The 72,089-nt window shown below is 43.1% G+C and overlaps 1 protein-coding gene across 1 annotated transcript; it reads right to left on the reverse strand.

Annotated features, from left to right (window-relative positions):
• Positions 1 to 30,309: 30,309 nt before the first annotated feature.
• Positions 30,310 to 57,194, reverse strand: AQP8 (aquaporin 8). The gene is made up of 6 exons (XM_077449336.1): positions 56,982 to 57,194; positions 46,881 to 47,130; positions 39,027 to 39,153; positions 38,095 to 38,309; positions 35,048 to 35,182; positions 30,310 to 30,914 (listed from the first exon to the last, which is right to left on the reverse strand). The coding sequence occupies exons 2-6, from the start codon at positions 47,126 to 47,128 to the stop codon at positions 30,872 to 30,874; spliced, it is 768 nt and encodes a 255-aa protein (XP_077305462.1). The 5' UTR covers positions 47,129 to 47,130; positions 56,982 to 57,194; the 3' UTR covers positions 30,310 to 30,871.
• Positions 57,195 to 72,089: the final 14,895 nt, after the last annotated feature.

Consider the following 72,089-nt stretch of genomic DNA (forward strand, 5'->3'; position numbering starts at 1 on the left):
GTCCCCCCCTATCAGCGGCCCTGCCCACATCCATAGCAAATTCAATCAGTTACATCAGCATCAGGTGCTTGATAGCTGCTGATCCAAGTTGGATTCATTTTTATGAATCAGCCTATCAACGGAGTCTGAGGCACACTCTTTGATCCGTTAAAACCCTCCAGCAACACTGAATGTGCGTCTAGAAAGCACGCTGGATGCAGAACAGGCCAGTAGCTCAATTGCATATTGAGCAAGTTCTGCCCAGTGATCCATCCTTAAAGACCCAGTAACCCAGTGGATGCTCTGTTGGAAAGGTCTCCAAGTCTGCTCTTGCCCCTAGATATTCCTGCACCATATAATGCAGACACTGGCGATGGTTGCTTGAACCCGGTCAGACCTTGGCTCTGTGGACTGAAAAATTGGTTAAAGGCATCGGTCAGCCTGCCACCTTCTCCACCGCTCTTCCTCTGACTGAACAAAGTCTCAGCAACACGTTGTCCAGCACCAGTGACGGCTGGTGCTCATCAATTGCAGCCACTGTGCCATCAAAGCAGCCACTGTGCCATCAAACACAGCCACTGTGCCCCATCAAATGCAGTCACTTTGCCATCAATTGCAGCCACTGTGCCCATCAGTTGCAGCCACTGTGCCCATCAAACACAGCCACTATGCCCATGGCAGCCACCGTGCCATCAAATGCAGCCACTGTGCCCATCAATTGCAGCATCTGTGCCCATCATAAACAGCCTGTGTGCCAATCAATGGCAGCTTGTGCCCATCATATATAGCCTGTGTGCCCATCAATTGCAGTGCCTGTGCCCATCATATGCAGCCTGTGTGCCCATCATATGCAGCTTCTGCCCATCATATGTAGCCTGTGTGTCCATCATATGTAGCCTCTGTGACCCATCATATGTATCTGTGACCCCTCATATGTAGCCTGTGTGCCCATCATATGTGGCCTGTGTGGCCATCATATTCAGCCTCTGTGACCCATCATATGTAGCCTCTGTGACCCATCATATGCAGCCTGTGTGCCCATCATATGTAGCCTCTGTGACCCCTCATATGTAGCCTCAAACCAATGCTTTGCGCTCGCAGTTCACCTTTTTTAACCACTTCAATACAGGGCACTTTCACCCCCTTCCTTTCCAGCCCAATTTTCAGCTTTCATCGCTCTAGCGCTTTCAGTGACAATTGCGCAGTCATGCTACACTGTACCCAAATGAAATTGTTATCATTTTGTTCGCACAAATAGAGATTTATTTTGGTGGTATTTATTCACGACTCCGTTTTTTATTTTTTGTGATATAAGCGTAAAAAAAGCGGAAATTTGGAAAAAAAACAATATTTTCTTTTTTCTATTTTAAAAGAAATCCAATAAAATCAAATTTTGTCATAAATTTAAGCCAAAATGTATTCTGCTACATGTTTTTGGTAAAAAAAATTCAGTTAAGTGTACAATAATTGGTTTGTGTGATCACGGACATATGTACGCAAATGATCATGTACATATGTGTGCAGGTGATCAGGTACATATGTGTGCAGATAATCATTGGGACATGTGATTTTAGTGGGACATATGTGGGGGACATGTTTTTATTATTAGGGGCATGTGTTTTTATTATTTGGGGACATGTATGTTTTGGGGACATGTGTGGGGACATTGTGTTTATACTGTGTGGTGTGTTTACATTGTGTGGTGATTTGTGTTTACACTAGACTGGTGATCAGTGAGTAAAAAGCTGTAAAAAACAGCTCATACTCACTGATCATCAGCCGGCTGCAGCGATCTGCTCTCCTCTCCTCAGCGATGACTTCTGTGTGAGGAGAGGAGGAGCCGATTGCCTAGCAACCGGCTGTTTGTTTACATCACATGACGGCCGTGATTGGACACGGCCGTCATGTGATCAGGAGGGCCAATCACAGAGCCCTCATGCCGATCTGAGATGCGCCGTGTCCGGGTGACACGGGCGCATCGGGATCGCGCCGCTGCACGGGCACGCGCGCGCGATCCCGCTTCTTCTGATGGACGTTCCTGAACATCCTATCAGAAGAAGACGGCTTCCACCCGGCCGTATATGTGCATTGGCCGGGTGGGAAGTGGTTAAAGCCTATTATGGCTCTAATCAGGTGCATCAAAAACACCCCGGAATCTATCCATTATACACAGGGAGGGGGGGGGGAACAGGTGGTGGCAGGAAAGAGAGGGTGGTGCCTGCACCCTTATGGACACACTGCCACTATTAGGTACACTTGTTCAGTTGCCTGGCAACACAAATTGCTAATCAGCCAGTCACATGCCAGCAATTCAATGCATTTAGGCATCTAGATGTGGTGAAGTTGACTTTCTGAAGTTCTAACCAAGCATCAGAATGGGGAAGATCAATGAACATGCCATGGTTGTTGGTGCCAGACTGGCAGGTCTGAGTATTTCAAAAACTGCTGATCTCCTGGGACTTTCACGCACAATCATCTCTAGGGTTTACAGAGAATGGTCCAAAAAAGAGAAAATGTCCAGAAAACAGCAGTTAAGTGGACGAAAATGCCTTGTTGATTTCAGAAGAGAATGGGCAGAACGGTTTGAGTAACTCAAATAACCACTCGTTACAACCAAGGTATGCAGAATACCATCTCTGAACACACTCACATGAAAATGGCACCGCCTGGTCCCGGGCATTGATACGCACATACATGAGAAAGGTACCCCCTCATGCAGGATGAGTAAGCCCCCACCCACAGGGACATCCCTTGGTGGCACAAACACCCTCTGCTAATATAGATAATATATACACAATGTTATCTGGTCCTACCCTGGATTTGAATATTGTGACAACGAGTAAATCATTTGATATGAGATGGCCTTCATTTTTATGATGGAGGCTGGGCAGGACTGAATTGGCAAGAGATAATGCAGATTAGTGGGTAGCTGGAGGCCAAAACAACTAATAGAACACAGACACAATACTGACTCACTGGAACTGGTCTTAGTACCATTAAACTTTTATTTTAGTTTTGGCGGGTTAGATCCTCTGGAAGATTTATACTGCTGTCTGTGTCTCTATTGGAGATATTCACCCTCTTAAAGTGTTACAAAACCCAGGACCCTGCATTCATTATATCTGGTCTCCCACAGTACATCGAACATAGAAATGCAATTATTTTAGTATATATAAACTGCTAAATACATTTTCTCATCAGCAGTATATAGCAGTCTTGTGACTTCTATCAGTGTCTGGTTAAACATTGTAGGAGGAGTTTTCATTCTCCTCTGACTGTCCTATAAGTTTGCAGGACCCCTGACCTTCTGTCTGAACAGTGCTGACTGGCCCTGCGCTGATCACATGCACTCTGCTAAGAAAAGAAAACTCTAGCAATAGACACCAAACTGAGAATGTGCAGAGTGCCCCCCGAGGCTCTGTCTTGTCAGGAGATGGATTGGGGATATTGGAAGAAGGGGATTATCTGAGAAGATAGGATCAAGCAGCCTTTTTACACAGTGCAGAGGATTAACCCCTTAGGTTCCACAGTGGGTATAACAAGCATGATTTACTGCATATATGGGCTGATTTTACTATTGCGGGTTTAGTAACACTTTAAGAGCCGTTTCACACTGCTGCAGTGTACTTTGACTGCAGCACATGTAGGCAGGTGCAGTCTACTTTCTCCACTGCAGGTGACGCTCTTCCACAGTGGCACTGTTTTTGGAGAGCAAGTTAAGAGGAACAATGGTTTCCTGGGTCACTGAGAAAATTATCCTATTGGATGCTGCTGCCCCATGTGACTCTAGCAGCCATCTTGGGTCAGGTAAAGCCTATTTAAGGCCCCGGCTTCCATGTTTGGTGTGCATTTTGCAAGTTGGTAGAGTAGGGACTGATACGGCACCTGTTAGGGACAGTACTGGTGGTAGGGAATAAGGCTCCTCACAAAGAAGGAAAGCGTAGGGTCCCAGCTCCTTGGACATCATCCCGCTTGGGCATGAGATAGACCGGCTGCACTCTGATCTCTTTACAGATGCCATCTATCGGCTGATACCCTCTCCCTTCACTTTACTGGAAACCGTGAGTGCACTCGGTTGGGCAGCCTTCACACAGTTTGTTGCGAACTTTTTCTGTGCTATTTCAATACACGTTTTCCATTGTACCTGACTGTGTGAATTATTTTGTAGCACCCACAGTGTACCTACAGTTTTCATGCAGTTTCTCATACAATTTATTTTAGATCCATGTTTAAGTACGTTTTCTAAAAGCACATTAAAATCCTGCACACTGCATCTTTAGTGCACTTTCAGAAATCGCACCAAAAATGCACAATCTAATGGAAAGTCTATGGAATACTGTGGGTTAACTGCACAAAAATCTGCAGGTACACCTATGCTACGGCCAAACCACAGGGTGGCAATGTGAAATGCTCCTTATTTGTCTTGTTGACCAATATTATTGGGACAAGGAATCCAAATTGTATGAAACAAGGAGTAGACACCCGTTCTAGCAAGCGTCTAAGACCTTGTACACACGGTCGGAAATTCTGACGGAAAGTGTCCGATCGGACCGTGTTGTCGGATAATCCGACTGTGTGTGGGCTCCATCTGACTTTTTCCATCGGAATGTCCGACCAACAAAGTTTGAGAGCTGGATATTACATTTTTCCAACAACATGATCCGATAGGACTTTGTCCGATTGTTTGTAGAGAATTCCGATCAGACAAAGTGCCACGCATGCTCAGATCAAATTACAAAACCAAAGCTATTGGCTCTTAGCCTGAACATAGTTCCATCCTATCGTACAAACGCCATCACGTTCCGAACGATCAAATTTTCCGACAACTTTGTCCGACCGTGTGTATGAAACACCAGTTTCGGACAAAATCCGTCGGATTTTGTTGTCAGAATGTCCGACCGTGTGTACAAGGGATAAGAGGTGATTTTCTCCCATTTCCTGTTGTGTCTTTAGGACAGGAATAAAACAAAATATAGATAAAATAGTAGATATACAGTATACACTATATAGCAGAGGTCAATGATGATGCAAGAAGTCCAGTGACTGCTGGGAGACACCTGCTGGTGGAAACAGGAATTACAGATAGCTAGCCACAGGAGCACAGTGCCACCAGCAGGTAAAATGGAGGAACAGCAAACTAATAGTAAATCTGCCAAAGATAAACTATACAGCATTTTCAGTAGACACATATTTTGAATTATCGTTGTTTGAAAGAATTTTTTTTTATAAATGATACTTGCTTTACCATCTATTTGTATTTGTATTAAATATAAAAATTAGAAGATTAGCCGCTAGAAGAAGTTCTGTGTTTTACTGCAAACTTTAACATTATTAATCAACTTCTGAGTAAGACCTCAGCATGCACTAGCGAATGATAATGTACAATCATCATGCAGCAGACTCTACAAGTGTAATGAGAAAAGATGGCTGTTTCATGTATATCTGGTATATCCGCTGATAAGATTCTTTGCGTTGCATCATCCTGCATTACTCAAAATGCGTTGCATCCTCCTGTGTTGCTCAGAAACACGCAGGACCTATTTTTGCATATGTTGAGGTTCATTTATAATGAGCTGGCAAACACAATGCACCCCTCCCATGAACGCAAATGCAAGGGTTGCATCAATGGCGTGAATAACTTTCAGTTATGGTGTGAATAGGAACAATCATTTCTGTAGAACTTTAGAGTGGGTTTTTTTTATACTTAGGCTAGATTTACACTGTTTGGTGTGCATGCAGTACACATGGTAACGCACACGTGTAGATGTAACTGGGTCCATAGACTTTCCCTTTGTCTTTTACATTAAACTGCCATGCATAGAGGTAAACCAGCCACATTGGAAGAAATGGGATTTCTACTTGCCATGTATTTTTAAGCAGTAAAAAGTTTTATTCTGCATCAGAACAACCAACTGTGAATAGGTCCTTAGAGTATCACTTTAACAGAATCCTCAAAAAAAAAAGTGTTATTATTCTTTTTTATTACAGTGTTTTGGTCCCCAGGGGCCAAATTATAAGCAGTAACTACTTTGTTCCATTTTCCTATCTGTTGTGGAAGGCTAGTTACATGGACAAATAGGAGGGGGGCTCTTCTCCCTATGGCCATCCTACAATGCAGCTAGTAAGGAGATGGCTGCTTTGCCAGTAAGTGGCTGTCCTTGTCTTCAGGCGCTCTCCCGAGACATCTGCATTTCTCTTGCTGGCGCTTGTCTTGGGAAAGTACTTGGAGCCAGAGACAAACACCAGCTATCAGTGCAACAATCTCCTTCCTAGCTTTGTGGTTGGACATCTGTAAGGGAAGTGGGCATCCTATCTGACCACATAGCTAGCCTTCCACGTGATGTAGGGAGATGGAACAAATAACTACATGTCCCAACACTGTAATAAAAAAAAAATATTTTTTTTTTTTACCTCCTCCACCCTTTATACTGTATTACTAGAAGGTCAGAAAATGGATGAAAACTGGCATCCCTTGATTACCTAAGCATATAAATCTCCCCTTCAGCCACTAGAGGAGGCTGTGCATAGAACAAAATCTGTAAAATAAAAAAAAAGAACACATTCTTCTAGATATGTAGGGGTTGTTGAGAATTACATAGCTCCCTCATTGCATCTCCCTAGGAAAGTCATGGCTATTAGGACCCATTTACAACTGCTCATTTTAGCGTGTATGCAAACCAGCAGATGTGTCACAGGAACACATTACCCAACAATGCCATTCACATCTATGTGCTGCGTTGCACTGCATTTTAAAAAATTTGTGCATTTTCTGGTAGAAATTTTCTTCTTTATTGAGATATAGAGAGCGAACAGATGTAAAATCCCCATGCAGGGGATATGAACATTGGAAACAATGCAGGATTTCATGCAAAAACATTGAAGAAAATGTGTAGTGTAGACTATTAACTAACAACCTGACCAAGGCCAGGGGTCAACACAGAGTGTCTGAGCCATAGGACTCAGGGGCTAAGGTGGATAAAGGGAGAGAACAATAAAGTAATAAATAAATAAAGAATTGAGGGAGGGAGCAAGAAGAAAGAAGCAGAAATAGAGTGATGGTCAGAGGGCCAAGGGAAGAAAGAAAGGGTAGTAGGAGAAGAAAGGGGAGCATAAGTGAGAAGCGAAGGAAGGGCAAGGGAAAGAAGTTCTCCCAGGGTGGGGGGTTGAAGAAGATTAATTGGAGAGGCCTAGGATGGTCGGTGTAAGCTTGGAAGAGCATAAGAGCACCACGAGGCCCACACTTTGAGGAATTTCGAGTGTCGTGGAGAATGCTTGGCATCTTTTCATCGATCATAAAGGCCCATACACACGATCAGACTTTTTGACAACAAACATGCAAATTAGCTGTTTTGGAGCAACATCCGACCGTGTGTACGCTCCATTGGACAAACTTTTTTGGCTTTCATCGGACTTTTGTTGGCTGTGCGAACGGACAAACTTTCTGGCAACAAAAGTCCGATGGAGCAAAGTCTGATCGTGTGTACAGAAAACCATAGGACTTTTGTCCAAAGTACAAACAGGCATGCTCAGAACCAATGCAAAAGATCAGACAACAATACAGAAGTTGACCAAAGGTGGCGGTAAAGAGCAGAAAAACCACGTGATTTGGTGAAAGTTGGCTGAAAAAGTCCTGCTGTGTGTATGCAATACAAGTTCAGGGCCGACGCCCTTTGTACAAAAATCCAAGGGAAAGTTTGTACAAAGTCCTATCGTGTGTATGAGGCTTAAGAGTCGTCAAGGTGCTCTTCACCTCTGCAAACGAAACAGTCGTTTTTTCCAGGCTCTAGCTATTGCATGCTTAGCTGTGATAAATAGGTATGTGGCTAATTTCTGCTGATAAGAGAAGAGGCCTGGGATTGGACAATGGAGCAATACTAGTTCAGCATCCTTGCGGATAGTTATGTGGAAAATTCCAAGTCCAAAGACCCTCGACCAAAATCCCACGAGGTAGTGGCCAGACCAAATATGAATTTTGTCTCCTCGCTGACCACAACCTCAGAAGCATCTATAACTGTAGGATGGGTTAGACTTGGCAATGCAGGCTGCGACCAGTATCAGCGAAGGAGGACCTTTTAGGCTGCTTCCAACGTGGCCTTGTTAAAGGAGCACTTTACTATGCTTGATCAGGCTTTGCTCCAATTTGCAAGGTCAATAGGGGACAGGTCTTGCTCTCACTTAGGCCCATAGGATAAAGAGGCAGAGGTACAGAGGAGAGTGCAGACAAGTGTGTTGGAAGGCATTTTTTTTGATACAGGAAAGTGTCATGGAGTAGAAGAAAGGTTGTTGAGTGCTGCAGCTGAATAGAGCAAAAGAATTCAACTGAAGGAGCTTCTTGGGTCTCTGTCATCGAAGACCATGTAGGGAAAGTGCAAGTTCCAAGAGGGTGTTGGACCTGTAGAACCCATGGGTGGACCACAAAAATATGTGTGGTTGTTCCAAGCCAGATGCAAACATAGGGTTGTTAAAGAGAGGGAGTAGTGGAAGAAAAGGGGACATGAGCCTGCTGGAGTACCTTACTAATTTCCAAAGTTTCAGGCTACGCGCCATTAGGGGGCTAACAGAAGGGGGACGTAGTTTAGGAGGGAGCCACAGTAGGGTGTAGATGGTGACCGGCGCTCAGTTAGGAGCCTCCAAGAGGACCCAGAGAGGGAGGTCAGTCGTAGTGTGGAGCATGGTGATTGGGAGATTTGTGCTGCCTTACAGTATTTTACAAAGTTTGGAACACCCAGCCAACCTCACACAGCTATGGGCATATAGAGATTTTTCAGTGCATTTTTATGCAGTGCAAGACCCATAAAAGTCAATGCACAAAGATGCAAGTATAGTGCATTTTAATGCGTTTTGACAGTTCCTGAGAAATAGGTCCTTCCAAAGTTCATAAGAATGATGTCACTAATCAATGTCATTGGTTAAACCAAAAACGCATGTTAACACAAAAATGCAACGTATTACACTGTCACGCATAATGAAAATGCACACAACATGAAAAAATGAACTAAAAAACGAAGGCAGATATATACAAACCTCACCTTAGTCATTCTGTTGTTGTCAGGTTTGCCAAGAGTTTGTGTGTGTATTGAGGATTTGGCAGATCTCAGCAGGTACAAAAAAAAACGAATACTATATTTTATCTGCACATAGTAAAGCCATGCTTTTATTAATGGCGGCAGCTGTGTGCCTCTCTCCCTTCCCTGTGCTTTCAGCTGCATGTTAGATTAGGTTAATTAGTTAATAATTTAGAACATTGGATTAGGTTTATTTGTAAATAATTTACTATTAGACTAATTAATCTTGTAGGGATTAGAAAAAGCACTGCACCTCTACGAATGTACACATCCTGTGCCAAATTACTGCAATGAGAAGATGGAGATGATACTTTGGAGTAAATATATCAATAATACTGATCATTAAAAAAAAGGATTTGGGCCAGAATTTGTAAATAAATTCTTTCACAAATCAGACAATGTGTTTGCCTGGATTTGTTTCCACATTTTGTCTCTCATAGTTGAGGTATACCTATGATGACAACTACAGGTCTCTCTCATCTTCTCATCTTTTTAAGTGGGAGAACTTGCACAATTGGTGGCCGATTAAATACTTTTTCCCCCACTGTGTGTATGTATATATATATATATATATATATATATATATATATATATATATATATATATGTATGTATATGACATAATATTGAGGCCTCAACCCTTCTGCATGCAGTATAGACATTTGTGGATGCAAGTGTTTGGGGAGCTCAGCTATCTGATGAGGATTATCTGCAGTGATTGCCTCGGCTATATTCAGGCCAGGTATAGAGGTGTCAGGTAGAAGTCACTATCACAACAATTGAATAAGTGTGCAGGTGAGGTGCAGCATGGTGCAAAGACAATAATTCATACAGTTGGGTGCAATGTAAAATTTGTATTGAAATACTTGAGCAACAGTTCACAACAAGTCCGGTGGGATGAGTACCCAACTGGATGCACTTAGTATCTAACAACGTGAAGAAGCAGTTTCTAGCCAGATTGACAGCATCTGTAGATGGCTGCGACCCTGCACTTTCCTTCCTCATCAGGAACCTTTCCATAGCGTTAGTACTGTCTGTCAGAGGTGAGATACTTGTCCCTACTCTACCAACTCACCATAAGCTCATTAAAATTGGGCCTTAAAAAGGCTCTGCCTGACCCAAGATGGTCACCAGACTTCCCAACTGCAGTGCTGCTGCAGACAGCGCCACCTGCAGTGGAGAAAGTAGACTGCACCTGCCTACAAGTGTAATTCTTAAAGCGGGTGCAGAGATATTTTCTTTCTCTTTTTATATTTCAATAATCACAATCAAAAACCTTTTATTTATTATTTTTTTCAGGATCTGAGTGACAGCAAGGGGTGCAAAGTGGTTGTTTTTGGGAACACCTCTCCCACATTACAAGTAGAAGTTCCCAGCTCCTCAGATGACCAACAAATGGACTAGTACACTACAACAATGTCTGGATAAAAATGAAATAGTGAACAGGTAGGCCATGTTTGCTGTACACATTTCAACTTAATATTCATTTTTTGCTACCATGAGGATTTCAGCAACTTCAAAACTGTTCTCTTCAAAGAGCCCTCTGCAGTTTATGCCCAGGGCAAACTCTCTTCTTGCCTTTTGGCAATAACAAGTTTTTCTTCTGGCACAGTTTATACAATGTCAGCAGATTACAAAGCTGAGTCAGATCAGGATACAGTAATCAAACTTACATGGATGCAAAAGGTGCGAAGATCGAGCCCAGGCTAGAAAATTTAAGAAGCATCTGTTTGGTCAGTAAAAAGTATTTAAAAGTGAGAAGGGTCATGGAAGCCCTTTGAAGACACATTAACTGGTCGTATGACCAAAAACCAAGCCATTGGTCATATGACCTCTGCTGAAAACAGGATCAGCCAGTCAGTGGCTCTGTCTAAACCCTGCACCTCCTCTTAGGACATATCAAATTTTTAGGATCCTACAGAAGATTCAGATTCAGATCCATCCATTGGCTTTTCTTATTTTTAAAGGGTTAGTTCACTTTTACAGAAAAATAAGTCAAAGTAAACTAACACCGTACATCTCCCCACCCCGGTACCTACTGCACTTACCCCCGGTGATGCTGAGCTGTGAGTGTCCTGCTTCGGTGGGCTAAGAACTTGAAATCCCCTCTTAAACCTAAGAACTAACTTAAGCAAGTCCAGGCAGAACATGCAGCCTATTGTAAAATGATGGTTGGGTAGGAGCCCACACAGATAGACCTGATTGGGATTCAAACTGAGGATTCCAGACACCCTCTACCTTTGTCCTTGCAACAAAAGGTAATGGGTTACCTAAAATTCTACAGGTGTCACTAGAGCAGGAATAGAGATAAAACATTTTTTTAGAAAGGATTTAGTGGTCAAAAGGGTATTTCTCATTTTGGGAGATGTTTTTCTCATGGGACACAGTCAATGACTGATTAGAGTATTGGCTCGTTACCAGTGCCATGTGACCACCATGACCAATCATGGCAGGTGACATGACAGTTGTACACAATGGATGGCTTCCCTTCATGCCATCCATTGTGTACAATTGTGTTGCTACAGTGCCTTTAAAACATATGCATAACCCTTGAAATTTTCCACATTTTGTCATGTTACAACCAAAAACGTAAGTTTATTTTTATTGGGAATTTATGTGATCGACCAACACAAAGTGGCACATAATTGTGAAGTGGAAGAAAAATGATAAATGGTTTTCAAAATTTCTTACAAATATATATGTGAAAAGTGTGGCGTGTATTTGTATTCAGCCCCCTCTACAATGCTAAAATGCACCTGTGTGTAATTTAATCTCAGTATAAATACAGCTGTTCTGTGAAGCCCTCTGAGGTTTGTAAAGCGTATGGCACAACTGCAAAAATACCAAGACATGACCGTCCACCTAAACTGACAGGCTGGCAAAGAGAGCATTAATCAGAGAAGCAGCCAAGAGGCCCATGGTAACTCTGGAGGAGCTGCAGAGATCCACAGCTCAGGTGGGAGAATCTGTCCACAGGACAACTATTAGTCATGCTCTCCACAGATCTGGCCTTTATGGAAGAGTGGCAAGAAGTCATTGTTGAAAGAAAGCCATAAGAAGTCCCGTTTGCAGTTTGCGAGAAGTCATGTGGGGGACACAGAAAACATGTGGAAGAAGGTGCTCTGGTGAGACCAAAATTTAACTTTTTTGCCTAAAAGCAAACACGAACACAGCACATAACCCTGAACACGCCTCCCCACCGTGAAACATGGTGGTGGCAGCATCATATTGTGGGGATGCTTTTCTTCAGCAGGAACAGGTGAGCTGGTCAGAGTTGATGGGAAGATGGATGGAGCCAAATACAGGGCAATCTTAGAAGAAAACCTGTTAGAATCTGCAAAAAACTTGAGACTGGGGCGGAGGTTCACCTTTCAGTAGGACAACAACCCTAAACATACAGCCAGAGCTACAATGGAATGGTTTAGATCAAATCATATTCATATATTAGAATGGCCCAAAGTCCAGACCTAAATTCAATTGAGAATCTGTAGCAAGACTTGAAAATTGCTGTTCACAAACACTTTCCATCCAATCAGACAGAGCTTGAGCTATTTTGCGAAGAATGGGTAAAAATTTCACACTCTAGATGTGCAAAGCTGGAAGAGACATCCCCAAAAAGACTTTCAGCTGTAATTGTAGCGAAAGGAGGTTCTGACTCAGAAGGGCTGAATACAAATGCACGCCACACTTTTTACATATTTATTTATTTAAAAAAATTGAAAACCATTTATCATTTTCCTTCCATGTCACAATTATGTGCCTCTTTGTGTTGGTTTATCACATAAAATCCCAATAAAATACATTTACATTTTTGGTTTTAACATGACAAAATGTGAAAAATTTCAAGGTGTATGATTCCTTTTTTCAAATCACTGTACTTTTCTTTTCCTTTCACTTCCGATTGTTTGGAGTGAGCAGTGCACATTAGTATTTAGACCCTCATGTGAGCAAGCAAGAGAGTGTAGCTATGTTCCTACATATAGTGGGACCATGGAGCGCAAACATTGGAAGTTGGATTTGGAAGAAGTTGAGAGCAAGAAGGATTTTTTGAGTTAAGAATACATATTTTGGAAAAAAATTCTTTATTTTCTTTATTTTAAACCAGAGTTTAGTGTCACTTTAAGATGGCCATGCTTGACCTGCCTGTTGGAAGCTAATCTCTATATGTTGTCACTACAAGGCAGTCTGGAGAGCTGAACGGTTCATGAATCCAAGAGGGAGATTTCCCATTTAACTTCCTATCCAATTTTTCCATCAAGATAATGAGCTGCAGAGATCAGAGTAGCTAAGCGTTGATAGGATTATGAAGCCGCAGTGCTGCGTCGTCCTCCTTGTTCTCTGAAGCGGGATGCTAGTGAGATCCTTTGCTCGGTTCCTATGCAAGAACAGGTAACATATTATAATCAAAAAAGTTGTCAAATTCTTAAAGATAATTGTTGCATTCTTTTTGGTTGTTCTGTTCCATTTCTGCAGTGTACACAAGATTGTTTTTTGTTGAATAATGTGATATCACAGTGAGGCAGAAATCCCAACTGGCAAGGACTGTTAATGCCAACTCCAACATTTGTCGTTGGTGGCATTTTACACCCTCTAAAAGGGTTACGTTTATGGGAGAGGGGGGCACAGTGTGCTGTATGCTTGGCAAAAGTTTATCAAATGTGCAGAGAAAGGGAGACTTATGGCCCCGTACACACGATCGGAAATTCCGCCAGCAAAAGTCTAATGCAAGCTTTTAGTCGGAAATTTCGACCGTGTGTAAGCTCCATCGGACTTTTGCCAGCAAAAGATTGAGAGCAAGTTCTCAATTTCTCGGTCGGAAAAAGTTCTGATCGGAAATATCGAATGCCTGTACCAATTCCGACATGAAAAATTCCTACGCATGCTCGGAAACAAGTCGACGCATGCTCTGAAGCATTGAACTTAGTTTTCTCGGCTCGTCGTAGTGTTGTACGTCACCACGTTCTTGACAGTCAAAAGTTCAGAGAACTTTTGTGTGACCGTGTGTAGGCAAGCCAAGCTTGAGCTGAATTCCGTCGGGAAAAACCATCCAAGATTTTCCAAATTCTGCTTGTGTGTACGGGGCATAACTTATCATACTAGTCTCTATGTTACATGGGGCGAATTATATTAAAAGTCATAAACTGACCCCTTCATGTTCGCTTTGTGTAGCCACACTCTGTGTGAACTATGTTAATCTGATGACCCCTTCAACTGTCCCCCTAACCACTTTAACATTCACCCCCTTGCTGGCCAGACACATTTTCAGCTTTTAGCGCTGTTACACTTTGAAAAATCTTTATTTTTATTTTTCAATTATAAAACAGTAATTATTTACAAATGGCTGACAGGCAGGGTATTTATGACAGAAGAGAACCTATTGGTCTCTTCTGCCATAAATGCATATTTCTGCCTGTGAGCTGTCATGTTTGTTGACATTCGAAGCTCAGCAAACATTTACAGCCTTGAACGGCCCCTATCTGTGATGCGGTAATGTGACTTTCGTGCGCATGCATCATAGCCTGGCCTATCAAAAGGCTCGGAAAGGGAGACATGGCGAAGATGGAAGCGCCGGGGGACAACAGTTCCCAGCGTTGCATTGAAGTACAGCATAGGACAGGTAAGTCTGCCATAATGTACGAATATGCTGTGCAAACTAGCACATTATGAGTAGCTGAATATCTGAATCAAAGACGACCCTGGATAACAGGTAAGGAAGGGCCTCCTGTTTCTCCTTGTTTTCACCCTTGAAGAAGCACACTATAGACTCCGAAACACGTCGGGTGTGAGAAACCGTATAACTATAGTGTAAAACTACATACTAGTACTAGTTGTACTAGTATCAACAGATGTCTAAACACTTCATGTTTTTTTATACATTTATGTCTATTAATTTTTCTATTTCACCCTAATAAATGTTTCATAAATACACACACACACATATATATATATATATACATATGCCATTTAAAAAAAATTTTTGTTAAAATTCGTGCCTTAAAAGTCCACCATATAGGGGACCCCTTTTTTGATCCACTTTAATCTTTAACCTATTTCCAACGGCTGCTGGTGGTCCCTTAAGTGGGCTTTACCTCTTTCGCAGCCAGAGCTATTGTTTTGCAACCGTGATTAAAAAATCATTTTATGCCTGAAGATTAATTAAAAACCCCAAAACATGATATATGTTTTTGAAAGCAGAGATCCTAGATAATAAAATTGTTGTAGATTAATGTGCACATCAGTTTATCTCGTGCAAATCTTCTGTGAAAAATAAACTAAAGTCTGTTTTAGGGCACACAATTGCCATATATTACCAGATTTTTGGTAAAATATAAAAGATGAGGTTGCACCGAGTAGACAGATATCCAGAAGGTCAAGCTTTAAATCTGTGTGTGCCCCTAAAATTATAACAATCTTTGGAATGTAGCATGGGTAACCTCAAGCGTTGTTTTTGTATGTAGGTGCCCCCAACGGGAACATTTATGTTTTTGTGTGCGCCTACGTGGGGCAAGGTGGGCTCAATATTTTTTTGAGGGGAGGAGTGCTTGGATGTAAATTTATTTTTTGACACTTTTTCTTAAACTAAAATATTATTTATATCACATAGGGGCAAAAAGTTTCAGGTGTCACAGAAGGCATTCAGGTGGCTGTTCGCACTTAGCAGTCAGTGTGTGTGTGCAAAACCCCCTGCTGCCTCCAACATATGACATATGTCGCTAGCAGTAAAAGAGTTGACACCAGAATGTGGAGCAGTTTCCTGAGCATGTGACCACTGTGATTGGCTCTCACAGCAGTCACATGAATAGTAGCCATGCCTCCCAACTTTTTGAGATAGGAATGAGGGACACCTATCAGCAAAAGTATGCAGGCATAGGACACACCCCTTGCCACGCCCCCTTAAAGGAGAATTGTACAAAAAAAAAACAAGATTGGTTAAACCCACAAGTGATTTTTATACCACTACTATTCCTTTATATTGGCTTTTGGAATTTACAGATGCAGCAACTTCGAAATCAGATAAAAGGTTTAGCGCTGGAAAACACTTTTTGATAGATAAAAAGTGCATTTTATATACAACTATATAGATCAGACCAAAATGAGGGACAAATCAGGAGGAATGAGGTACAGAGGGACATTGCTCCAAATCAGGGACAGTCCCTTGAAATCAGGGACAATTGGGAGCTAGAACAGTAGCCCATCTTGCTGCCTGCCAATCAGAAGCCATAACTGAGAGTCGTCAGTGACAGTTTGGTCAGTGTGCTAGGGGAGCGCACTGAGTAGGTTCTCAACACACAACCTCAAACTGCCATGGATGCATTTGGGCATTAAAGAGGAAGTAAACTTCCATCTTTAAATTTTACCTATAGGTAAGCCTATAATAAGGCCCACCTATAGGAAGTGTAAATCCCTCCTAAATATGCACCGTTTAGGAGATATTTACTGTACATGCAGCCAGTGAAATTACTGGTGCATGCACTCTGAAGGAACGGTCGCCCATGCCGTCTCTTCAGAGCCCTGTGCCGCAACCGGCGGCTCCCGCGCACATGTGCGGGAGTGACGTCATTGCGGCTCTGGCCAGTCAGAGAGCCCAAGTCCACGAACTCGGAAGCAAGACCGGTGAAGATGGAAGCTTTCTCCAGCGATGGCATTGCATCACTGGAAGGCTTTGTTTTGAGGTAAGTTTCACATAATGTGCTAGTATGCGATCAATACTAGCACATTATCCTTTGCCTTGCAGGTAAGGGGGAAAAAAACGTGCAGCAGCTTAAAGTGGTTCTAAAGGCATTCTATGCATTAAGGTAAAAAACTTTCTGTGAGCAGCATCCCACCCCTAATCCCAGACAGCAAGCAATTGTGCTGCAAGTTTGAAAACGACTGGCTAAGCTATTGCTAGACTTGGCCAGGCTTCACACGTTTGTTGCACAACTGCAGCAAGTCTGCATTGCATGACACCAGATCAACTTTCTTTGCAAACATGCTGCAAATTCTAGTTCAGTTATGTTGTGCAATAGTCACCCCACCACAGGGGGTTACTGTGGCTGAATTTGCATGCTGTAGACTTGCAGAGCTCTTGCTGTAGACTCACCACTGCAACTTTGCTATTGCTAGAGGCTTACCACACAAATTTGCTACAAACTGGAAAAGTGTCAACTGGAAGTTGTGCTTTAAGTGCTCTGCAAGTGTACAACTTGCCAGTGAAAATGTGCAGAAGTTAAAGACAAAAAAATTGCCTTTAATATCACTTTAAAGTTTGCTTTTCCTACATATATGCATTATGCGGTCAGGAAGAGCTTATGTACCTGTAAGAAGGGAAAACAGTCTGTATTTCAGAAGACTAGCCAATGAGACTCTCCATTTTTGTGCAGTACAATCTGGAAACGGATTGGTTGCAAAGGGGGGTACAGGCAGTTTCCCTTTCATACCTGACGCCAATGACTGCAGGCTACTATCATCTTGGTGTCATATATGAAAGTGTGCATGATGGATTATTCTGATTGGTTGATGGTGGCACTGTACAGTCACAACAGGGGTAACATCAACTGGAGCAAACCTGGAGCTGCTGTTCCCTAACAGCCAATCAGATGCTGGAATTTAAATTAATACTTTGTGTTTTTATGATCATGCCCATTAGTCTGAGCATACTCTGTTTCAGCGGTGATGGACAAGAACAAAAATATAATACAAAAAGCAAAAAGAAGAATATTTTATTAAATATATTCAGGTGTACAAAGGAAATCCGGCGGGTACTGACATTGACAGTGATCTGAACTGGAGTCTGACTTATTCCTATAGTTTTAGCACATCTCCCTCTGCTGGCAGCCCTAAGATATTTGTCACCAAAAAAGGCTGGAAATATTTTCTCTACTTGCTCTTGTAAAAAGCATTAATCAGTCATGTGAAAAGAAATACAGAGCCGTATGGAGAGAAGCTGTTATCCTTATTCCTACTTATAATCCCTAAAGAGAAAGGAGTTGAGCCTTCACTGGCTGCTTGCTTATTGCATGTTAGTCATTGATGATGAAGTTAAGGCAGCATTAATATGACAATCCCAGAAGCTGCACCTTTAAAATCAATTTATCAGTGGTCCATACTTTTATCCCTACAAGTTTACTTTAAGGGACAGCTAACGCTTTTCAGCTGCTGGTAATTTAACCACTTAAGGACTGGAAGATTTTCCCCTTAAAGCGGAGTCAGTGAGTGTTACCACAGTGGGGCTGGAGGTGCCAAGGAGTCTTCATCAAAAACACGGTGGATGATGGGAAGTCCTGAATCAGAAAAGAGAGTGTGGGGATCTGTGTCAAGTCGATGTAGCCTGCGGGCTCATGATTTGCAAGTTGGGCTGGCTGGGAACAGTAGTCCATATTTTCTAGAAGAAGATATGCTTTTAACCCACTAGGCCTCTGGGGAGAGGTTCTACATGCCTCAGGCCTAGTGGCAGCGAGCAACCAGAGCCACAGTAGGGAGGCTTATTCAGAATAGTCCCCTACTATTCAATAGAAGAGGATGTGTCATATTTCAAGTAGTAACTTCAAGTTTGTGCAGGAGGAACCAAGTGTACAGGAGGAAACAAGTTATGGACAGGAGGTGAAAGAGATCGAAGAACATTGCTTTTACACGGTCCACCACCAGCACCCCCTCCCTTTAGAATGTAAGCTCTATGAGCAGGGCTCATCGGTACCCTTTGTATTGAACTTTACTGTAATTGTGTTGTTCCCCCTATACATTGTAAAGCGCTGCGTAAACTGTTGGCGCTATGTAAATCGTGTATTATAATTAGGGATGGCCAAACTGTTCGCCCGGCGGTCGGTTCACGGCGAATTTCGGCTGTTCGCGGTCTGCCCGATCGGCGGACTATTGCCGCTGTTCGCCCAGCGAACTTACGTGTTTACTGTGTAAAAGAACTTTGACCTATGATGACACATCCATCATGTGGTACAGGACAGCCAATTGAGACATTACAGCACATGGACACTTGGACATTCCCCCTAACTTATAAATAGACCCGATCCGGCGGCCATTTTACATTCTTTCTACTGTCACTATAGGGAGAGGTTGCTGTGTGGAGCAGGGAGAGACTGCAGTGACCCAAATCGCTAGCTATTAGGTCCACAAAAGTTCTTTTAAGGACTGGTATGGTATAGGTGTAGTTCAGGATATAGGTTTGAGGCACTGCTATTCAAGTCATTGTTGCAGCAGGTTGTCTTTTGTCAGTGCTGAGAGAGGGACAGATAGCACGCTGTGTGTTGCAGAGAGGGACAGTCAGTTTAATCATTAGCTGTTACTATTAGTTCCACAAAAGTCCTTTTCAGGACTGGTATGGTGTAGTAGTACAGGATATAGTTTTGAGTGCTATTCAAGTAAGGCCGCGTACACACGCGCGGACTGTTCGCCCAACTTTGTCCGTCCAACAGTTTCAGCAAACAGTCCGCTCAAAATTAGCATGGACGGACATGGCCACACACGACGAACGAACAGTTTGCTGAAACCGTGCGCGATGACGTGAACGGCACGTACGACGGGACGAAAAATACGACGTCCTATACACTGCATTATAACTTTCGGCGTGTTAAGCCTTTCTGAGCATGCGCGGAACTTAGTTTGTCGAACAAGCCTACACACGGGCGGACTGTTCGCTCAAACAAGGTTTCAGCGGACAGTTTTACGGAATTTCCGAAAAACCTTGTTCGTCAAACTGTCCGCTGAAACTGTCCGCTGAAAGCCCACACACGAGCGGACTGTCCGCCCAAACACTGTTCAGCGGACAAAGTTGGGCGAACAGTCCGCCCGTGTGTACGCGGCCTTATTGTTGCAGCAGCCTGTGTTTTGTCAGTTTAAATAGGGACAGACAGGAAGCTGTGTGTGGCAGTGAGGGACAGTCAGTTTAATCAGTAGCTGTTACTATTAGGTCCACAAAGGTCCTTTTCAGGACTGGTATGGTAATAGGGTTGTACACATATAATATTCTTTCTTCCAAATATAGAAAGAATATTATACTTGACTGCTGCCCTTCTGCTGCAGTAGTCCTTTTTGAGTATAGGGACTGAGGTACAGTCTGCTAATCACAACCTACTAGTTGCACAAAGGTCCTTCTAAGGACTGGTAAGGTATAGCGTACTAGAGTATATAGGGTTGAGTGAGGTACAGTCTGCTAATCCTTAAGGACTGGTATAGGTCCACAATATATAGGTTTGAGGTGCACTACTGCTGACTGCTGCCCTATTCTGCAGCAGTCCTTTATCAGTATAGGGACTGAGGTACAGTCTGCTAATCACAACCTACTAGTTCCACAAAGATCCTTCTAAGGACTGGTAAGGTATAGTGTACTACAGTACATAGGGTTGAGTGAGGTACAGTCTGCTAATCACAACCTACTAGTTGCACAAAGGTCCTTCTAAGGACTGGTAAGGTATAGCGTACTAGAGTATATAGGGTTGAGTGAGGTACAGTCTGCTAATCCTTAAGGACTGGTATAGGTCCACAATATATAGGGTTGAGGTGCACTACTGCTGACTTCTGCCCTATTCTGCAGCAGTCCTTTATCAGTATAGGGACTGAGGTACAGTCTGCTAATCACAACCTACTAGTTCCACAAAGATCCTTCTAAGGACTGGTAAGGTATAGTGTACTACAGTACATAGGGTTGAGTGAGGTACAGTCTGCTAATCACAACCTACTAGTTGCACAAAGGTCCTTCTAAGGACTGGTAAGGTATAGCGTACTAGAGTATATAGGGTTGAGTGAGGTACAGTCTGCTAATCCTTAAGGACTGGTATAGGTCCACAATATATAGGGTTGAGGTGCACTACTGCTGACTGCTGCCCTATTCTGCAGCAGTCCTTTATCAGTATAGGGACTGAGGTACAGTCTGCTAATCACAACCTACTAGTTGCACAAAGGTCCTTCTAAGGACTGCTAAGGTATAGCGTACTAGAGTATATAGGGTTGAGTGAGGTACAGTCTGCTAATCCTTAAGGACTGGTATAGGTCCACAATATATAGGTTTGAGGTGCACTACTGCTGACTGCTGCCCTTCTGCTGCAGTAGTCCTTTATGAGTATAGGGACTGAGGTACAGTCTGCTAATCACAACCTACTGGTTCCACAAAGGTCCTTCTAAGGACTGGTAAGGTATAGCGTACTACAGTATATAGGGTTGAGTGAGGTACAGTCTGCTAATCCTTAAGGACTGGTATATCACGGTGCTGGTGTCAGTGCTTTATGTCACGCTGCTGATGTCAGTGCTCTCTATCACGGTGCTGGTGTCAGATCACTCTATCACGGTGCAGGTGTCAGTGCTCTATATCATGGTGCTGGTGATGATCATCATCTCCTGCACCCTCTTCTTTGCCTACCCTGACCTTCCCTCGCCTCCATTGTCTCAAGAGTCCTGAATTTTCAGAATTTCACATATAAAAAAAGAATGCTTATAGTTGTCGATCCCAGATTCATCTCATACATGTGTTATGTCATTGGCCATGTGGTGGGACTATGTGTGCACAGCTAGTAATTATTTTGTGGCTGCAAATAAGACCTGTAGGTTTGTAAAGTTCACCATCCCTGTGCTGTCCTGACTTCCTCCTGGGCCTGCTTATTATGAGGGGCTCCCACCATCCCTGTGCTATGCTGACTTCCTCCTGGGGCTGCTTATTATGAGGGGCTCCCACCATCCCTGTGCTGTGCTGACTTCCTCCTGGGGCTGCTCACGGTGCTGGTGTCAGTGCTTTATGTCACGCTGCTGATGTCAGTGCTCTCTATCACGGTGCTGGTGTCAGATCACTCTATCACGGTGCAGGTGTCAGTGCTCTATATCACGGTGCTGGTGCTGGTGATCATCTCCTGCACCCTCTTCTTTGCCTACCCTGACCTTCCCTCGCCTCCATTGTCTCAAGAGTCCTGAATAGTCAGAATTTCACATATAAAAAAAGAATGCTTGTAGTTGTCGATCCCAGATTCACCTCATACATGTTCACCATCCCTGTGCTGACTTCCTCCTGGGACTGCTTATTATGAGGGGCTCCCACCATCCCTGTGCTATGCTCATTATGAGGGGCTCCCACCATCCCTGTGCTGTCCTGACTTCCTCCTGGGGCTGCTTATTATGAGGGGCTCCCACCATCCCTGTGCTATGCTGACATCCTCCTGGGGCTGCTTATTATGAGGGGCTCCCACCATCCCTGTGCTGTGCTGACTTCCTCCTGGGGCTGTACCTCTGCTGTGCATATTATGAGGGGCTCCCACCATCCCTTTGCTATGCTCATTATGAGGGGCTCCCACCATCCCTGTTCTATGCTGACTTCCTCCTGGGGCTGCTTATTATGAGGGGCTCCCACCATCCCTGTGCTATGCTTATTATGAGGGGCTCTCACCATCCCTGTGCTGTGCTGACTTCCTCCTGGGGCTGCTTATTATGAGGGGCTTCCACCATCCCTGTGCTGTGCTGACTTCCTCCTGGGGCTGTACCTCTGCTGTGCATATTATGAGGGGCTCCCACCATCCCTGTGCTGACTTCCTCCTGGGGCTGCTTATTATGAGGGGCTCCCACCATCCCTGTGCTATACTGACTTCCTCCTGGGGCTGTACCTCTGCTGTGCATATTATGAGGGGCTCCCACCACCCCTTTGCTATGCTCATTATGAGGGGCTCCCACCATCCCTGTTCTATGCTGACTTCCTCCTGGGGCTGCTTATTATGAGGGGCTCCCACCATCCCTGTGCTATGCTCATTATGAGGGGCTCCCACCATCCCTGTGCTGTCCTGACTTCCTCCTGGGGCTGCTTATTATGAGGGGCTCCCACCATCCCTGTGCTGTGCTGACATCCTCCTGGGGCTGCTTATTATGAGGGGCTCCCACCATCCCTGTGCTGTGCTGACTTCCTCCTGGGGCTGTACCTCTGCTGTGCATATTATGAGGGGCTTCCACCATCCCTGTGCTATGCTTATTATGAGGGGCTCTCACCATCCCTGTGCTGTGCTGACTTCCTCCTGGGGCTGCTTATTATGAGGGGCTCCCACCATCCCTGTGCTGTGCTGACTTCCTCCTGGGGCTGTACCTCTGCTGTGCATATTATGAGGGGCTCCCACCATCCCTATGCTGTGCTGACTTCCTCCTGGGGCTGCTTATTAGGAGGGGCTCCCACCATCCCTGTGCTATGCTGACTTGCTCCTGGTGCTGTACCTCTGCTGTGCATATTATGAGGGGCTCCCACCATCCCTGTGCTATGCTCAATATGAGAGGCTCTCACCATCCCTGTGCTGTGTTGACTTCCTCCTGGGGCTGTACCTCTGCTGTGCATATTATGAGGGGCTTCCACCATCCCTGTGCTATGCTTATTATGAGGGGCTCTCACCATCCCTGTGCTGTGCTGACTTCCTCCTGGGGCTGCTTATTATGAGGGGCTCCCACCATCCCTGTGCTGTGCTGACTTCCTCCTGGGGCTGTACCTCTGCTGTGCATATTATGAGGGGCTCCCACCATCCCTGCGCTGTGCTGACTTCCTCCTGGGGCTGTACCTCTGCTGTGCATATTATGAGGGGCTCCCACCATCCCTATGCTGTGCTGACTTCCTCCTGGGGCTGCTTATTAGGAGGGGCTCCCACCATCCCTGTGCTATGCTGACTTGCTCCTGGTGCTGTACCTCTGCTGTGCATATTATGAGGGGCTCCCACCATCCCTGTGCTATGCTCATTATGAGAGGCTCTCACCATCCCTGTGCTGTGCTGACTTCCTCCTGGGGCTGTACCTCTGCTGTGCATATTATGAGGGGCTTCCACCATCCCTGTGCTATGCTTATTATGAGGGGCTCTCACCATCCCTGTGCTGTGCTGACTTCCTCCTGGGGCTGCTTATTATGAGGGGCTCCCACCATCCCTGTGCTGTGCTGACTTCCTCCTGGGGCTGTACCTCTGCTGTGCATATTATGAGGGGCTCCCACCATCCCTGTGCTATGCTGACTTGCTCCTGGTGCTGTACCTCTGCTGTGCATATTATGAGGGGCTCCCACCATCCCTGTGCTATGCTCATTATGAGAGGCTCTCACCATCCCTGTGCTGTGCTGACTTCCTCCTGGGGCTGCTTATTATGAGGGGCTCCCACCATCCCTGTGCTGTGCTGACTTCCTCCTGGGGCTGCTTATTATGAGGGGCTCCCACCATCCCTGTGCTATGCTGACATCCTCCTGGGGCTGCTTATTATGAGGGGCTCCCACCATCCCTGTGCTGTGCTGACTTCCTCCTGGGGCTGCTTATTATGAGGGGCTCCCACCATCCCTGTGCTATGCTGACTTACTCCTGGGGCTGTACCTCTGCTGTGCATATTATGAGGGGCTCCCACCATCCCTGTGCTATGCTCATTATGAGGGGCTCCCACCATCCCTGTGCTATGCTGACTTCCTCCTGGGGCTGCTTACGGAGCAGGTGTCAGTGCTGTATATCACGGTGCTGGTGTCAGTGCTGTATATCACGGTGCTGGTGTGAGTGCTTTATGTCACGCTGCTGATGTCAGTGCTTTCTATCACGGTGCTGGTGTCAGATCCCTCTATTACGGTGCAGGTGTCATTGCTGTATGTCACGCTGCTGATGTCAGTGCTCTCTATCACGGTGCTGGTGTCAGATCACTGTGCTGTGCTGACTTCCTCCTGGGGCTGCTTATTATGAGGGGCTCCCACCATCCCTGTGCTATGCTGACTTACTCCTGGGGCTGTACCTCTGCTGTGCATATTATGAGGGGCTCCCACCATCCCTGTGCTATGCTCATTATGAGGGGCTCCCACCATCCCTGTGCTATGCTGACTTCCTCCTGGGGCTGCTTACGGAGCAGGTGTCAGTGCTGTATATCACGGTGCTGGTGTCAGTGCTGTATATCACGGTGCTGGTGTGAGTGCTTTATGTCATGCTGCTGATGTCAGTGCTCTCTATCACGGTGCTGGTGTCAGATCACTCTATCACGGTGCAGGTGTCATTGCTGTATGTCACGCTGCTGATGTCAGTGCTCTCTATCACGGTGCTGGTGTCAGATCACTCTATCACGGTGCAGGTGTCATTGCTGTATGTCACGCTGCTGATGTCAGTGCTCTCTATCATGGTGCTGGTGTCAGATTACTCTATCACGGTGCAGGTGTCATTGCTGTATGTCACGCTGCTGATGTCAGTGCTCTCTATCACGGTGCTGGTGTCAGATCACTCTATCACGGTGCAGGTGTCATTTCTGTATGTCACGCTGCTGGTGTCAGTGCTCTCTATCACGGTGCTGGTGTCAGATCACTCTATCACGGTGCAGGTGTCATTGCTGTATGTCACACTGCTGATGTCAGTGCTTTCTATCACGGTGCTGGTGTCAGATCACTCTATCACGGTGCAGGTGTCATTGCTGTATGTCACGCTGCTGATGTCAGTGCTCTCTATCACGGTACGGTTGATCATCTCCTGCACCCTCTTCTTTGCTTACACTGACCTTCCCTCTCCTCCATTGCCTTCAGGCGCTCCACAGTCCTGAATTGTCACAATTTACATGAATTGTCACATTTATATGTTTCACATATAAAAAAAGAATGCTTGTTTTTGTCGATCCCAGATTCACCTCATACATGTGTTATGTCATTGGCCATGTGGTGGGACTATGTGTGCACAGCTAGTAATTATTTTGTGGCTGCAAATTTGACCTGTAGGTTTGTAAAGTTCGCCTCCCATTGAAGTCAATGGGCCGCGCCGCGAACGTTACGGTTCGCGAATTATCGGCCGCGTTCGCGTTTCGCGTTCGCGAAACGTCCCGTCAGAAGTTCGCCCATCACTAATTATAATAATAATAATAATAATAATAATACACAGTCATTAGTGAGGTCTCTGCCACCACACAGTCGGATGGTAAGAGAAGTCGTATGCCGCGTACACACGATCGCACATTCCGACAACAAAATGGTATTTTTTCCAACGGATGTTGGCTCAAACTTGTCTTGCATACACACGGTCGCACGAAGCTGGTTGGAAATTCCAAACGTCAAGAATGCGGTGAAGTACAACACATACGACAAACCAAGAAAAATGAAGTTCAATAGCCAGTGCGGCTTTTCTGCTTGATTCCGAGCATGCGTGGAATTTTGTGCGTTGGAATTGTGTACACACAATCGGAATTTACACAAACGGATTTTGTTGTCGGAAAATTTGAGAACCAGATCTCAAATTTTGTGCGACGGAAATTCCGATGGAAACTGTCCGATGGAGCCTACACACAGTCGGAATTTCTGACAACAAGCTCTGATCGCACATTTGCCATCAGAAAGTCTGACTGTGTGTACGCGGCATTAGATGGAATAGTCTGCGCACGTTGAGCCGCAGGAGGTGCAACAGTCTGCATGGAGATTCAGGAGGAGATTCGTATCTAATTCAATTTGCACATTTAATCTTCTGGCTCCAACTTTATTCAGAATGTACTAAATCCTTAAATATGATGGCAATAACTTATCCTATGGGCATCCCGTATTCTTAATCCCTATCCAAGTTGTACCCCCAATAAAACAACAAAAAAAACAAAGCTCGCAAAAGACTGTTCATTGTCTCTGAAAGTGATATATGAAGTCTGACAGTGGGGTGATTTGGCGGATTGTTTGTTACTTGCTGCAACACCATGGCTACACATATATGCTATTATACCATTACTCACTACTTTTGGATATGCTTCATGTCATTTTAATGATTTTTATGATGTATGCGAATAGAAATTTGTATTGTATTATGTATGTATTATTTTTTCTCCAGATAATGAACAGATAGAGTGAATGTGTCCAGATATATAGGTCTTAGTCCATGCCTCCTCTAAAAAGCTTTTACGCTATTCCTTGTTCCTAGGTGACCACAAATGGTGGTTGTTCTTTGTAGGCCATCCCTCTCTGGAACGCATGTCATTTTGAATTTTCCCCATATACCCATCAGTGGAGATGTACGACTTGAAGTGTATGAAACGGGGTGAAAATTTGAACTTTTAATATCAGTTTAGGAGTGGAGATCTGGATTACTAGAAATAGCCACTGCTGGCAGATTCACTAATTAAAGTGTTCCTAAACCCAGGACTCTACATTCACTATATCTGGTCTGCCACAGTACACAGAACATGGAAATGCAATTATTTTAGTAAATTTAAACTGCAAAATGCCTTTTCTCATTGGCAGTTAAAGCAGTCTTGTGACTTCTATCAGTGTCTGGTTAAAGCTTGCATTGAAGTCTTCATTTTCCCCTGATTGAGGATGCAGGACCCCTGATCCTCTGTTTGGTCAGTTCTGATTGGCCCTGTGCTGATTACATGCACTCTCCCAAAAAAACAAAGTCTCTAGCATTGCATACCAAACTGAGCATGTGCAGATTTTCCCCTTGCCTCTGTTCTATGAGGAGATGGTTTGGGGATTCTGGAAGAAGGGGAGGGTCAGAGAAGGTGAGATCAAACAGCCTTTTTACACAATGCAGAGGATTAACCCATTAGGTTCCACAGTGGGCATAACCAGCACGCTTTACTGCATATACAGACTGTTGTGGGTTTGGTAACACTTTAACTTGTCAAGTTTGTCTATACTTATACAAAATTGAGAAATTCATGTTTAACGAGTTAGGTTAAAAAGTTATAAAATATTTAGCTGCTTATTAAACTTCAGTAAATCAAAAAAAAAGTCAAGCAGTTTCCTAATGAAGCAGTAAAATTTGCATTGAATTTTGATCTTTTTCCGTTTTTGCTGAACCCCATGATATCCAATATCCAAAATATGTACTGCTTACTGCATTCTTTGCTGACTGGTGCTGTCAAAGGCCAGGAAGATTTTGTTTTGTATTCCAAATGATTAAAGCTTAACTTCAGGTATGGATTTTACTTACAGTATTTATTTCTTTATTACAGGTAGATACACTATATTACCAAAAGTATTGGCACACCTGCCTTTACACACACACATAAACTTTAATGGCATCCCAGTCTTATTCCATAGGGTTGAATGTTGAGTTGGTCCACCCTTTGCAGTTTTAACAGCCTCAACTCTTCTAGGAAGGCTGTCCACAAGGTTTAGGAGTGTGTCTGTGGGAATGTTTGACCATTCTTCCAGAAGCTCATTTGTGAGGTCAGGCACTGATGTTGGACAAAAGGGGCTGTCTTGTAGTCTCTGCTCTAATTGATCCCAAAGGTGTTCTATTAGGTTGAGGCACTAAGCACGGTCCATAAAGACACAGATGAAGTCGTTTGGGGTGCTTGACTGGCCTGCACAGTGTCCTAAACCTCAGCCCAATAGAACACCTTTGGATGAATTAGAGCAGAGACTGTGAGCCAGGCCTTCTTATCCACATCAGTGCCTGACCTCACAAATGTGCTTTTGGAAGAATGGTCAAACATTCCCATAGACACACTCCTAAACCTTGTGGACAGCTTTCCCAAAAGAGTTGAAGCTGTTATAGCTGCAAAGGGTGAGCCAACTGAATATTGCACCCTACAAACTAAGACTGGGATGCCATTAAAGTTCATGTGCGTGTAAAGGCAGGTGTCCCACTTTTGGTAATATAGCGTACATAGCTCCGTCAATTTATGCAGCGCTTTACATATATATATATTGGACCATTGTAAGAATGCATATGTCTTACCTCTGGAAGCATAGGTACACTGCAGCAGTCGTTGCTACTACAGGGATCTAACTCCTGTGCCCAGCTGCTGCCCTGTTGCATATAGAACACAGGAGGGCGCCCACTCAGCGCTGGTGTCCTTCACAGAATGCTTTGTATTTTTCAAGATGTTCTCTGATTGATTGGACCAAGTGGAGATCATGACCTCATGGCCCCACCTCCCACCTCATCCAGTCAGAGAACTTCTTGCAATCACTGGACGAAAATGCAAGTCATTCTTTGAATGATGTCGTCGCCACGTTGGTAACCCCCTGTGGTTACTATGCTGCAGGGCAGCCATGCATAGTAGTGGCAACAACTACAGTGAATATGCATCTTCCACGGGGATCCCACAGGTATGACAAATGTTCACTTATACTGGTGCAGCCTGGACCAATATAATGATGCAATAAAATATATCCCTGGAATTCAGCTTTATTGGTTTGCAATCTACTAGCTTATACAATATCTTATACTGATTCTTGAAACCAATGATTGGAGGTTATATAATAATATAAATATAGCTTACATGAAATAACTGACTTGGTGCAGTTTATCGTTTCATCTTTGTGCTTATATCTTACCATCCCAGCTACTGTATCGTATCTAATAACGTTCTATAATGGCTGAGATGCTGAACTCTACCTACATTTGAAAAGGAAGAGTTAGAACATTTGTCAGGTTTTATTGTCCCCCCCAAACACTCCCCTCCTGTCCTGATGAGCAGAACATCTGTACAGAAAGGAAAAATCTAAAATTTTACATTTCTCATCAGAACAGGAAGTGATTCATCTGCCGGTGTACTATCATATAATGTCCCCCATCGGATAGTGTCCGCTGTGTACATCCACATTCCAAAAATAGCCGAAGATGAACGGCGCCTACGCCGTGAGTCCAGGTTCAAGCCCCACCATCCAAGTGGACATAGAGTTAGAATAAAAAGAGCCGAGCGCAGAAAGACCGTGCCTGAAGCGTGGCGAGCGGCCCTCTAAAATGTGCACCCCTATGTCCATTTGGATGGTGGGGCTTGCACTTCGACTCACGGCACAGGGCACGTTCATCTTCAGAGATTTTCCGAATCTTCTGCTCCGTATTGCGCAAGCGATGCGCCTGCACAGTACGGGGCGGACCCTTCTAGATGGCTGGACGATATATGTATCAGAACACCGGCACTGCTTGGGTATTCTGAGGGGTGACATTGGTGGTTGTCAGAATACGATAGCCAGGCCAGGGAGAGTCCTCCATCTACACTGGTTGTGAAGATGGAGGAACCTTATTTATTTTTTATTATTAATTTGCTTCTGCGTCCTTGCCTTGAAATGTGAATCACAATATGTGCGCACATCGATCGCATGTGCAGACATGCCATGGGTCTATAAGACTTGTCAGAGCAAAACTTTCCTGCACATGAGCAGAAAGCAGCAAATCTCACCCAGTATATGGAACCTTGAAGAGAAGGGTGGGGTGTCTTTACATGTGTCAGGGATTTAACGTAAGTTTGTAATGTTCGGGCATGCCATGCAGCTCTGCCAGGTCTGTAGGACAAGTCTGCACCTGCATGGGACATACGTCTGAGATGGTGACACCATAATGAAAATCTCTGGCCTGACAGAAGAGCAAGGCTGAACTCCATGGACTAGTACGTATTGTTCTTTTTTTTTTATTATTTACATACGGAACAATTTAAGAGATTAGAAATACAATTTTAGGTAGCTCGGTTGAAGTTTCTCTTTATGAAAAGAAGACCACACAGTGGTCAAGTGACACAGAGAAATGGTTGTTTGTGACTTCCAAGCCAAGTGTTCCACAATCTATTGTTTTGCAGTACCAGGCTTGGCTCAGTAGGTGTGGACGTTTAGTAATCCCAAGTTGCCCTGGGACCAAGACAAACTGAGGCGGTGATCAGAGTACTCATACTAGGCAGTGCATGAAAGAGCCATCCACAGTCCTCTTAGTAGCTGTGTGATAAGAGAGCTGTTTCTTCTACCCTATCGCTGCTTAGCTTCAGACATTGACTTGATGGTGAATAAGGTGGGTTCACAGAGAAATTTTCTGGGTCCTCTCTCCAGGTTTCTATGGCCAGCTGGGAAAGTTCATGAGTCTGACTCCAGGTCTGGAATTCTGTGGTGCCAATTGGTGAAACTGTGTCATCTGCTTTAGGCCCAGCAAGAGCACCACAGGCAGAGGGAAGGCTCTTCAAATCATATCATTTCAGGAAAAGTCGAATTTTTGGGTCTCCCAGCAGTAACCTTCAGGAAAGAAAAAAGTGACAGTTTTACAGTTTGTTTTGATGTAAATAAAAATATTTAACCCACAAAACACTGTTTATGCATTGTACTAGATGAGTTAGAATGGGAGGAGAGCACTAGAGTGGCGGTTACTAGAGCTCTGTTCCTGGCACGTAAGCTATTAATGACACACTAGATATCGGAGGACCCTCCTGCTCTCAAAGACTGGATTAATGCTGTGGTAGAAATGCTCCGAAAAGAAAAAATAATTTACAAGCATAGAGGTTGCTCCCAGAAGTTTGAGAAACTTTGGGGACCATGGCTGAATGTACCGGGACTTTCCCCGGTGGATTTAGTCATGGGCATATGAGGTTGCTAAATGTCAGACCAATAGAGCAATGTTTTTAAACACTAGTGCCTTAAACCAGATTAGGACATGAGCTATAACCAGATAGTCAAGAAGTGTAAAGACAAGTAAGTGACACAAGCGATATTAACCACTTAAAGCGGGGTTCCACAGGTGCAGATACCTGTCTAAGCCCTTGTACACACAGTCGGATCGGACCGTTTTGTCGGATATTCCGACTGTGTGTGGTCTCCATCGGACTGTTTCCGTCGGAACATCTGACGGACCAACTTTTCCAACTTGCCGGTAAAATTTTCCGACAAAAGGCTCTGATTGGACATACTCCGATCATGTGTAGCCTACTCCAACGGACAAAGTGCCACGCATGCTCAGATCAAATTCCTAGACCAAAGCTATTGGCTACTAGTCTGAACGTAGTCCCGTCGTAACGAAATAACATCATCATGTTATGTACAATCAGATTTTCTGACAACTTTGTCCGACCGTGTGTATGCAACAGTTTCGGACAAAATCCAACAGATTTGGTTGTCAGAATGTCCGACCGTGTGTACAAGGGCTAAGACAGGTATTTGCACTCACTTCCGAGCATAGACTCCCACGGGAGTCTATGCCTCTTCCTGTCCCATTGCGCTGTCTGCTGGGACACACACAGGTCCCAGAGACAGCGCGGACCATTCCTAGTGCGCTGCGCGACTCGCGCATGCGCAGTAGGAAACCGGGAAGTGAAGCCGCAACGCTTCACTTCCTGATTTCCTCACCTAGAATGGCAGCGGCAGCAGCCGAGAGCCGAGCGATCAATCGGCCTCGGCTGTCGACATCGCTGGACCCTGGGACAGGTGAGTGTCCATTTATTAAAAGTCAGCAGCTGTAATTATAGCTACTGGCTTTTAATAATTTTTTTCCAGTCTTTAAGGAACAGCCTCATTTTGAGATTTTGGTATTTTTTGCTAGAAAATTACTTAGAACCCCCAAACATTATATATTGGTTTTTTTTAATACCCTAGAGAATAAAATGGTGGTCATTGCAATACTTTTTTTTACACCGTATTTGTGCAGCGGTGTTACAAGCACACTTTTTTGAAAAAAACTCACTTTTGTGAATAAAAAAATAAGACAACAGTAAAATTAGCCCAATTTTTTTTTATAATGTGAAAGATAATGTTACGCCAAGTAAATTGATACCCAACATGTCACGCTTCAAAATTGCGCCCGCTCGTGGAATGGCGACAAACTTTTACCCTTAAAAATCTCCATAGGCGGCGTTTAAAAAATTCTACCGGTTGCATGTTTTGCGTTACACAGGAGGTCTAGGGCTAGAATTATTGCTTTCGCTCGTTTTCATTTGCGGGCGCTACTCACATTTGCTTCTGCACATGAGCTTGGCGGGACGGGGTGCGTTTACATTTTTTTTTATTATTATTATTTATTTTACCTTTTATTTTTTATTTTTACACTATTTAAAAAAAAATTTAAATTGTCACTTTTATTCCTATTACAAGGAATGTAAACATTCTTTGTAATAGAAAAAAGCATGACAGGTCCTCTTAAATATGAGATCTGGGGTCAAAAAGTCCTCAAATCTCATATTTAGACTAAAATGCAATAAAAAAAATAAAAAATAAAATTGTAATTAAAAAAATTGGCCCTTTAAGAGCTGTGGGCCAAAGTGACTTTTTGACATCGCTTCCACCCAGCAATTGTATGGAGACAGGTAGGGGCCATCTTCCCTTCACTCGTTTCCATACCAAGCAGGAGACAAGACGCAATCGCCTCCGTCGCTGCTGACGGCTCGGGTAAGCAACGGAGGGCACCGGATCACAGCAGGAGGGGGAGGCCCCTCTCCCGCCACTGATAAAAGTGATCTCGTGGCGAATCCCCCGCAGAGACCACTTTTACCTTTTAGTAGACCTCCTGCTGAAGAAGGGGAAACCAGGGTTATGGCAGCTAGCTGCTACTATAACAATGGTATCCTCCTTCAAACAGCCACCGTAAAACTGCGGCGGGTTGTCCATAAGTGGTTACGAAAAAGTGCAGTTTGCAGATTAAGCATGGTTGTTGTATCTAACATTTGACTGTATACTTGAATGTATCTGAAGCGTCGGTATGTATTTATAAGTTTACTTCAATAAACTTTTTTTTCTGGATAAAAACATTTAATGCATGACAAAAGGATTAGCAGAGCACTATGGGATATCAAAAGAAATGGCACAGTAGTAGTCTGCTTTCAGGATTTTTCTCTGATTGAAACCCTAAAAGGATCTGTATGGATGGGGAGATGTCACTGATCTGACTCACTGACTTATGTGGACGTCTTAAAGCTCCACCTGGTGGATAGATATTTCGATATATAGAAACTTTCTATGTGATATCTCATATTTATGTGCCTAAAACATAATTTTACAAAATTCATTTTTAGTCTGATTCTGTTCCCTCAATCTACTACCCAGCAAAAAAAAACTTGTACACATTGACTTTACTATTATGTTTTATTTGGTTTTGTGTAATAAGCTTTTTATCCCTATATGCATATTAGTAATTCAAAGGGCCTGCCATTTTCCTGTCTCCTTGCTGATATATTTTATGATCTCTATTCACAAGACTTGACAATTCACTTTATTGTACAGTATCTCTGGATTCTGGATATGTAACTAGTTTGTCAATTGTGGAACAACTAAATAAAGAATAAAAAAGCCTCTATACATCCCCGTTGACTATACAGTATACTTTGAGGGTCCATCCTTACTTGTGAGTGCACTCTCATATGCATGTTGACACATTGTTTTGGGACGTCAGTGCACAATGAGTTACACCTTTTATTTTCAATAAGCCCTCAACGCACATTCATGAGTTAGTAAATAAGCAAAAAGAATCTAAAAAGGAACACAGTTAGAGAGCACCAACCAAGCCATGAAGTCCAAGGAATTGTCTGTAGACCTCCAAAACGGGATTGTATCAAGGCACAGATCTGGGGAGGTGTACAAAAAAAAATGTCTGCAGCATTAAAGGTCCCAATGAGCACAGTGGCCTTCGTCATCCGTAAATAGAAGAATTTTGGAACCACCGGGACTGTTCCTAGAACAGGTCACCTGGCCAAACTGAGCAATTGGGGGAGAAGGGCCTTAGTCAGGGAGGTGGCCAAGAACACGATGGTCATTCTGACAGAGTACCAGCATTTCTCTGAGGAGATAGGAGAATCTTCCAGAAGAGCAACCATCTCTGCAGCACTCCGCTAATCAGGCCTGTATGGTAGAGTGGCCAGACAGAAGCCCCTTTTCAGTAAAAGGCACATAACAACCCATCTGGCGTTTGCCACCTGAAGGACTCTCAGACCATAAGAAACAAAATTCTCTGGTCTGATGAAACAAAGATTGAACTCTTTGGCCTGAATGGCAAGCACCATGTCTGGAGGAAACCAGGCACCGCTCATCTCCTGGCCAATACCATCCCTACAGTGAAGCATCATGCTGTGAAGATGTTTTTATATACAGAGACATCCTTGATGAAAACCTGCTCCACAGTGCTCTGGACCTCAGACTGGGGCAAAGGTTCATCTTCCAACAGGACAACGACTCTAAGCACACAGCTTATTATTTTTAATAAATGTGAAAAGATTTCAAACAAACTTCTTTCGCGTTGTCAATATGGGGTATTGTTTTGAGGAAAATAATGAATTTAATCCATTTTGAAATAAGGCTGTAACATAACAAAATGTGGAAAAAGTGAAAAACTGTGAATACTTTTCGGATGAACTGTATTTTAATAGAAACACACAAAAAAGTTTTCTTACCTTATAATACCGCCAACTAACAGGCCTCCAATCATAGGTCCCACCCAGTATATCCAGTGATAGGCCCAGTAATTTGCTACTACAGCAGGACCAAAGGCTCTGGCAGGGTTCATACATGCTCCAGATATGCTTCCTCTGTAATAGTGCAAGAAGAGAGTGAAAATATCTGCCAGGTGCAGTAAAGGGTAAAATATAATGAAATCGTATATTTAACCTACCAACATATGAAATGAAAACGCACAAGCGACACTGTAAAGCCCCTGTACACACGATCGGAGATTCCGACAACCAAATCCGTCGGATTTTGGCCGTCGGATTTTATCCGACGGATTTTGTCCGAAACTGTTGTATACACACGGTCGGACGAAGTTGTCAGAAAATCCGATCGTTCAGAACGTGATGACGTTATTTCGTTACGACGGGACTACGTTCAGGCTAGTAGCCAATAGCTTTGATGTAGGAATTTGATCCGAGCATGCGTGGCACTTTGTCCGATCGGAATTCTCTACACATGATCGGAGTATGTCCGATCGGAGCATTTTGTCGGAAAATATTTCCGGCAACTTGGAAAATTTGGTCCGACGGATATTCCAACGTAAACAGTCCAATGCAGACCACACACAGTCGGAATATCCGACAAAACGCTCCGATCGGACACATTCCGTCAGAATCTCCGATCGTGTGTACAAGGGCTTAGAGAGCTCATTCACATCTCTCAGCTGCATTCTGGTGCTTTAACAATGCGCATTAATGTGCATTGTGGCACAGGTTAAAGTGCTCAATTGAATGGGCTGCCTGTGCTTTAAAACACAGGCAAAAAAATTTCCCCCACCCCCCAGTGCATCACAGCACACCTGCTGTGTATTGTAATACACTGCAGTTCAGGGACGATGCATTAGTACACTGGAATGCCATACAAAATGAATGCATCGCAACACAATGCACAGAGGTCTGTTGCCATGTGTTGCATTAACATAAGGTAAAATGTGCATTATTGCAACCCATAGTTGTGAATAGGCTCCAAGAGAAAACCACATTTGAAGATGATCAGTAGATCCTTAGATACAAGCAGCTGAATTTATATGCATTTTTATTTGTAAAATAGGTCTTTCCCACCTCCAAAGTCTCCCAATTGTCCACTGGGGCAACCCAACCCTAGGATTAGCAATAGGTTGGTTTAGGAAAAGCAAGGGGCCAAGTTCGACTTTTACAGGAAAATTCAAGATTGGCATATCATTCTGTTGCCTTTAACTCTAATCTAGAGATAGCTTTAAAGTTGAAGTTTCACAGTTTTCACTGAAGGTCATCAAAAGGCCCTTTGTAGCCTGTCCAGTGGACACTGCTGGTCACAGATTGCGTGGCTGGGTAGCCCCTAGGGCATGCACAAGGCCTTGAGACTGGAAGGACATCATATGATGTCTACCTGGGATAATTGTATTATTACAATAGGCATGGTGGGAGGCGGTTAAAGTACTTACTTACAGTTAAATAAGTACTTACAGGCTTATCAGATGGTGGTGGCTAACTGTCCTTTTATGACCTGAAGTAGAACTAAAGGCAAAACTTTTTTTTTTTGTTTTGGATAAAGTTAGGAGGGGTCAGAGTAAGGCCCCTTTCACACTGGACAGATCCATAATGATCCGTCCCGTGATGAACCCCTCCAAAGTGAACAAATTCCTGGTATTCATCAGGATCACCACTACTAGTGTCTTCATTGGAGAATTTCTCTATACCTGTTCCAGTGACAACTCAAAATTTAGGAGATTGCAAGAGGCTGATACTAATTCAAAATCAAGTACACTGCTTACCATAAAAAATAAATTTAATGAAGTATTAATGGTTACAGCTGGCATAATGTGTGTGTTTTATAGCTGCCCAGAGTTCAGCTTTAACCACTTGCCTACCCAGCTGCCGCAGTTATACTGAGGCAGGTTGGCTCGGCTGCGCAAATCATCATAGGTGTACATCGGGCTTGTACGTGTCAATCTGTGGGCGTGCACACGCCACTGGATGCGCGTGTGTGCTGCCATTGGCCAGCGGGGGAGCCAATCAGCGGGTCCGGCGGACTCAATGTCCATTGGCCACCCACGATCATTTTCCAGCAGTGACAGAACAAGGATCTGCCTGTGTAATTAATGCAAATTCTGACAGGAGAGATCACACAGATCCTGTCTTTCTGCTATGCAGGAAGACAGATCTGTGTGTTGTCCTCGTGAGCCCTTCCCCCATATGGTTAGAACACACAGTGAGGGAACACAGTTAACCCCTTGATCACCCCTGATGTTAACCCCTTCCCTGGCAGTGTCATTAGTACAATAACAGTGTATATTTTTAGCATTGATTACTATAGTAACGACACTGTGTGTCCAATCTGTCCACCACAATGTCGCAGTCCCATTAAAAATTACTAATCGCCGCCATTACTGGTAAAATAGAAATAAATAAGAAAAATGCCATAAATCTGTCCCCTATTTTGTAGATGTGATAAATTTTGCGCAAACCAATCAATATACGCTTATTGGGATTTTTTCTACCAAAAATATGTAGCAGAATACAAATTGGCCTAAATTGATGAATACATTTGTTTTTTTCCATTTTTTTTTTTTTTTTTTTATGTTTCATAGCACAGCGTAAAACATTTTGTTTTTTCAAAATTGGCGCTCTTTTTTTGTTTATAGTGTAAAAAATAAATACCACAGAGGTGATCAAATACCAGCAAATGAAAGCTCTATTTGTGGGGGAAAAAATACGTCAATATTGTTTGGGTACAGAGACGCACGACCGTGCAATTGTCAATTAAAACAATCCAGTGCTGAATCGCAAAAAATGGCCTGGTCATTAAGGGGGTAAATCCTTCCGGGGTTGAAGTGGTTAAACAGAATATTGTAGTGTTGTTTGCCTCAGGAGGGTGCTATAACCCTCAGCAGTGGAAGAAGTAGGCAGCCATGTTTATTAAGAGATCAAACACTATTCAAAAATGCCTTTTTTACTTTTTTAAAGACAGTAAATGTTTCTGAATAAGCTGAATAAGTGTATATTTCTCTTACCCCGCCAAGATGTCTGTTGCCACAGTGAAGCCAATACAGAAGGGAGCCAGAGGAGTAGTGGTCTTCTTATTAATGGCCCCCATGCAGACCGCCAGAACCAAGAAGAATGTCATGATTATTTCAGCTCCAACGGCTCGGGCAACCTGGGAATCAGTGGTCACCACATTGAAAGCTGCACCAGCCGATCTCTCATAAAATTCTAGTTGAGTCAGGGCCTGAAAACAACAAAGATCGGTGAGTACTTTACATTTTATGAAAGTACAACAAATAGTAACACCATTCACATCTATGTATCCCAAGCAACCAACACAGCAGCCTGTTTTTGTGTGGCAAGCCTAACAAGATTGTGTCCACTTTTGAGCATAACTCCAGTTTAAAAAAGTTTCTCAAAAAAATGTATGCCCTAGCTTTTTTTTTTTTTTTAAAGCAGTTCTGGTTGTACTCTTCACCATCTCTCTGACATTGGCCCCCACAGAATAATCTGCCTACCAGGGCCAGTCCTCTGATTCACATCTTTAAACCTACTTCTTGTGAGTGCAAGGTGGCATGGGCCTTCCCCCTATAGAGGGAGGGGAACCATGATGCCCTTAACTCATAGTATAATAGTACAGCAAATGGCTCTGACGCCATCATGTCAGGGATGCTATCTTCATCATTAAGGAACACCCATCACTGGAGACTAGACCAAGAGGCAGAGGTCCCTGTAGCAGCCTGTGACCAGCCTCAAGGCTTTAAGTAAGTATTAAAAAAGGAAAAAATACACATGGGAGAGGACCAGAGGGCATGGGACAGTAGACTTTAAAGTTACACTTCAAAAATACACCAAAATCTTTATATTGCAATAAAACAAACCCATGTTCACCCTATCCTACTTTCCTTCTCATCAACAGATAGGTATTTGTGAAGTTTTGAAGTGACTGTGGCTCCCTTACCTTGGCCAGTGCTGCTCCAATCATTCCACCACATAGCTGGCAGACCCAGTATGGCACTACTAGGACAAGGTTGAGTCCTCCAATTATCCAGGCGCCCAGGGATACGGCTGGGTTGAAGTGGCCACCACTGAAACAATACAAAATAGATTAATACAGTTTGCATGACACTAATACTGTATATCCATTATAGATAAGATAGACCATTATTGTGCTAACGCCGTATTTACAAATCCTTATGTAATTACAACAGGTACTTCCCAATGCTCACCTACAGACCCCTGCTAGCTCAATGACCATTAACCCTATTATCCATTTGGACACATTCTACCATCTTTCTACTTGACTGAAGCCTTATTTATAACTCAAGCTCCTACATAATGCCATGAGATTACTTGACTTCCTCTTCGTTGCCCCCCACCCCGCAACCTTAAAGCCTATGGTTATATTTTGAATCCAGGATGTGTTAACTATATTTATATCACTGCTACATTGACAAATAGAAAAAGGTTTCTAAAACAATAAGAAATAAGAAAAACTTTGTGTACCAATTTTGTAACATCTGTACAAAGTTTTCAATAATGTAATATAAGTCAAAGTCACTATGTATCATTTGATCTGTATGACCCAATAAAAATATTTGAAAAAATGTGTGATAAATTAAAAATGATTCTCAAATCCCAACTTCAGCCAAAGATTTTTATTTTGGTATCAGGTAGTGTTGATCGGTTAAGGTCAACTTTTCTTGTTGCCTGTTTCCAATTGGGGAGCTCTTCCTTCACTTCCTGGCCAGGTGATGGGTGTCAGAGAGAACAGGAAGTGAGGGAAATCGTTGCAGCTGGGCTATTCATTTGCAGTACAATCTAACAGAACCATTTCTTTAACAGAAGCACAGACAGCATTTAAAACCTGACGGATTCTAACCCTTTCCCTACACTATTCAAAAGTAAATAAATTGTTTTGACCAGAGTTCAGCTTCAAAATAATATAAATCTGTTTAAAACAAGAATGAGCCAAGGTATGGCCTGCCACCTCAAAACACACTCAATATATTTTAAATAAAGGGCCAGTAGACCATAGGTGGGGTGCAGCGCTGTGTGGCAGGAATAATACACAGAGTTCTAGCGCATTGAAAGAACTTCTATATATTATAACTTATATTATAACTTTATATATTTCTATATATTATATATATTGCAAGACAGTTCACAAATAACCTGGTGGTAAGGCAGTCCCGCCAGGAAAACTCGCAGGTCCAACAGCATGTAGAGAGCAGGATTCAGTCACAATTGACAGTGCCTGTTGAGAGGGGCAGAATGTGGCCTGGTCATCTTGTTTCCAAGAAGGAAGATGTCCCGAGAAGTTGCAAGCCCTACGCTTTCCCTCCTCATCAGGAACCTTTCCCTGCCGCTAGTTCTGTCCCTACTCTTCTCACTCACATAAAGCATGCCAATCCTCGGAGCCCGGGCCTTAAAAAGGCTCTGCCTGGCCCAAGATAGTTGCTAGAGTTACATGGGGAGGCAACATCCAAGGGGATAGCTTCCCCAGTGACTCAGGAAACCATAGAGGAACCATGTTCCTCTTGACTTCCTTTCCAACTGCAATGCTGCTGCGGAAGATCGCCACCTGCTGTGGAGAAAGTAGACTGCATCTGCCTACAAGGCCATTAGCCTCAATCCCAGCACACTAAGCTCAAAAAATGTAGGTAAAGATGTTGTGAAGGAACTGATACTTCGGTCACTTGGTGCAAGATGAGAGGCTTCTTGTTTTAAAGAAAAAAATCTCATATTACACTTTAGGAGATCAATGTGATTCTCATTATTAATAAATGCATTAAAATAATGTAAAATATGTTACTTAACCTATCTACGCCTGAGAAACCTAACACAGGATAAGCAAATATTGTCCAAATACAAGGGGCATGTGTATCACTTGAATCTTGCTGGCCCTTGTGTATTTCTTTCAGATCTGTGCAGTAATCCAGTGGATCCAGGCGTTTCCTGTAATAAAGACCGCTCACTGCTGCTCTCTCTGCTAGTGCAGGGTGAATGGTTTTGTCTCTGCCCCCTTCTGTAGTTTTCTGCAGACATCCTGTAATGGGTGGAGCTTGCTGGGTTCCCCCTCCAGCTCCAACAAGTAATATCTGAGTTTGCAAAGACATTTGGTGCACAAGTGGATTGATATATTTTGTGGCTATTGAAGGATATATTTAAATGAGAGTTGTGTCTGGAGTTCAGCTTTAAATCAATGCTAAACTTCTATTAATCCCAAAAGAGATGTTTACATTTTTTTTGAGTTTTGAGGTCTGCATGTGTTTTGGCCACATGTATGTATTAAAGGAAGCCAGCACTGCTCACACTGGCTATAAATAAAATAGATTTAATCATAATAAAATACTGTCTACATTCAGTCCATAAATGGCGATGTGACATTTATCATGGTTGGTATCCTTATGCGAGCACCATGTCTACATAATGTGTGTTAAAATGGGCACTTGTAGTCTCCGTAAGAAGCCTTTGTGACAGGGTGACAATGCAAGAGCACAATTAAGAGGCAAGCAAAAAGCGTTGTCACCTATTAATAGATTTTTTTTTTTAATGGAAGCTGCAGATCTAAAAAATATTACAAATGGCTTTGAAATTACATTAGTATGTTAAAGTTCTAGTGATTGAAACTACATTTACTTTAAAACTGAGCTATTAAGCGCATGCAAGCAGAGGTCCCACTTTATTAATCTTCCTGAGTTCCCCGGAGCCCCATTGAGCATGATACACTCTGGTTAGAGGGTGGTGGGGGACGCAAGGCTGAGTTTTGAAACTGTAGCTGGAAGCAACAGAATTCAGACAGAATGCTTCGGGTTTGGGCGACCCTGAGGCACCCAGGAAGATAAAACAGATATGGGGGGGGGGGGGGTTGGCAATGACTGATGAGCTTGAGCTCATTATGCCTCAGCTCCTCTCTAGCTCTTTACTGCCAGTAAAGTCTGTTTATAAAAAAGATGCTGCAACCTCCACTAAAAATGTTGGCACCCTAGATTCGGGTCTGTGTAAACCACCGGTGACCTATGCAAAAACAAGAAGAAAAACTTGGAGGGCTAAACCTTGAAACCTAGAGGTCAACCTGCTTTCGGGATTAGGTGGATAGAGTAAACATGCAGCAAATCTATCAGTTTGAATCTTTACCCAATCCAAACCTACGGGTGAATTACCTTGCTTTTTGCTAGAGACACATCCTTTAAACCCTCCAGCCTCCTATATTCCATCAAGCTTAGTCAGGTGTATGTGTTTGTATACGCAGAGTAAATGACTAGATAGTAGGTTTTGACAATAGAAAAGCAATATTATCACTTCTTATCTAACGCATGGCTCACCAGCATAACTATTTGTTTTTCTGCCCTTAAATGCCAGTTAATGGTTAGAGCAGATGTATGCCAGTTAATGGTTACAACACAGAAACCTCCTAAGCACAAAGGACGCAATTGAGATGAAATTGATTTTGCGAATAAGTACCATATAAACAAAAATGTGAAAAGCAATTCTGTAAATATACAGCAACAACAGACACTCACTGGAGCAAGGTGCAGAGTGTAGCAACCAATTTGAATTCACCTTTTAAAGTTTTCCACTGATTGGTTTAAAATCGAATGGTTGCTGCTGCCCTACGGGCTTCAGGTGCAGTGTAATGCAGAACCATACAGGATTTTGATGTACAGGTATTTTCATTTCATTCATTTCTTGGAGCAATAAAAGTATTATTGAATTGCGATTCCTTTAAATTCTAATGCCAAGGTAGGAGAATGGTTAAGTGCTCTTTCAAAGCATCTTGGCTTCAATTCCTACTGTGAACACCATGCAGAGCTAGTATGTTTTCCCTATGTCTGTGTGGGTTGTTTTCAACAACAAGCTTGTAGGTTAATTGGAGAGAGCACCCCAAAAACTGCAGATGGAAAAAGACAGAGTTGGAAATTATGGCAGGAAATTCTCACTGTTAGAGTATATAAGTAATATAAGAAGCCAGTGGTTGACCAGGCTCCTTCATAAGTTTACTCTTTGTCTGGGTCTTCCAGAGGCTGACCCACTCCACCAGTTGGCTCTTTCAGAGGCTGAAACTGTCAGCCAGGCTCTTCCAGAGGCTTCTACTAGGCTCGTTAAGGGGCTGACCAAACCCACCAAGCTCTTTCAGAGACTGAATCATGCCACAAGGTTCTTCCAGGGGCTGAACCAACCCACCATGCTCTTTCAAAGGCTGACTCACTCAACCAGGCTCTTCCAGAGGCTGAATCACTCTATCAGGCTCTTCCAGGGGTTGACCCAACCCACTAGGCTCTTCTAGGGGCTGAATCACTTCACCAGACTATTTCAGGGGTTGACTCAACTCCCCAGGTTCTTCCAGAGACTGACTATCTCCACGTGGCTCTTCTAGAGGCTGAATCACCCCAACAGGCTCTTCCAGGGGTGACTCACTCCAACAGGATCTCCTAGAGATTGACTCACTCCACCCGCCTCTTTCAGGGAATGACCCACCCCATCAGGCTTTCCCAGAGGCATTTACTAAAAGTAAATCTTTGGTTGAGCTGAGTGTTCAAAATTTTAACCCAAAAAATTTCCAAAAACGTACTTTAACAGCTAGACATATTGGAGCCTTAGATTAATGGCACAATCTAGGGCATGTTAGCATTATGCCATCAACATTTGGGATCCAAACTGTTACTTCATTGATGTTTGGGAGGCCAGAATCTTAGCTGTATTGCTACAATGACATTGAGGTGCTTATTCACTAAAACATTGCAAAATACATAATCCCCTAGTAACCAATCCATTCTCACTTTTCTAAACTCAGTCGGTGTAAGCTAAATTCTAATTGGACTATGGGTAATGGCATGGCAGACAATAACATATTGCACAAGACTTAATTTGCTAAGGACTAAGGCACTTTGAACTTATTATTTACTCGAATACAAATAAAAAGTACTTCCACATCTTAAAGGTTACCTTCATTTGCTAAATTGTTTTGGCTCTGTTTTGCATTTGATAAACCTTATCAAACTGCATGGAAAAATGATAAGCTTTTAGTCATAGAAGTATTTCTGTTCTTGTGACCGTTGTACTGGGTTATCAGCCTTGCAGCCACTGGAACTCACATCTACAGATATGCAGATCGATCACACTACCCTAGTCCACCTAAATAAGGATCCCTTTACAAACAGGCTATGTTTATTTTCATCTTGATGTAGAACAATTGAACATTACTGCTACTAAGGTAAGGGATTAAGACATAGATTCAAATAGTAGGCACCATCGTCCCTTATAGTGAACAGAGAAGAAAGGCCATATTGGGGAGTATGGGACTTTAAGGGTGTCTAGTGCTACAAATGGATATACCACAATAAATTTAGTAAAATATATTTTTATTAAAAAAAAACGAATAAAATTTTCCACGCAATTTTTCTACATGTTTTGCCTTGCGGCTTCTTCGGGAAATGTGTGAACTTTATTTCTAATAAATAAATACAAATATAAATCAACAAAAGAAAAGGTACATATGAGAGACAAAAGAAAAAAAGGAAAAAGTTACATCAAGAAACATATTTATTCACATAATATAATACATACATAATACATCCGTGTAGATAGCAGGGGTTTCCCAACCGAAGGTTCTAGCCTCATTGTTTTGAGAACTTAGAGGCAGATTTATGGAAGAAAAATTAGGTCAGAACGAATATCAGGACACAGGAGGTCCCGCCAACCAAAAATGTCCCCACTTAGCCGGGTCACCCACAGAGAGAGGTATAAGTCAATGACTTATATGTGATTTAAAAAACAATGTTTCCTGTGGCTCAATCAAAGTGTTAGTATGACGTGTCAGCCTCAGTGCATGTCTATCCCTATACTTTGTTAGAATATTATATCGTTCAACAGGAAGAAAAAGATATATGCTTACATAAGAAACTCCTTTTAAATGGATGACTGGGGGCCTATAGATTACTGCTGACAGCGGATATTACCTGGACTGTATAAGGCCAAGATCAGGTCTCTAAAAGTGAGATAACATTGGGGCATAAGCAAAAAATATAGTTGTAATAAGATCCCCTATGTATTAATTTAGTAAGTGTGAAAGTCCCTGCTTATGTAAAAGAACTTGCCTTCATATGTTATTTGATCCATGGGTACAGAGACTCCAAAGGAGAACGAGGCATAAGAATGACCATAAATGAAGAGAGTAAATCTGCAGGTAAGAATTAAGAACAAATAGGGGAGCAAAGCCATAAGTATACCACCCCATTTGTATTTAAATGATGCACTGTGAGTACATTGAATCGAGAGAACTATCATTCAGCCAAATAAATCTACCTGTCAGCAGTTTAATGCTGTATGAGGCTATTTATACCCCTCCCCAGTGCGTCAGAAAGACGTGACGTGTGACGTCACACCGTAATGATGCAAATCCAAGGCTATAGAGGAAAATATACATCAACAGAGAGAAAGGTGTCCCACCCCAACCGAAGCCCTGCCTCACGCCAACGGCCAACAGATAGAGGGGCCACCACCCAGAGGGCGTGCCGAGTGCGATGACACCATCACACACATTGGCCGCCCGTCCGCAAGCCATGACACAGTAGGGAGTGACGTCCCACTGCAAAAGAAGCAATACCTCGGTTCCCGGACATAAAGGGAGGTTCCTATTTCCACGGGAACTCAGCATGTAATCCCTTGTAAGCAAGGGCCATACTGTTGTGGGCCCCTGGGAGTCCGTGCGGGAATCCTATGGCAATTAGGTGGGTGAAGCCAGCAAGAAGCTGTGCCCGATATAGCTCTCTGAAACAAGACTCTAAAAAAGATTTTTTAATGTTATTAAATTTTTTGAAATGAAAATATCTTTGACTAAATTTATTGTGGTATATCCATTTGTGGCAATAAGTACCCTTAAACTCCCATACTCCCCAATATAGTATTTCTTCTCCATTACTGCTACTAAGATGAGCAGTGTAATATAAAGAGCCTGTACATTTCAAATAAAGATAGATGGTTATATATTATCACAAAGAGTCTTGTGACCCCTCTTAATAAGGTCTTCAGCCTTCTTCCCTTCAGTTCATGGCTAAATGTACCCTTAAGATTCTTGAAGTTGCCAGAAACAGAAAAAGCCAAATGGTAAACATATTAGTTTTGTCAAGTGTTGTACTGTTCCTAGATATCCCTGTCTCATGCATGGTTTACTCCCAGTACCAGTTGTGCCTGCCCTTCCTACAACAGTACAGATGGGAAATCATCTGGCAAAACCTTACAATACCTTCAAATCTCTGTATAACATGCATTTGCGGTCAAACAGTGACCGCTCTCTTTTCATCCTCAAAACGTGTCAAGATGAAATGAGCGAAGCATTCGACATGTCTATGTTAATTTCCCTAACCTTGAATAGATTTCCTCTTACTTCCTTCTGTGTCTATAAGACAAAAAGTGAAGGAAAGTTCTTATATTCTATATTGATGAGGTCAGCATGACAGACAAGGGGAGGGATGACAACAGTGTGAGCCAATGGAGGACCTTTTGCACAATGCTTTCAGTCTAACAATGTCAGCTGACAGGAGGGGGTATCGGAGAGATGACCGCATTGGTGTAGTGAGGCTTCTTTCAATTGTCAGGCAGGGGCTGTGGCAGTATTCAAACTGTATTGCTTAACTACAGCATAGAAAAGTGATGTTACTGAGTTGATTATGACCTCTGGTAGGGAATCCTGGATCACAAAACTGACAGAACCAAATTTCAATTGCATATGTGAATTTCAACTGTGTTTTTAGCAGTTTCCCTGTAGTCAGTTTTAAGAATATAAAGTAATGAAATAAGAAGACAAAAATACCTGATTCCCCCCAGAATGGCAATAGTGAGCCCTAGGGCCAATCCATGGGCTAGAGCTGGTTGCAGGCTTCCAGGTAGGTTGTTCATGATGACAGACATGCAGCCAATGAACACAAAGAGCATGGTGCCTATGAGCTCCGCTATGCATGGCTGTACGTACACTTCGTACCAGTGAAGCTTTGGCTGCTTTTTCGGGCTGTAATCTTCCATGTCTTTAAAGGATATCTGACCGAGTTCTGTGTCTCCCATATCTACAAAGAGAATACCGTATCAAGTTGTTATTCAAAGTGTATGTAATATTTTCAACTTTGAACCTCTATAATCCTTTTATACAGTATGTATGTTGCAGTCATCAGAAATAAGCAGATAGAAGTGTGTTGATTAACTTCCTACAGTAATTTGGCAGGTTCATAATGTAATAAAGCAAAAAAATATATGTGTAAGATTAACTTTTATGACTGTATACATAACCTGGTTTATGGCTGTCTGTAGTACACTAAAGATGAGCGTGGTTATCAGCCAAGTGAACGTAGCTCGTACTGTGAAAATATATACAAAACGTTCCTGCACTGTTTACAATCCAGCCATGATATATTACCAATTTCAGAAAGGTAATCCTTGAAAGATTGAAAGTACATGTAAACGAATAACATTTAGTTTGCTAAAGTTTTGTGCATTATAAACCATTGTAATTTTTAATAAAATAATTGTTTTCACCCCTTTTTAATCTTTCTTGCATGCCCATCTTGCTGATCTCCTGCAGCCAATTCCTGTCTACATGCATGCACCCCAGCAATGGCTGCATGGCTTTTCTCATGGCAGGTGGTGACAAAAGTGGGCCATGCCTATGTAATATCCCCTGAGGAAGTCACGTGGTATTGTGACAATACATGTAGGGTGACGTAATTGCCAGAAACCAGAAGTGACACAGGAGCTGATGCCTGGTTGTCATTTACTTTACATATGCTGGTTTTAACTACTATTTTGTACGTGTAATATATTTTTTGATAAAACATTAGGGCTTTAAAGTACTAAGAGGAGTTCCCTGGTTTTCTGAGCTTCTTTGAAGAGAAACAGACTGGGAGATCTGAGCCCTTAAAGGGTCATACGCATTGGAAATTTGTACTACTGCTTATCATCTTATTCTGAGTGTACTGAGTGGAGACAAACTGGCTCACCATCCCACGAATGGAATATGAAAGACTTACAGGCAAAGTGCCTTTGACCTGATTTTTGAGCAGGTCCATGGTGGAAAGTGAGAGCAATTTATGAAAGGTGGTGGGACACTCTCTTATGCACATTGAAGACATCTGGATATATTAGCTGTGTGTGGAGTTAATGCCAAAGAGCTTAATTTTGGTCTCATCTGACCACAGCACTTCCTCCCAATCCTTCTCTGAATCATTTAGATGTTCATTGGCAAAATTTTAGCAGGGCCTGTGCATGTACCTTCTTGAGGAGGGGGACCTTGCAGGCGCTGCAGGATTTCAATCCATGGCAACATATTGTGTTACCAATGGTTTGTTTGGGGACTGTGGTCCCAACTTCCTTGAGATCCTTCACAAGCTCCTCCCTTGTAGTTCTAGGCTGATCCCTCACTTTTCTCATGATCATCCTAAACCTATGAGGCAAAAACTTGCATGGAGCTTCTGACAGAGGACGATGGATGGTTATTTTGTATTTCTTCCATTTGCAAATAATCGCTCCAGCAGTTGTCTCCTTCTCACAAAGCTTCTTGCTGATGGTCTTGTTGCCCATTCCAGCCTTGTGCATGTCTACAATCTTGTTCCTGACGTCCTTCAACAGCTCTGTGGTCTTGCCCACCATGGTGAGGTTTGAATGGAAGAAAGATATTCGGTGGACAGGTGTCTTTTATACACATAACAGGTTTTTTGGTTGATATTCTGTCTCTATCATTAAAAAAAAACACCTATGACAACAGTTATAGACCCATTTCTTTGTAAGTGGGCAAACTTAAAAAATCTGCAGGGAGTCAAATAATTCCCCACTATATATTGTGATGCACATTGTTTTATTTATCACAAATTAGCATTTGCACCAAAAATGTTTTATGGTTTTCACTAATTGGGCATTGAATAGTGGGTATGCACACCATCAATTTATATTGAATTTAGGTGATTGATTGTGGGAACACAAATTGGTGTTAGCAGCAACTGGATATGATTGATGTATTGCATATTGGTTGTTCCACATACAGTAGCAGATAGTGTGGGATTTATAACTATCATTTTGCCTGCCACATGTAATATGTGTTGAACTGGCCACTCATAGTCCCCATCAGAAACCTGTGTGGCAGAGTGACAACATAGTGTAGATGATCAATTGGTAGATAGGGACACAGCGCTATTACTCTATAACAGGCAGTGCCTAAACAATGACTTTGATGGCAGGATCACTGGGTCCTACCATGGACATCATGGCAAGCCCTAGTGATCCTGCCAAGGAGGTTATTGCTCAAGGTGCAAAATGAAAAAAATAATAATTTTACAATTACATTAACATGTATAATCTTATATGAGGTTTTAGCTATTGGGTTTTCATATACTTTATTTTTTCACCAGGTCAAATACATCTAAACACAAGCTTACACTATAGTTCAAATTCTCCATTTATTCATTTCAAATTCTCCAAATCCTTTACAAATGCTACCTAATCAGTGAAGTCATTGAACCTAATTAAAAATGTGCATGCCATCCTAAAGTTGGCACAAATAGCAAAGCTGACAAATTATTCACCTGCTGTGGTATTTTGGGACATTTTCCAACAAAACTTTTATTACACAATGGCCAACTTTATTTTTTATAGAAATTATAGATTTAAATATTGAATATTGCTTCTTCCTATCATCTGAGCACTTGTTGAACCTAAGAAAAGATAAGCAACATTCCAAAACCCACTTTTCCAATTTTTTTTTAACTTGAAAAATGTACACTTTATAAAATGTCTTAGTGATTACATTACCCAAGCTTCAAAGAGACTCCCAAGTATGACATGATAGAACAAAGATTAATTTTATAGCCTTGTGGCCGGATTCTGAGAATATTTTATCAGTATTTTTATCTTTGCTTTTCCTGAAGAATTGTGGCCCATTTTAAAGCCTGCCTGAGCACTTAAGAAATTCTCAAGGTAATTAATATCCCTGTAACTGACTCTTCAGATTCTCTATTTCTTTTGAAAAAAACAGACAGGTCCACGTTTGTACAGTGGACGTAACATTCCTGTGTTACTAGTTGATAATGTTGGTGGAGGTGGATTTTGGATGTCTGACGTTTTGGTAAAGCAGAGCAAAAACAATAATACAGCAGTATCTGGGGGCTTATGTCTGGGTGGTGGGCTAAGCTTGCCAGTTATTTAAGACCAAGGCTTCCAGAAAACAGCAGTAGAAGTGACTGTTCCTACATTACAACAAAACTCCAGTTAAAATGTACTTTTAAGTTTTGAATGGAGTATGGATTGGTTTGATCATCTATTGGGTTTTTATCACTGTGTATACTGCAATTGGGGAGATTAGATTTCCCCCCAATTTCCTTATAGGAAATCCAAGGAGAAGCGACAAAATATATTTTCCAAGTGAAGGAAAACCCAAACTTTGATAGCTGCCACTGGTAAAATGGCCACATTGGGAAATTTCCCAGCTACTCCTGCAACAATGACAACAATAACATTTTCAATTTTTTATATACACACACAATGTGTCCTAATCTGACCATAGATAACCTTCTCAGACAACAATCATGACATATTTTGTCAAAAGATCTGTATTTGGCCATAGATGACAGTAACCAGATTTGCCCACTCTTATGGCCATGACTGAAACTTTTTGTCTCTTATGGCCATGGCTGCCCCAGATGCTGGCCATCAGCCACCATGAGGGGAAAAAGAGCAATCACAAAGATTAGAAAACCTGTGCCCATCGTTAGTGCCTCCCATAAGCTGTGGCAGGATTGGGTCCTTTACCCTGCCTCCTGCTCATGCCTTCCTCCTATCACCATGTAAATAAATTTGCTAGCTTGGACGAGCTTAGCATGCAAGTTTAAGGAGTTCTCCTCAATACTCAATATATTTTTGCCTTAAATTCAACTCTCTAAAGTGCAAGCTTTAGCTAAACATTGTTATTATTTTGGATGCAATAGGAAAAGGATCAACGTCCCAATCAGGTTATTTGCCGATGTCTTTATCCAACTGGGGAGATTTCTCTTCACTTCCTGTTCTGAAGACACACATTTCCACAACATTTATCTCCCATCCCTTGGGTTATTTCATTCCACCATTTGCTCTGGTAACAACTCAAAATTTTTGGATTACCCTCTACTCTCTGTCTTGGTGAAAGTGCTTTTCCGGACAAAGAGAGGGACAGAATGGGGACACAGACAACAAAATAAAAAAAATTGACAGGGGGTCAAATTCCTACCCACTCTATCCAAAAAAAAAATGCCTTTACATACACTTTAAACAACTGATATAGACAGTGTCTACATTATGTATAATAGCAGACTAGGCCCCCAGAATTCTGCCTCCACCTTTAATATAAGGATGCATACAATTATCTATATCACATTAAACCATGACTATAAGCTTCCACTATACTTTCCAAATAGCCGCAATTATCTCCCCCAGTCTAATGACTCCTATTTAAATGCAATCACTAGTTAAGACTTCAAAGACCCAGAGATGATTCTGCTGTACAGTCTGGAATGCGGTGCTTTATAAATGTGTATATATAGAAATACCAGTGAAAGATTTACATCAGGACATTAATCCTGTTACAAAACGTATTCAATACAAAGGAGTTTATGTCAGTTTCTTAAAATAAATTTAGGGCACATTTGGACCTATCTGCTTTAAAGGTGCTAGTTAAACCAGAACTGACTTTCTGACTACATAGATAAATAGATAAATGGATAGATAGGTATTTGAGCTCCTAGATTCACTATTCTGAGGAACCTGTTATGACAGAGCCTTATGAGGGCCATACATAGGGCAATCATTAGGCAATGTACTGTAGGTACCCATGATATGCCTCTTGTTCTGCAGAAATGATGAATAATCAGCATTGCCTTTTTTATTGAGTTGTCTATGAAAAACCCAACTCACCATACTGTTGCAAAATGGGTACAGCAATGGGAGGGGTGACACTCCATGTGGAAGGAGGGCTCCAGTAAGATGTCAGTATTAAGCTGGCCAAATATGGGTCATGAATCCTGAATCCCCCATCCACACACTTGATGGTGGAAACCCCTCCTATAGATATTTACCCCCAGCCAGTACACTCCAATAAGCACTCTCTGCCATTGTCAGCTGCTGGTTTTTCAGCATGCTCGTATGACAGAAGCCAGCCGTTTGATGGTGGCATACAAACTGGCCGAATGTCGGACATTTTTTTTTACCTGGTCCATGTCTCCCAACATTTGAACCTTAAAGGAAGATTCAGTACATGGGTCTAACAATGCTATCCAGAGGAAGCTAGTGTGTCATTTTTAAGGACTACAGTATCTGTGTCACATGCAAGGCAGCCAATTAACCAGGAGATGGGTGACACGGCAAAGGTGGTGACCACTATGGTAATAGAGGGGGTTGACTGTCACATGACTGCAGCTTTCTGCCTTGGGTTTAAGCATTAATAAGTGCACTTCCCCTTGTCCCCACTTAGGCACTTGTAGAATTTTGTTCAAAAATGTTAGTTTTCATAATGTTCATTCTATTTTCTAATCACGGGATCAAAACAGCGATTGTTTTTGCCTGTAATGTTGAGAAAATTTGAAGGAGCAGGAAGGAATTTTTTTCTCAAATGAATAACTTTTTAACAGTGTATGTATGTGATTTTCATTTGAGAAATTCTATTTGTTCCCAAATAGTATGTTTAAAGCAAACAACATTTTGAAATACTTTTGAATAACATTCATTATATCATTATCAAATATACTGCAAGATTTTACATATGAATGTGCAAGGATAGAGGGAGAGGAGGGGAGGGGAAGATGGAGAGAGGGAGAAGAATAGAGGGAGAGGAGGGGGGGGGGGGACGGAGAGAGGGAGAAGAATAGATGGAGAGGAGGGGAGGGGGAGACAAAGAGAGGGATAAGGCGAAGGATAGAGGGAGAGGAGGAGAGGGGGAGATGGAGAGAGAGAGAGAGGGATAGAGAGAGGAGGAGAGGGGGAGGGAGAGATGGAGAGAGGGAGAAGGATAGAGAGAGGAGGTGAGGGGGAGACACAGAGAGGGAGAGGGAGAAGGATAGAGGGAGACAGGGAGAGGGGGAGACAGAGAGAGGGAGAAGGATAGGGGGAGAAAGAGAGAGGGGAGGGGGAGATGGAGAGAGGGAGAAGGAGAAGGATAGAGGGTAGGGGGAGACGGAAAGAGGGAGAAGGATAGAGAGAGGGGGAGAGAGAGTGAGAAGGATAGAGGGAGAGCTGGAGAGAGGGAGAATGATAGAGAGAGAGGAGAAGAGGAGGAGGGAGAGAGTGAGATGGATGGGGAGAGAGAGGGGGAGACGGAGAGGGAGAAGGATAGGGGGAGGGAGAGGAGGAGAGGGGGAGATGGAGAGGAGAGGAGAAGGATAGGGGAGAGGGGGAGAGCATATCTCCCAACTTATTGAGATAAGAACGAGGGACAGCTCATAGGACACACCCCCTGTCACGCCCCCTTAAAGGAGATTTATACAAAAAAATGATAAGTTAAACCCATTGCGTTTTTTTACCACTACTATTCCTTTATACTGGATTTTGACATTAACAAATGCAGCAATTTAGAAAATGGATGAAAAGTTTAGCACTGAGAGGAGGAGAGGGAGAAAGAAAATGGGGAGAGAGAGGTGGAGAGGGGGAGAGGGGAAGACAGATAGAGGGTGAAGGATAGGAGGAGGGGGAGAGAGGAAAAAGGAAAGGGGGAGAGGGAGAGGGGGGAGATGAGAGGAGAAGGATAGGGGGAGAGAGAGATGGTGAGGAGGAGAGGGAGTGGCGGAAAGGAGAAGGATGTGGGGCGAGAGCGAGGGAGACTGAGAGAGGGAGAAGGATACGGGGTAAGGGATAGAGAGGGGGAGATGAAGAGAGGGAGAACAAAAGGGGAGGGGAGAGACGGAGAGTAGAATAGGGGTCTGTGTCACATGCAAGGCAGCCAATTAACCAGGAGATGGGTGACACGGCAAAGGTGGTGACCACTATGGTAATAGAGGGGGTTGACTGTCACATGACTGCAGCTTTCTGCCTTGGGTTTAAGCATTAATAAGTGCACTTCCCCTTGTCCCCACTTAGGCACTTGTAGAATTTTGTTCAAAAATGTTAGTTTTCATAATGTTCATTCTATTTTCTAATCACGGGATCAAAACAGCGATTGTTTTTGCCTGTAATGTTGAGAAAATTTGAAGGAGCAGGAAGGAATTTTTTTCTCAAATGAATAACTTTTTAACAGTGTATGTATGTGATTTTCATTTGAGAAATTCTATTTGTTCCCAAATAGTATGTTTAAAGCAAACAACATTTTGAAATACTTTTGAATAACATTCATTATATCATTATCAAATATACTGCAAGATTTTACATATGAATGTGCAAGGATAGAGGGAGAGGAGGGGAGGGGAAGATGGAGAGAGGGAGAAGAATAGAGGGAGAGGAGGGGGGGGGGACGGAGAGAGGGAGAAGAATAGATGGAGAGGAGGGGAGGGGGAGACAAAGAGAGGGATAAGGCGAAGGATAGAGGGAGAGGAGGAGAGGGGGAGATGGAGAGAGAGAGAGAGGGATAGAGAGAGGAGGAGAGGGGGAGGGAGAGATGGAGAGAGGGAGAAGGATAGAGAGAGGAGGTGAGGGGGAGACACAGAGAGGGAGAGGGAGAAGGATAGAGGGAGACAGGGAGAGGGGGAGACAGAGAGAGGGAGAAGGATAGGGGGAGAAAGAGAGAGGGGAGGGGGAGATGGAGAGAGGGAGAAGGAGAAGGATAGAGGGTAGGGGGAGACGGAAAGAGGGAGAAGGATAGAGAGAGGGGGAGAGAGAGTGAGAAGGATAGAGGGAGAGCTGGAGAGAGGGAGAATGATAGAGAGAGAGGAGAAGAGGAGGAGGGAGAGAGTGAGATGGATGGGGAGAGAGAGGGGGAGACGGAGAGGGAGAAGGATAGGGGGAGGGAGAGGAGGAGAGGGGGAGATGGAGAGGAGAGGAGAAGGATAGGGGAGAGGGGGAGAGCATATCTCCCAACTTATTGAGATAAGAACGAGGGACAGCTCATAGGACACACCCCCTGTCACGCCCCCTTAAAGGAGATTTATACAAAAAAATGATAAGTTAAACCCATTGCGTTTTTTTACCACTACTATTCCTTTATACTGGATTTTGACATTAACAAATGCAGCAATTTAGAAAATGGATGAAAAGTTTAGCACTGAGAGGAGGAGAGGGAGAAAGAAAATGGGGAGAGAGAGGTGGAGAGGGGGAGAGGGGAAGACAGATAGAGGGTGAAGGATAGGAGGAGGGGGAGAGAGGAAAAAGGAAAGGGGGAGAGGGAGAGGGGGGAGATGAGAGGAGAAGGATAGGGGGAGAGAGAGATGGTGAGGAGGAGAGGGAGTGGCGGAAAGGAGAAGGATGTGGGGCGAGAGCGAGGGAGACTGAGAGAGGGAGAAGGATACGGGGTAAGGGATAGAGAGGGGGAGATGAAGAGAGGGAGAACAAAAGGGGAGGGGAGAGACGGAGAGTAGAATAGGGGGGGAGAGAGAGGGAGAGATGGAGAGGAGAAGGATAGGGAGAGAGAGGGAGAGACTAAGTGGAGAAGGACGGGGAGATAGAAAGGGAGAGCGGGAGATGGAGAGAGGGAGAAGGATAAGGGGAGATGGAGAGAGGGAGAAGGATAGGGGGAGATGGAGAGAGGGAGAAGGATAGGGGGAGATGGAGAGAGAGAGGCAGAAGGGGAGACTAAGAGAGGTGTGATAAGGGGAGAGGGGGAGAAGGAGAGAGGGAAAAGGATTGATGGAGAGAGAGGGGGAGACAGAGAGAAGGAGAAGGATAGGGGGAGATGGAGAGAGAGAGTGAGAAGGGGAGACTAAGAGAGGTGTGATAAGGGGAGAAGGGGAGATGGAGAGAGGGAGAAGGATAGCAGGAGAAGGGGAGAGAGGGAGAATAATAGGGGGAGAGGGAGAGGGAAAGGGGGAGAGAGAGAGGGAGAGGAAAGGAAAGATAGTGCCCTTAAAAAACAAATCTTTATAGAAAAGGATTATCTGAATTTTTTGCAAATAAATCCTTTTTCTACAGAGCAATCAATCTGTGAAACTGACATTTGTCTTCTGTTGTACAATCAATCTTTTCTCATGTCTGTTTTTCAGTTTCGTCTTAACAGAACGATCACATGCAATTTTCATTGATATATTCATAAAAATGCTCCTTTTTTAAATGACAGTAAGTTACTACCCACAGACATAAGACATCACTCATGGGGACTAATTTGGCAGTTCCACAGAATTTTGTATGAATAATAAAAACAAATCTTTCATACCTTTAAAATATTCTAAATTCAGTGGTGCCAGATACTAATAAAACACAGTGTCAAGTAAACGCACATCTTTATCGTGTGTAATTGTTCCATCATCTTTAGATGAAAAACAGACTTGAGAAAAGATTGATTGTACTACAGAAAACAGAGATGAAAAAAATGACAGTTTCACAGATCAATCGCTCGGTAGGAATTGTTCTATTGGAAGAATTGATTTGCTAAAAATTCAGATAATTCTTGTCAGATATATGAGCAATCTTCTATAAATGTTAGTTTATTTAGGCCACTATCTTATGTTTGTGGGTAACTGTAACAGTCATGAAGGTAAAGCCAATAAAAATCCACTATGTTTACATAAAGCAAATCTAGAAAAGATTAGAACACACTCACTGTATTAAATTAACCTTATGAAACAAGTTATGTATTAAATGAAATATAATCAAAAAGTCACAGATTGAAGTATATAATAAATTATGATGGAAGTAATAATGGTAACAAAAAATAAATAAAAAATTATAATTTTGTACAAGTCTGAAATGTTTTGTTCTATGCTTAGTGGACATTTACTACAGAATGTTGTAATGTTGTAAGATGAGCGTATTTTATTATACTTACCGAAATCCAGCAGCAGTCAATGATAGTCTGTTAGTATACCTCTACACCAATCACTGGTGTCTCTAAGTCAAGAGGTTGAGAAAGACACACTCCAGATCGCGGAGTCCTCCCAAGTACTGTACTTTGTTTAAAGAAAATTCAATAAAAATGCATCAGTTGATTTACATTGACCAATCACGTCTCTGGAAAGGTGCTCTTATCTCAATATGTCTCAAGTCAATAATCTTTTGGCTGCCAAGCAGGTGAATGAAGTGCCCTCCCCCCAGTAACGCTGAGGATACAAGAGGAGCAATGGAGATGTGTTACTAAGTACGATATGCTGAAGGCTCTGCAGACTTTGTCACATAGGGCAGAAGTTCAGGCAGGTATTTTGAATTAAAAAGCAAGTAATGGCAGAAAAACTATCATTTATTTTTTATGGTACTCTGCCAAATACATTATGTGGCAAAGATAATAGGCAAATAATTAAGCATTTCTTCTAAGTGATGCTTAGAGGAATAACTAAAATCTATGGGGTCTTGGTTAAACTATTTAAACTGCATCAGATATACCCTTTGCAGAAATGTTTAATTTTCAGAAATGGTGCAATGTTCATTACAAAACCATAGGCATGGATATGAAGTTGGCCTCCCTTTGCTGCTGTAGCAGCCTTCGCTCTTCTGGGAAAGCTTTCCAGAAGGTTTCTGGGGGAATTGGGACCAATTCCACCAAAGTGCATTCATAAGGTCAGGCACTGATGTTGGATGATAATCCTTGGCTCGCCATTGGGATTCCAATGAAACCTATGTGCATTCAGTAGGGTTAAGGTCAGGGCTCTACACAGGTCCCTTGAGTTCCTCCATACCGAGCTCACTAAACTACTTTATGGCGCTGGCTTTGTGCACAGTGGTATAGTCATGCTGGGGCGGAAAAGGGCGAAAAAAGTCTGCAGACTACACATGCGGGACGCCAGTCGGACGACTTGCCTGCTACACCTTAATAGCTGCCGTTACAAGGGTTTTCTAGGGAGGTCTTTTTTGGATCTCCTTTGGTCCTAACAATTAGAGAAGGGCTTTGGTAGATCTGCGCTGTGCTACACCGCCTGTTCCCCTTTTCTACTCCCTTGACAAGCCCTGAACACTGGCAAAACCAGCTATCTATGCGAGATCATCCTCTGATTTTTGTTTTTAATAAACAAGAATTCTGGGATACATATGATTGTTGCCACAAGCTCTATTCCCTGTGTATATGTTGTATCTACACCCCTGAAGAAAGAGACTGTGTATTAGCTCTGAAACGCGTAGGATGACTATACCTACATTGATCATGTATAGGCTTGTGCTGCTTACATTGCTATAAATATTTTCTTAATATTTTGTACCCAGATATTTTATGTATACTGTATACTATCTTCGTTTTATGTAAAAAAAATAATTGTTTTGTTTTCTATTTGAGTTGTACGTGCCATTAAAATCCACCCCCAGGGGGTTCCTATCGTATACTATAATAAATGTTTGGATTTAATACCACTTTAATTTTTACAAATTAAAAAAAATAAAAATGTAAAAATAAAACTGACCAAAAAAACAGTTCTCCATTATTATTACCATGCCTAGCTGAGTTTCCAGTTTAGATGCGTTTGGAACAGTAATGGGAATCTAGTGATTGAGGTTCTCGATATATATAACCTCAAAGTGACCTGCTTGATAAATGTGTTTACCATAAAAGAACTCATGGAGTATGCAGCTTTTCACTGCGGGTTATTAAATTTACTACAAACATGAAGTAACGCTGATGAATGCAGAATTTACACATCATATCTCCTGTATTATTAATAAGGTAGTTTGCATATCCCTCTGCCAATGTTCATGAAGCAGTGGTGCATGCTGGGAATGTTTTTCGCCACATAGCATGAATTAAATGGGGTGAAGATAATGTATTGTGCAGTAATGTATTGTACAGTATTACCACACAGGCCTCACACTCCTTCAAAAAATTACCCCAAAGCCCATCCAACCTAACTGGTTTTGTAATGTGTAAAGTGGACTGGGATACTATAGGCCTTGTACAAAGAAGCATTTTTTTGCACAATCCTGGCCACAAGCCTGTACATTGCTATTGAATTTTAAGAGTATGTGAAGCAAAAAAAACTAAAAAATTTTTAGTTTTGGATGGAGTGGTAAGGGGTTAGAACTTGTGGCTGTTTTTTACTGCTGTCTGGGCCTCCTTTAGGGAGATTTACCCTCACTTCCTGTCCTGCTGTTTTAACAGACAGGAAGCGAGGCAAAATCCGCAATAGGAAAACTAGCAGAGGTGCCAGCCTTCCCCTACTCTACGGGTGGGTACGTTGAAACAGGTGTTGTCCTGGCCAGGAAGGTGAGAGTTAATTCCAGTCCCGTATTCTTGATCTCTTTGGCTGGTTCCTGTCTGAGTCTAGCCCACTTGCCCTGTGTCATATAAATTAGGTCAGTGGTCTGGCTGAGAGAGGTCCCTGGGGAAAAAGGGAACAGACCAAAGAGTTCCTACACAACTGTGGGTTATGAGACCCATAAGGGATTGAGACGGCGATGAGACCTTGAGTAACAGAAACATGGTGTGCATTGCTGTTCATATGTTCAAACTTTTAACTTGGGGTTCACCCTGAAGACACCAATACTGGAGAATGCTGAAGGTCTATAATTGCTGGAAGACACTTTTGCAGGTATGCCGGGGCAGCCCACAATCCTGTAGTTGGGACTGGAGTAAGGATGTAGGAATAATATCGCATATATCTGTTGGATTGTAAATATCTACTTTGCACCTTTTCTAAGGAAAATATTGAAAGATTGCCCATGCATGGTCTGACGTTATTAAAGAGGTGTGTCACAAGTAACTGGCACACATACAGTTAACAATTGTTTCTTAATACATTGGGGTATGAAGACATCAGTGTAAGGACTTGATCTAGTGTGAGGCAGGACACATGTGGTTACCTAGAGTAATGTAAGTGTAGCAAGCAGCCTGTTGATAGCCTGGTGATAACCTTTACCTGTTATAGATGGCACAGCCTCTATCAGTGAGGGAGATGTTGTTGGCACTCTTTCCGGTCTGTTTCTCAGAGCAACCAGGGTGGATTGCACCGCAGAGGTTCTCCATCCTGTACAGAGGTACAGAAGTTCAAGAGTCAAGTAAAGTGCATGTGTCGAGCCCTAACAGAGTGCAGGGTGGGGCCCACTATGCTACTTGGGTGTAGTAGTGGAAAACACTGGACAAGTGGATGTGGACTTTGGCTCAGCATGTCCCTCCGAAATGCAAGTTACTGTGAAGGTGTGCTTTGTCATTGGAAACCGGGAGTTAACTGTAAAACAGTTGCAATGCCAGTGTACATGGTATATGTTTGTCTCTAAGTGTAGAGGCCGTCTTAAGGTTATTCCCCCACCGCAGCCTCAGCCTTGTCCCAGGGGATTGGTGAAGAAGGCACAAAGTAGAGGTAAAACATGTGTGTAGTAAAGTGACTCTGTACAAAGTGCGTAACGCAGCCCAGAAGAATCCACTCCAGGATAGGCCTATTATGTGTTCCAGTACTTAGCAGCCAACGAGTTAATATTTCTACCCATGTTGCCATCAGAGAATTCCCCTCACTTCCTTCTGGTATAACCATGCCTCTCGAGCCATACCCATTTCACAACTCTTTAGCTCTGACTTAGACAGCTCTCAGCTTTGGCTGGCTGCCCCACTCATGCCACCATATCTTTGGGACTTTATGGCCAGTTCAGGTGACTTTCAGCTGTTGGATCTTGATCATTCCAGATCAGATCTAATTTTGGATGGAATCCCTGAAAATGCAATAGTATTCTAACATGCTTGACATTCCTCCTGATTTCACAATCTTCACATTCCTTTGGCTTTCATATTGCTTAGTCTATAGATTTGGTTTGTACAATTTTTTTAATTATGAGGCCATAAAAGATAGTTGATGACACCGCATGTGATGTTTATGATCGCTATTTCACAATCGATGCAGAGAACCAACTCCAGGTGGAAAATTACACACAGTTATCAGACTGCCTAGTGAGCCAAGGAGACAAAAAATAAGTATTGATGTATTACTGAAGTGATTGTGCACGGTCATGATTGTTTAATAACACATGCATACCTACATATCTGGTGTAACAGTACATTCTTTTTTGATTTGCCATGATTTTTGGTTTGTGTCTTCCTTGATTGTCGAGTATGTTGGGTTGTTAGCAATTCAATTGCTTCCTTAACCACTTAAGCCTCGGACTATTTTGCAGCTAAAGGACCAAGCCCCTTTTTGCGATTCGGCACTGCGTCGCTTTAACTGACAATTGCGTGGTTTGTGCGATGTGGCTCCCAAACAAAATTGCCGTCCTTTTTTTCCCACAAATAGAGCTTTCTTTTGGTGGTATTTGATCACCTCTGCGGTTTTTATTTTTTGCGCTATAAACAAAAATGGAGTGACAATTTTGAAAAAAATATATTATATTATATTTTACTTACTATATTATTTTTTATTTTATTTTTTATTAGTAATGGCGGCGATCAGCAATTTGTATTCCGACTGCGACATTATGGCGGACACATCGGACAATTTTGACACATGTTTGGGACCATTGTCATTAATACAGCGATCAGTGCGATTAAAAATGCACTGATGACTGTAAAAATGTCACTGGCAATGAAGTGGTTAGCCATTAGGGGGCAGTGTAGGGGTTAAGTGTGAGTGTGTGTTTTTTTTTTACTGTAGGGGCATGGCTTGGCGTGTGACGTCACTGATCATCTTTCCCTATGACAGGGAACAGACGATCAGTGACAGGCTCACTAGGAAGCACGGGGAGAGGTTTGCTTACACTTGCCTCTCCCCGTTCTTCAGCTCTGTGACCCGATCGTGGGACACCGGCAGCGTTCGGGTCCGCGGGTCCCGTGGCCACGGTCATGTAGCTCAGGACTGGGTCGCGAGTGCGCCGCCGGCGGTCCGCGCGTGACACACGGCTGGGCACTTAAAGAGCAACGTACCTGTACGTGCTTGTGCCCAGCCGTGCCATTCCCCTTTATATTATAGTGTCCCAGTCCTATTGTGGCCATGCCAGTACTGTCTGTCTCCTATTGTGTCCATGGCCCAGTGACACTGACCTACTCTCTGGCGCTGCGGGTACAGGGTGGCTCCCTCTGGCGCTGCGGGTACAGGGTGGCTACCTCTGGCGCTGCGGGTACAGGGTGGCTCCCTCTGGTGCTGTGGGTACAGGGTGGCTCCCTCTGGCCAGCAGGTACAGGGTGGCTCCCTCTGGTGCTGCAGGTACAGGGTGGCTCTCTCAGGCGGTGCGGTGCAGCGTCGCTCTCTCTCTGGTGGTACGGTGCAGCGTCGCTCTATCTGGTGGTGCGGTGCAGCGTCGCTCTCTCTGGTGGTGCTGGGGCTATTAGTTCCCCCAGCACAGTCCTCTCTTTTATTTGCCATGTCTCCTGTAGTAGCAGCTACAAGCACTCCTCAGCTTGTTTCTGGGTTTTCTCTTTCAGCCCAGCTGGGACTACATTTCCCATGATGCCCCTCTAGTTTCTTCTGATTGGCCCTCTGTGTTGGCCAATGGGGAGGGAAAACGACCATACAGGAACGCCTTCTCTTTCCCTGCTGCCGATGTGAGAAGGGGAGGGGGAGCGAGGGGGGAATAGTGACAGCAGCCTGAAGCTTTCCCCACCGTGCGGACGCCCATGGCTGGAGGAGAAAAGCGGAACTGAGCGCTGAGGCTGAGCTGTGTGTGAGAGAGACACACAGCACAGCCAATGCAGCCGCCAGTTCCGCATGACACAGGCATGGCCGTATGGTGGTAGGCGAGCGGCGGCCGTGGCCTGTGTTACCCATGATCACCACGGGCGGCCCGGCCCACCGGGCAAATGCACGGTCTGCCCTATGGCCAGTCCGGGCCTGGGTCCGACCCTCCAGTCCTGTGTGCTATAAAAAAATGAGGGCCCGATCCAAAGGGGCTCCTGAGGTCTTGGAGACAGAGTAGACTCACACTGTCTGTCTGGGGAGAGAGAGACACAAATGGCCAGCAAGATGTAGGATAGCTGGAACCTGCAGTCCTACCTTAAGATGCCAGCTTATGGATCCTGCCAAACATGGATTCTGCCAAAGATGGACTCTTTCCTATGCAGGTATACTGGGGCAGCCACAAACCTATAATTAGGGACTAAGGATGTTAGGGAAATGTCTGCACTTTATTCCGAACTGTTACCTGTGAATGCCAAAATATTAATCTATTCTTCAAGTAAAGCATTTAAAAATGTTGCCTTCACCTGGCCTAAAGTTACTAAAGGGGTGCAATGTAAGTAACTGACATATATTGTCTACAGCTTGAGCCACTAAGTACACTTGGGGGTATGAAGACTTCAGTACAAGAGTTAATTTAGTGTGAAGTACAAGCAAAAGGTTTCCAAGGGTAATGAAGGTCTCTCTAGCAGCCTGTCATTGGGTGTGTATATGTGGCAGCCTCTTGCAGAAAGAGAATCACTGTTGGCACTCCTTTGGCCGCAATCCATCTCCTACAGCTACGGGAGCAGAGCTGTAGTGACATTTCCTCATTGGAGTTTAGGGGCTCTCAGTAGGCTGTAGAAGACAAATGGAAATGTATGCAGGCACCTGTAGGTGAGTAGCAGCTGTACAGGTACAATGTTACCCATTTATCCAGCCATGTGTAATGTTAAAAGCACAAATTTACCCAGAACTTTAGCTTGGATGAAGTAGAGGAGGGATAAAACCTCTGTTAGATTACTAACAAATTTTTGTTTCTCTTTAAAGGAATTTCCTTAAGGTCCTATTCTGGGCGACCTCTTGTCAGGGAAGAAAGTATGTCACCAACGGGACACAATAAAACCTGTTCTGTTTGTCGAATGTATGACGCATCACTGGAACTCGGATAAATAATTTTGGTTTTATGTTGATGTGAATTGGAAGTTGGCATAGAAGTTCCCTGTGGATGATTTACTAGTGAAGCATCTCCAGAATCAATGGTCTCTCAAAGGTTTTAGCATCTTAGGTGACTAGGGGGAAACATCATAAATCAAAAACCTTAAAATGTAACTTGGAAAGGTATCCTGATTTTATTGGTAGACAGCGGTTAAATATACAAACATGCATTTAGAGATTCTCCCCAATTTTTTTTTTTTTAAACAACAGGAGTGCTTTATTGTCAGTCGTACATATACAATATAAAATGAAAAAAGACAAGGGGTCAAACTACCGGCACAGCCGGAATATATCAGGGTGCAAAGCATATTTACATACATCGGTACATTTTACTCATCAAGATGAGGATACAAATTCAAATGTAGGGGTCTCTACATAGATCCTGCAGAAACGACTACCCAGAGGTCCATGGGAGCCATATCTTTTCAAATTTCCACGGACAACCTCGATTGAGATACGTTAGCTTATATAGAGGCAAAATATTGTTCACACTGTTCTCCCACTTAGTCACACTAGGAGGGGCAGACGAAAACCACTTACAGATAATTTCTTTTTTGGCATAAAAAAGTAGATAGGAGATCAGCAACTTGGTGTGGTAGGGTTTATGTTCATCTGCGTAGATGCCCAACAATGCCATCTCAGGGGTCCTGGGGACCTCCAACCCCAGCCGGGTATTCAGGTGATCAAATACCTCAGACCAGTATCTATTCAAGCGGCGGCAGTCCGGGAACATATGAAGGTAAGTTCCAAGCTCCGCCCCACATCTAGGACAGTGAGGGTCCCTTCTCCCCAATTTTACAGCTTTGGTTACTTGATTAAAGTGCCTACCAGGAGCTGGAAGCCATGGGAGATCTGTACGACATGCAGTGTAATGCAGTTTGTTTTGTTGGGCCTGAAACAATGCAAAGTTGACCATGTTTTTTTTTTTTTTTTTTTTTAATAAATGTATAAAACATTTTGTTAATAGCAGATGTCTTTGCTTCCAGGTTGAGAAATGTGGGAGTTTAGTGTGCTTGGGTTTGTCATTTCATAGGATGACTGCCAGGTGTACGGTATTTATCTTTTCGGTTCTAATTACATGATTCTAGCCCTTATCTAGCATCTGTAAAAAAATAGATGTTCTTGAGTGTTTTTTGCTAAATAGGGCAGGAGAATACTTGGTGCTAAGTGTATAAACACTGTATATATGAGTACTTGTCAAAGTGCTCTACTACATATTTCACATTCCAAGGACTGTAGTTAGGCAATCAAATTATGAAGACACTCATGTCCCATCATCTCCAAAGGAAAAAAAAAGCCACATATATTAACCCAGTTTATGAATGAAAAAATAACCTCTACCTTGTGCACACCTTGTGTTAGTTTCAACTCAAGGGGAAAGCCCAAAAAGGGAGATACCGTAGGCACCAAGCTAAGGAGGACCATTTCATTCTGTCCCATACACTCACATCAAGTTGTATGAGGTAATGTCCAGGAACTGGAATGCCAAATGTTAAATTTAATTGACTTCCTATATTTGAATAAAGACTATGGGGGTTATTTACTAAAGTAATATCCACTTTGCACTGCAAGTGCACTTGGAAGTAAAGTTGCTGTAGATCCGAGGGGGACATGCAAGGAAAATAAAAAACAGCATTTTAGCTTGCACATGATTGGATGATAAAATCAGCAGAGCTTCCACTCATTTCAGATCTACCCCTTAGATTAAGAGCGACTGCACTTCCAAGTGCACTTGCAATGCAAAGTGGCTTTGCCTTTCATAAATAACCCCCTATGTCTATACAATTTTATTGGGGTTGGTAGAGTGGGAAGGTGTTGAAGTTGTTGGAAGTTTTTTATTTCTGATTGGGACTCATGTTGGAATATCTTGCCTATATAAAAAATATAGGTGTAGTTGGGGGTACAGGAAAGCACAATCAGCGGTAAAAACATTTTCAGAAGCCCAACCCTTCCATTAAAAACATTTTCAGTAGTTTCGACCCTTCGTCACCTAAAGGATGTTTTATTTTTTGTCTTTTTTTTAAATTTGTTTAGAGAGGATCTTGCTTTACATTACACGGCCAACAGGCTAGAAAGTCTGGGCTGCCTTATAAGTTTGGCATTTTCAGTGCCACATAAATATGGAGTGGTCAGAGCTTAGCTTTACATATGGTAGCAGAATATTAATGCACATAATTATTTTATAGATTTTTTTTTTTAAGGAAAACCTGTTCTGAGATAAATATGCAGGCTGACATTGCTGTCCTCCTTCTGAATATGCTGTTTGCCCATCTGTATTTGGCTTTAATTCTTTCTCAGTCACTGGCCAAAGTTTTAAACCTGAGGGCAGCATGATAGCCAGCAGAGGAGCATTTTCAGAAGGGGAAAAGCAATGGTGGTCTACATATTCCCTCACAACAGGTTTTCCTGTAACTTGGATTGTAATAACAATCTAGGCTGGTAAGACATGCTGGGATTTTTAGCTCCTCGACAGTGGAAGAGCTGTGAGCCTTCCCTATTGTGGCACAGGGGAGGTTAATCATTTTCCACTCTATACTACAGTAAAAGATGACACTTTAATTGTTGTGAATCTTTTTAGAAACAATGGCAGCACTGTAGTGCCAGGCAACTGTATAACAGGGCTCTGTCTGCCTCCCCCTGCTTTGTATAAAGAAGTGCCTCCCATTACATACAGTATAATAATGCAGAATTGAAAAAGAATTTAATCTTCAGGCCATTGTGGATGCCAGCAATCAGCTAAAAGGCAGGTTCATCAACCTGCTATGAAATCCTCACTTGTCATGTTAAGTAATATCAGACACGCTTCCTTGGGCAAGATGTAACCCCTTCATTCGCGTAGCACTAACCCCCGAAAGAGCTGCTGTTTTTATTGGGCTTACCGTTACCTCACCTGCTCACTGTATCCGTCTTAGGGGTCCCGTTGTAGAGTGGATTAAAGAGTATGGCTCCGACACTAAGCCCTTGTACACACGGTCAGAAATTCCGACCACAAAATCCATCGGATTTTTTCCGATGGATTTTGTCCGAAACTGGTGTTGCATACACACGGTTGGACAAAGTTGTCGGAAAATCCGATCATTCGGAACGTGATGCCATTTGTTTGTTCCGACGGGACTACGTTCAGCCTAGTAGCCAATAGCTTTGCTCTCGTACTTTGATCTGAGCATGCGTGGCACTTTGTCCGATCGGAATTCTCTACAAACGATCGGAAAAAGTCAGATTTTGTTGTCGGAAAATTTAAGATCCGACGGAAAAAGTCCAATAGAGCCCACACACGATAGGATTTTCTGACAATATAATCGGATCGGAACGTTTCTGTTGGAATTTCCGACCGTGTGTACAAGGGCTTAATCTTTTTTTTGTTGGGTGTTTATTTAACAAAAACACAATAGAGGGGTAGAGGGTAAGGGGAATTCAGATATCTTCATAGTTTTGAGGGTTATAGGTATTTCCTTGATCCAGTGGACAAACAATTTCCACAAACTGGACCTAGCAATCACCGGATAGGCCTCTCTCACTGACTTAGCAGCCGGTGAGATGCTCGAACAAAGTCTCTGCCACAGACTTCATAAGTTTAGCAATCCTCTGCCACAGGAAGGCACGATAAGCTTAAAGAGTTTCCCCACAGTACCTGATTCTTTCAGCCGACCCGACGATACTGTATGGTACGCAACTCAGGATGCATCCTCCAACTGAGTCTCCAGGCTTCTCCATCAGGCACCAGCCTTATTGCTCGGTCCTCCTCAGAAAAGTCCTCGCCTGGATCCTCCAGTTGCTTTGCTTCTCCCCGCAGGCAAGACAGCACAGTATCATCTCTGGATCAGTAGGCCCCAGAGCCTCTGGGCCTACCCTTCAGTTGCGGAGCCTCAGGCCAGTCGGCCCTGAGACATTAATTAAGGCAGCACACGCCTCAGGCCAGGAGGGCCACGAGGTGGGCAAAAGGAGACCTGAAAAATGGCGTCAGTACCTTAAGTACCCTTACCCAGAATGCACAGCGGGTAGACCACTCCCACAGGGCTGTTTCTGAGTAAAAGTGGTACCCAATACATTTGGCTTGTTGTATTTCCAACACTTAGCACAAACCAGCCAAACCGGTACAGAAGCCAGAACCTTAGCATAATTAGTCTGAACCAAACTGCAGTTTCAGACAAACTTAAATTTTGAAAAATACTAGCATTGGTATTGAAAATACCAGTACTACATAGGAAAAGCATAGCTTCCAGTTGTCTCTCTTTTAGAACCAGATCCCTTTGACTCTCTTTCTCCGTCTCCCTTTTTGTCAGACCTCTATAAAAAATTTAATATTGAAACACCAAAAGTGTTATATTACACTAAACGTTTTCACCCAACCTCCAAATCTACATCATATGCCGTGTACACACGCCGGACTTTTCGACAGCAAAGGTCCAACAGAACAAATCCGTTGGACAATTCGACCATGTGTGTGCTTCATCGGACCTTTGCTGTCGAAAAATCAGAAGGACTTTAGATTTAGAATATGTTTCAAATCTTTTCGATAAACTCGAGTACAGTCAAAAAATCTGTTTGTTTTTATGCTAGAATGATGGACGAAAACTGATGCCAGGGCAACTATTGGCTACTGGTCATGAACTTCCTTATTCTAGTCCAGTCGTACGTCATCACGGTCGAATCCGTCAGACTTTGGTGTGATTGTGTATAGACAAGTCCGATTCGTCAAAAAGTCAGATGGAATTCAGTCCGTCAAAAAGTCCGGTCGTGTGTACACGGCATAGGAGTGATCTAACTTAAACCCAACTTGCATTTTCATCCCTGCCACTGCATTCAGGCATCGAAACTGAGGAGAATAAGTCATGTGTGTGGGTGGGGCTTAAGGCGCCTAAGCGGGAACACTGTGGGACTGCATTCGCTAATGCCTGTAAAACAGACAGGAGATGTGGTGAAATCAGCATTAACGGGGTACTCTGTACTTAGAATCAAGCAGTACACTTGCACAGTTAACTTGTAATCCGAGGCCATACTTCTTACGCTGTTAATACTAAGCACTAAGGGCCCAACTTCTTTTAGAGACCACCACTCCCCCCAGTGTGCAGAATTTCTGAGCCGGTACCATGGAGCATGTACCAGTCTTCACCAACCTAACAGTCTCACCAACTCACTCTCAGTGTTACTGTTCCATATGTTACTGTTGGATACAGAAATACCACTTTTCATAATTCCATGCTTCTTCTCTTCATGGGGCCCCTCTACATCTCTCTCTCCCATGATTCCAGGCTAGGTCCCTAGGTATTCTGTGCTGCAAGGTTGGTCCCAAGATGTGGGTATCCAGTCGCTACTGAAGAAGCTTAACACCCCTTCACTACCAGAGCATCTGTCACCTCTGCCATGTCACCCATTTCCTGGCTGGTTGGTTGCTTTAACAAGTGACACAAAGGCAATATAGCCTTCTCTGGACAGCATTCTGCTTGTTAGACTTCTGTATTGTATCTTCTCTAAGCTTTCCAGTCCCCTGTTGTGAGGCCTGTTTATTTTATACGGCTTACATGCACCCTTTTAGAGACTTCAGAACAGGCAGGTTGGATGAACAACAGAGATCTTTTACAGAAGTAGTTAAAAGCAACAAACACATCAGCAGCTCTCCAAGACCTCTTCCACATACTTCCCTGTAAAAAAGATTCCAGTGCCCCTGAATAGTGCCCCATTAGGTAGTCATACCTTGGTGAAACAGCAAAGTCCATGCAAGTAATCCATAGCAAGACAAGAGTCCACATGGACAATAAATCCATAAAGGCAATAAGTAATCCAACAAAGTCCAGCATAATTCCATGTAGATCCAGATCCCTTTTGAACCCTGACTGGGCTCCCACAAGGGGGAAAACTGGCAGAGTAACGGCTACATCTTGACAGTAGGTTTGGAACTCTCTTCAGGGGCATTACAGAGCCCCTATGTATATGGTATGTCCTGCAAGAGGCAGTGACCTATAAAAAAGCAGGAAAACCTGTCCAGCAGTGTTAACCCTTTCTTCTCAGAACCACCAACTCAGCAGGTCAACCTAAGAACAACAGTTGCAACAAGCTACAATACATTGTAACACTGAGTTGTACACATAAATATGGTTGACCTGAAGAACCTCAGAGCATAAACATAGCAGAAGAGAAAAACATTAACACTTAAAACATTTGGAAGAACCTGCTTAAACTTGTAAGCCCCATGCCAGGACTCAAGGATGAAAAAAATGTTCTATGTGTACTTAGAAAAGTGGCAATGGAATCTCTCTTACTTGCCAATTAGCTGCCTGAGTAGAGAAGTATTGAATGCAGTGAGTTTTGTGTATCAACCACTTCATGACTGCCCACCGTAGATATACTTGTGGCAGGGTGGCCACTCTGCACCAGATCATGTACCTAGTACACGATCTGATGCTTCTGGGTCTGGGAAACACTGCTGGTGGCCTGCACCCACTGTGGTCATACACAGCAGGACCCCAGTAGTGTGGACACCAATTGTTCAGTACACAGGCAGAACAGTGATCTGCCTATGTAAATAAGGCAGATTGCAGTTCAGTCAGTAGGAAAGGCATTGATCCCGTGTTCCTGCAAAGCAGGGACACAGATATATGCCTTTATTTAGTAAAAGCACCTCCCCCAAAGTACGCAACCCTTTGATTGCTGCTGATCTTAACCTTTTCCCAGCCAGTATCATTAGAACAGTGACAGTGCATATTTTTTAGCATTGATCACTGTATTAGTGTCACTGGTCCCCAAAAAGTGTCAAAAGTGTCAGTTAGTGTCCGAATTTTCTGCCACAATATCGCAGTCCCGCTATAAGTCGCTGATCGCTGCCATTACTAGTAAAAATAAATAAATAAATAAAAATATCCCATAGTTTGTAGACGCTATAACTTTTCCGCAAACCATTCAATATACTGTATGCTTATTGGGATTTTTTTTACCAAAAATATGTAGCAGAATACATTTCGGTCTAAATTGATGAAGAAATTTGATTTTCTCGGTTTTGTTTATAGATGTGTTTTATAACAGAAAGTAAAAAATATTGTTTTTTTCTCAAAATAGTTTATAGTGCAAAAAAAAAAAACTGCAGAGGTGATCAAATACTACCAAAAGAAAGCTCTATTTGTGGGGGGGGGATACATTTTATATGGATACAGAATTGCATGACCACGCAATTGTCAGTTAAAATATCGCAGTGCCGTATCACAAAAAAATGGCCTGGTCATGAAGGGGGAAAAATCTTCCAAAGGGCAAGTGGTCAAAGTATTATGTATATCTAAAGCCAAAACTTTTTTTTTCATTTTGGAGTAGTAGAGGAGGATTACAACCCCTGTCATATGTGAGATTTCCCTTAATTTACTGTCCTGATATCTCAAATGGAAGTGAGATGTCATTTTTCAAAGTAAATGAATCACTACTGTTACATATTTGTATACTTTAAGAAACCAAACCTTTTTTTAGGGTGTGGGTCACTAGCATAATTATTAATAAGTTACAAGCAAATTTCTTTCTTAGGTTGCAATTTAAGATCATCCTTGGTATTTTAAGACTTAAATGTACATTGTAGATTTACAAGCTTGTGCTGTTTAAAGTGTATCTCTAGCCAAGATTTTATTTTTTGGTGTTGTATAGAGAAATGGTTAGAATATCTGTCACGTTTCCTTTGCTGCCTTTGTCAGCAAAGTAAATCTGACAAAAGTGAAGAGAAAGGACAGGTAGTGAAGAGAAAGGAAAGATTTTGCCTTACTTCCTGTCCCAGAGATGCAACAGGAAGTGAGAGTAAGTCCCTTCAAATTGATGTGAGATCCAGTATCACGCACCTTGCAGCTGAGCCTGATGTGCAGAGGGAAGGCCTTTCGTACAGCTCCGGCTCGGAGACCACTGATGTTGCAAGAGTGGCCCGTGAAAGCGCGGTGAAATACGAGTGCCTATGTAGTCTTCCTCTGGAAGTAGTGCATCACCAGAGTGGACAGAATAGCTGGAACAGCAGATGTTAGCAGGAACAGCAGACCATGAGCTCATGAGCTTGTGGGCATCAGGCAGCACTAGACAGCGGCTGATAGTAGGTGCAGGAAGACTGGTGGCCCTGAGTAGAAGAAGTTCCGGCAGAAGCTAGGCAGGTGCACGCAGGGCAAATGAGAAACTGGATGCGCGGTCAGACAAGCCAGGTCAGCAAC

The sequence above is a fragment of the Lithobates pipiens genome, unplaced genomic scaffold (assembly GCF_037356315.1).
Source record: "Lithobates pipiens isolate NorthernLeopardFrog02 unplaced genomic scaffold, aLitPip1_a1.2 Scaffold_22, whole genome shotgun sequence".
Taxonomy (NCBI): Eukaryota; Metazoa; Chordata; class Amphibia; order Anura; family Ranidae; genus Lithobates; species Lithobates pipiens.

What these genes read in the sequence shown, in the direction of transcription:
- AQP8 (XM_077449336.1), bottom strand. Translation starts at nt 47,128, where the DNA reads ATGGGAGACACAGAACTCGGTCAGATATCCTTTAAAGACATGGAAGAT. An exon ending in TTGGAGCAGCACTGGCCAAG is followed by an intron (nt 38,310 to 39,026) that starts GTAAGGGAGCCA and finishes TGTTGTTTTCAG; the next exon opens with GCCCTGACTCAACTAGAATT. An exon ending in TTAGTTGGCGGTATTATAAG is followed by an intron (nt 30,915 to 35,047) that starts GTAAGAAAACTT and finishes TCTTTCCTGAAG; the next exon opens with GTTACTGCTGGGAGACCCAA.